Source organism: Hyalella azteca, unplaced genomic scaffold (assembly GCF_000764305.2).
Source record: "Hyalella azteca isolate HAZT.00-mixed unplaced genomic scaffold, Hazt_2.0.2 contig7231, whole genome shotgun sequence".
NCBI lineage: Eukaryota > Metazoa > Arthropoda > Malacostraca > Amphipoda > Hyalellidae > Hyalella > Hyalella azteca.
Window position 1 is genome coordinate 229262 of NW_025937359.1, and position 60560 is coordinate 289821.

Sequence of the window (60560 nt, forward strand, 5' to 3'; positions counted from 1 at the left end):
CCCAATAGGTGCTATTCTGAGTAGTTCCAAGGTAAAAAATATAATGGTCAAATGACACACGAAATCAGCGGCTGGTCAGGCCATCATTTGGCTTACCCTGCTCAGTAGCTGGCATGAACTCTTAGCGCGAGCGTGACAATTAAGCCCATGCCTTTAGTTGTGACGCTACATGTGCATTGTGCATGGGTACGAACTTATCAACACGCGAGCGTTTCAACACTTGCATTGCGTGTACGTCAACCTGCTTGCGTTGCGTTACCTTCAACACGCTTGCATCGAGTGCGTGTTGCTCACGCAAAGGGTAAAAGCCCGAGCCCTGACCATCTTCAGTTCTATAAATGGCGTCGATGAACGTACACGCGTACGTTTGCTATGTGATACGACGGAACGAAAGGAGCGTCGACTCTAACTTGACAAATAGCAAGGTGAATTTAGGCTATGATGAACCAACCCATGCATCTACGGTTCAAGACATTTTTAACCTGACACTTCTGCATATTAAACCTACTTCTGTGCACATAAGTGACATCATTGAATGTAAAGAATATATTGCTACAGATACTCGAGCAAATTAATAAATCTACAACTATTTCTACTCCATGAACATGATGAATAACACAGAAGAATAACTCAACTCAATTCTCTTTCACTCAATATATTGAGTACCGTAAATTTTTGCTGAAATTCCCAGAGGTCGCTTAATACACCGGAAGAAGTTATACCAGAATTAATGTTGCAGGAGTTATTAACTGAAAAATCGAATCTATCCAATGAGTGTAAATAAAAAGAATTAATGGTGGATTTGCATTACGTGCTCTCACACATGTGTGCGCCGCATGTGCTCCAATACACAAACCATATTCTACTCCATAATTACACATGCAATAACGCTCAAGCTTCAACTGGAAAGGTTCAAGTGCTTCTTTGATTCAAGTGCAAGTCAAAAAGAGCTTTCAGTCATACCGCTTACAAGCTGCAATGCATGCGGGGTATGCAGCCCCCGCACCCCCATCAACCTCCCGCACCCCTTCCAGGCAGAGTGATAGCCGTTGGCGCAAGCCGTCTGTGCTCCGTCATAGTAAGGGGCCAGTTTAAAACTACCGTGAAGCAGGACGTAGTAAAGAGCAATCAATGCTTGAAAGGTTGAATAGTTTTGTCTCCTTCAGAGAGCCTTAAACAATTTGATGGTAAGGACCATTGCACTTGTAGACATTGAACAGGATGAAAATGAATATTTTGAGTGCTTGTGGAAGTATTTCTTTGATTTCGAATTGTCTGGAGATTACTGTTCTTCATGACCACAAAATAATGATGGCTACAAAAGAAATTTTCAGCTTTGAGCATATGTCTGCTTGAACGGCCAAAGATATAGGCTCTTGCAGGTATGCCTTATGATGGAATTTGCAAGCATCCGTACGGACGACAGCTTACGTATTGAAGATTGCATAATAACGTTCGTCGTAATTCCCGGGAGCCTCTGAAGACTAGTCCAGTGTGCTACAAGAACGTTCTCGCTGCCCCAGCTGTCATGTCGGTGTGCTATCGCGTACACGGAGGAAGGGTGAACGTGTTTAATTAAACGGGATACCATTTGTGAGCAACTTATTTGATTTCACATTACTATGGTATAATTCCACCATAATTTTGGTTATCAATCCAGGAATTTAGAGAGCAGTTGATAATTTGAAACTTTGAAACTAATTTCATTTTAGAGCTCAACTCATCTAATGCAAAAAATTGTTGACTCCTGTTAAGTGTGATCGGATGGCTGCTTACTGCGATCAAGCTACTGCAGTAATTTGACTTTGTTAAGATTAACACTCACTTTTCCATTGTGTTGTCTTCCTTTAATTATGACGTATTCGACTGGAAAATTTCAATTGTGAAGGAAAATTTGTTAGTTTTTCCTTCAATTATTTTTTTTAAATATAGTTGTATGGTGTATCATTACCATGTTGATCTTGAAAATTCTTCGAAAACTAGAAATTTATTTAATTTTAACGGCAAAAATGTTGTTCAAATTTCAAGAGTGTCAATTCAGCTTTTTCCTGAATGGCTTTTCCGGTTTAAACGTGAATGATTGAATACCAAAAAACCTCTCATTCGATGATTTAATTCGCTTGCCAAGTGTGGAGTTGTTGCATGAATTTCATCGATGTTAGTTCAATCATTTAAAATATTTCTTTTCCCACTACTAAGATTCATCGCCAAATATCATGTAACTCGAGGAATTATTCATTCACTTTCTAACTGCGGAGTGGCTACATCAATGGCATAGATGTCACTATGGCCGTTCCAAAGGTCGATTCTCCAACAGTGGATACTCCAATATCAATAGGAGTCAGTTCAGCCATTTAAAGATTGTACATTCGGTAATAACTTTCATGATTCAACAACAGTTGTAACCTAAAATGCTGCTCAAAGGAATTAAATTTTAAATTCAACTTGAAAGTTGCCACAAAATTTAGAAATACATTCACTTTTAACCGGCTAAAATGCTGTTCACATACAGTGGGGGGAAATGAATATTCGTACACTTGAAAAATAATATTTTAATGTATGTAAGTACACAAACTGAACATGAGAAGTGATTTATATTATGTATAGAGGCGCATTGTATTCAAAAATAGCATCAATAGAAATTAAATCTCAATGCAACAAAAATTTATGCAACATGTTAACTTCTTCGGGTCAAAAAAGTATTCGTACAAAACAATAAATCCGCATTATTTTAATTTAATACTTATGGTATCTGTTGAGCTGAATAAAGGGTATTCAACCAAGTATTAAATTAAAATAATGCGGATTTATTGTTTTGTACGAATACTTTTTTCACCCGAAAAGTGAACATGTTGCAATTGTTGCATTGTTTTTTGTTGCATTGAGATTTAATTTCTTTTGATAGTATTTTTGAATACTATGCGTCTCTATACAAAATATAAATCACTTTTCCTGTTAAGTTTGTGTACTTACATACATTAAAATACGATTTTTCAAGTGTACGAATATTTATTTCCCCCCACTGTATAACGATTGTTAGTTCAGCCTTTTCTGAAATAAAATTAACATAAATAAATTTTCAAATTAAACTTGAAAATTCCCCGTAACTAAGAAATGTACTCACTTCAAAATCGCAAATATGCCGTTCAAATTTTTCGATTGTCAGTTCTGCCATTTGAGAAATAGAATAAGTTGATAAATTTATCCATTTCCTTTTAAAGTGCATAAATTTGTAGGCTTGATGAAATTTCGGAGTTAATTAATTAAAAAACTGGCTTCACAGTAATTCCGGACATACCAAAATAACGTAAAATTGGAGATGCGACCACGAGATGTGTTTTTTACACCAAATTCGGATTTACGATTTCTGAAATTTCATATAAATTTTGTTAAGTTTTATCTGAAAAATTTGTCACATCCTTGTTAAATAAATATACTTCACAAAGTTAATTTGTTACTATTATTTGTAAGTCCTAAATAACTGCGTGTTTAACCTCATTTTCAATTTGGTGTTAATCTAACTTAGTTATTGTAGCTTACCTTACTGAAATATAAATAAACATGTTTGTCCTAACAAAAAATGATTTTGAGGATTTTCACTACGCATTTTGAGACAATAACTTCATTTCTCATGTTTTTTTTTTGGGGGGGGAAGGGGGAGGGGAATTTACTAATTAGAGCTCATGAAACGAATTTTCGTGGTGGTTCACAGAACAATGAATAAGTGCAGAGCATATCTGAACGAGATCACGTTCGAGGTGATTTGCAACCAAAATCAGAATACCTAACTCGTAATAAAACACTCATGCAATGTTTTCCTTAACAACCGCGTCGATGGTCTAATTCTTCCCCATTTGCAATTTTCTGCAAGGAAACTTAGACGAATACTGAAGAAACATTTATGTGAGAAATACATTCATCAAAATATTATTTAAGTGTAGGTATTGATCAATAAAATAGAGAGATATTTGTAATGACCATGAATTTTTAAATATTTCTTTTTCTTAGTTGCTGTAGTGATTTGTCAGAGGAGGTACATAAAACAAGAAGATTATGTTAACATATGCATGTATCTAGAGTTAAAACAATGCCCCTATCGAAATGCCATTTCAAAAATAATTCAACAAATTAACTTCGTTACAAAAAAACTGAACGTGGATTACTATTACTTTTTCATTGAGCACAACAACCTGCGGACACGCAGACTCCCACAGAAGCAGTCCTGTTGACGATCAAAACATTAACACGTTGACTACGATTGCTTCATCTTGTACTATTATTTCATTTTTTTGTACTTTTTTTAAACAGGGTTGCCAGACGGTCATTTTTTCCGGACAAATTCCGTGGCCGGCTAAAATTTATGATAGGGGTACTTCCTAATTAAATTTTAAATACTGCAAAAATAAAATGAATGGAATTTTAATAGCGGAACCTACAAATAAACTAGTACATTTTGAGTTATCGGCCTTTTTTGGCATTTTTTATTCTCGGATTTGGCCAATTTAAGGCAACCTAAATTATGTACCACTACCTCCTGGAGAAATACATTTCGTGGTAGGCATTGTACCACTTCGTAGTCAACGTGTTAACAGGCACACTACACGCAGACACTCAGCAGACACGCAGACTCCCAGCGGCACAATGCTGTTGAATAAATTTGCAGTTGTACTTTAATTGCATAATTCAGAAACAACCAGAACCACATATTTTAAATGATCACAGATACTGCGATAGTCAAAACTAACATATTTCTCGACTCTCATTGAGATCAAAGCCGTTTACAGCAGTTGACCGTAATTTGCATATTTTTTAAACAATCATTATCACGCTGCTAGAATGACCACAGCCACTGCGACGATGTAAAATTGTTATATTTCTCGACTCCCATTGAGATCCCAGCCTGTTTACGGCAGTAATAGGCTAAATCTGAAGCAACTAAACCCACATCCTCGGAATTATAACAGCGTCATTATACAGGAGTAAGATTAACACATTTCTCGAGTTTGTAGATATCCCACTTCATTTGCGGTAGTTACTGATTAGAGTGCAAGCCTTTAAAAAATTGAGTTTTTTCCTCATAACTTGTGAATACATAGATTTTGAAAATAGGATTTTTAAGAAAAACGTATGATTTTTCCTATATATATGAATAGCAATCTTCATGCATATATTGCTAGCGGTTTGTAATAGAAATCAAAAGAAGGCCAAACCGAAAAACCTACGTTTCTGAAAAAAATATGGCAGGTTAAAAAAATCACCGGCAAAATATTCTGAGTGCATTACATCTTTAAAAAAATATAGAACTAGAGAGCTTTAAGATAGATTTGAATTGCCAGTTGGTATTAAATATGTTAAGCGAGACTATGTTACGGCCTGTGGTCTGTTTCAGAAGCAACTCAAGCAAGATATCAGCAGGTCACATGACAAAAATCTACGGACTTTGCTTCTTTTATTTCGTTGCTCCCCTCCCATCGTTTCATGGATTGTCAGTGCGCCTTTAGCAATGGCTAATTTTTTAAAACTCGTTCCGTCGTCATTATGGTTTGCAAAAAAATATGAGAAATGAACTTATTGTCTGAAAAGGCATAGTGAATTTTAATATCATTTAAAAGCTGTTTGTTTTTTAGCCTAATATGATTCCTTATATTTCTATTGGGGAATCTACAGGAACCAAATTAAATGAAATCAAAATTGAAAAGTAGTATAACATACAATATAGTTATGGTTTGCTTTGAATAGTAACCAAAAACCTCTGTGAAGTTTATTTCTGCAGCAATGTGAGATAAAAATTATGAATAAAGCCCTCAAAAATTCCGACGAAAAAAAAATCGCAGGGAAAGGCTCCAAACCAGAGATTTGATCATAGTTCAGTAGACAAAAGTTTTGACTAGGAGAACACATAGCTAATTTGTTTTGTGTTTTTCTATTTAAAAATTTGTTTATTATTATAGTTTCCCTTTTTCATTTTTATTCATCCATCAATAGTTGTCGGTACGATCATATAGAGACTAAGTTAGTGTGACTGTGCCCCAATACGGTACCACTCTTAATAAGGTATCATCCGCTAGGTTATGTTATAATCATGTAGTTATCATTAATCAAATGCTGGAAAACAAAATTTTTTACTGTGAAATCCGAAGCAGGCTGAATTTGAAACACTATACCTTAATAGTTTCAATGCTATATTTTATTCGTATTCTAGAAATTAAGAAATCAAACCATATTAATGAATATTGAGTCGATATAAGATAGCAATAAGGCAGCAATTTGGCAATAAAAGTCTCAGTTCATCAACAATTTAATCGTAATTAGAGAAGAACATGTGACGTAATCAATGTTATTTTTATAATAAAACAAAAATTTATTGCATATTGAAACGTTAACAAGAGGTTTTAGTAAAATGATCGCAAGTTTAAGCAAAAAATAATGAATCATTAGCTTTATATCTGCAAAATTTCTCATTTACATAAGCCAGAAGTTAACAGATGTATTGGTTGTCTCTTGACTATTTAATTAATTGTTACAATTCACGATTCCAGTGCTAATACAAAACTGTAACCCGAACTCATAAAACCGAGTTTCTAGAGAGGCATTCTCCTATGAATTCAGAAATTTTCGGACGAAAATAGTCACAAACGTTGACCTATTAGTCTCTACTGGAAGACTAGGCACGACCCACAGCATCCAAACGACTTAGCAAGAAAACTAATCAATTACGATTATAATTTCAAGAAAATAAATCGTGCAGATTATTTTAGCACAAAATGACTTTTTCTTAAGGGTGATTGAGACGATTGCGCTGAGGAGAGCAATTTGAATGATTCGCATTTTTGGGTCCATGTAGAACATGAAAAATAAAATTGTGGAGATTGACACTATTTCTGTAGCAAGAGCGACGCAAATACGAGTTGTGAGTGAAAAGTTATTTGAAGAGGCAAAATTTTATTCAATGTGCTTAACTTTTTTCTTATTTCTTATGTCTGTTTGAATGCAGTGGGCATCACTTATAGTACAAACATTGAGATAACGAAATAACTTTACATACTTTAATGCAGTACATGAAACTACACGCCACGCACGAATTCAGGATAAAACTATACACACACACACTCACACACGCCCTGGCAAAGTTGCACGACGTTATCAATAAATTCAAACTTTGGGCAATTTCCCAGACATGCAGGTGTATATTTCATCAAAAATTCTTCAACGGAATTTACCATAAGTTAGCGGCATTATAACATTCCAACATTCTGTATTTATAATATTAATGATATGAACTAATCTATGAATCATCTACCAAGCTCGAATAAAAAAACATATGCTTCATTGTGGCTAAGCCACAGCCCATATCATTGTGGCTATATAAGTCATCATTGCGGCAGGGCCACAATGATATGGAGAGCAATAAGGGAAAACATTTCGTTCAAAAGAAGTTCATAAGTTGCCCACCGTATATAAAAGACTTCACAATCCTGCACTATAAACATAAATATTATACTAAACATTCCGTTTCTTTTTTTCTAGCTGGAGCTTGAAAGCTCAGTTCTCAATATCGAAGTACCTAAATTACGCAGGCACCTTACATGCTGAAACAATTATTAGAAGACAGCCTGCATGAGTTTATGTGGCATCAATACATCTTCAATCTCAATAGTGACCATGTCTCCTCATCTAACTATTCGTGGTAATAGGTGATATGGTCTGGAATGATATGGTCATTAGCAAGGGAGTCGTGTTTAATTTGCTGATGGTTGAAATTCAAGCAGCAAAAGGAGTTATATTTATTTCTTTTGCAATTTTGGAGACATCGAGAACAGGTAAATTATCTTGAGTTTCACAGCACTCAACATCAATGCTATGAATTTCAACGAATTACTGCGGTTTTAGTACACATGGGCTTAATTTGTTTTGCATATTTTATTTTTACTATGGTAAAGATTTGGCCTACTTACTTTCATTTGATGAAATAAGTTTTGCGGTTAACATTACATGAGGCAAAGTCTAAATATTTTGCGGTCAATCTTCTAAACAAACATAGTCAGTGCACAGTAGTGGCACCACTGACAACACTTTATGTACATCTAAATTATGAGTTTAAATACAATGAAAGAAAATAGTAGCATATTAGTGGCTCATTAACGTTTAAATTCATTTTTACGCTACAACAAGTGTAATTGGGACGAACTGTCTATGTGCAGAAATGTAACCTAAAAAACTGTTTCACTATTTGTCTCTCAATATAATATTATCATAGTCTCCTATTGCGGCTCCTCGGCTTTGAATATTCTCACTATTTTTTTCTATTAGAATCTATGTAAACAATGAAGCTAGAATTTTATGAAGCTAAATACATTTTATCTTCATTTCTATAGGCTGACGCGCGAGAAATTTGCTCGTGCAAAGTTTAAGTGCATATTTACTCGCATAATCTGTTATCCGAACTGGTCACAATAACAGGCCTAAGATGGAAGGATATTGAGATAACAATAAATATTGATGCTTCAGATGATGCACTTTTAATGCATGGTGTCGTATTGGACCTTCTTTATTTTGTAGTACCGGATGGCAGCGTAGACACCAATGGTGCAGGCGGAGAGGGCAGCCAGTGTACTGCCAACTATCAGAGGAACTTTCTCGTCCCGCTGCACTCTGTGCATGCAGTGCTTCGCTGTATGGAAACAACAATTACTGATAGTGCCACACATATATTTTCTCGGAAACAGACAAGTTACTTCAACATGGAACACTTTCATATATCAACTCCATAAAAACGGCATATAACTTTTGACATGTGAAACACGACAGTGTGCTTATGATTTGAGAAGAAAAGGCTCAGGAAGTAAAGATTATACAGGGTTATCCTAAATGATGGAACCAATTCATAAAATCGTATTTATTTAACAGTAAATTTTAAATAATTTTTAAACCAATGATATAGAAAGATTCATTTTTTTTATCAACCAGAGTTGTTGGTAGAGGCAGGACGTAGACAGCTTCCTTAATTGACGTAACCCCATAAGGAATAGTCACATGAGATCACGTGATCTCGGTGGCCAGAAGTGTAGAGCCAGATCTTCATTTCCAGTGCGTCCTACCCAACGCAATTAGGCAGTGACTCATTCAAAAAGTTTCGGATACCAAAATGCCAATGGGTAAATAGGTTAAAAGAGGTTTGAATAGGTTAAAAAGTTTTGAATCTTTCTCTTTCAATAGGTGCATGATTTATTCATTTCGACATTTAGATGAATAAAAAGGATTTATTAAATAGGGTCCTGAATAATCCTGTATTTACCTTTCGCGCAACGGCATAGAAACGTAGTCGCAATGAACGATTCTTCACTCACGTCAAAATATTTCTAGTCTCCTAAGTTTGCCATATAAATAAATTTGGTGTATTTTCTCAACTGAAAACAATCTGAAATTAACATTATTGCCTCCAAGATTTTTATGCACTCCATCGCCAACGTGTCGAGAATTATCCCACTCCGCTCATCAATTGATAAATCAATTTATGGTTAAAATTTACTGAAGATTGCAGAACATTGGAAAATGGACCAGATAAAACTTTCTGCGCAAATTTGTAAGATTAAGTGAGCTGCCTCATTGACTTCAAATCAATAATCCTTAACTACTTGGCGTGTTTTTACGGCAAGTACCGTTTTGCCATAAAAAATGTAGAAAAAGTATTCACTTGAAAGGCCATACTTTACTCTAATTTTCTACATAATTCCATTACTATTGAGGCAGTTATCGTATTTTTGGACCAGCTTCCCTATGCCATCGTCAAAGAAGCTTGTCTCCTGAGTCCTGACTAGATAATTTTCGTAAAGAGCACTCATGAGGCTGCAGGAAACTTTTCTGCTGAGGAATCGTGAATTGTCTGTTCCCTTACACTTTACAGTCTACGTTTCGCGTCAGATCATCGGTAATGACTGAAGGTCTCCCTATTAGTTTGTGCAACCATCTTTAAATGCCCCAGTTCATTTCTGCACCATTCCAGCACTCGTAATGTTTTTACCAAACACTTCACTGTTTTGGCGATGAATGTCAACAAATTTAAAGCTTGGAGTGGAGCACAGGGAAAATGCATGCACTTCGCAGTCGGCGAGATTCTCAATAGATGGAGGCATTTTAAAACCACGTAAATAGACATAAAGTAGATCGGATGGTCCTGTAATGGCGTCCGTGGCTTCCCAACATATCAACACGGCACATATGCTCTAAACGATGTCCGCCGCGCTGCGTCGGCGTTATTTAATAACGGTACTTACTCTGAAAATACCTCTAGAAGTATAAACTATTAAAGCCTAACTTCTTGTTGTCACCCGTTTAATAATCATAATTCCCATCTATGTAGCCTGATTAGACTCACGCGTCTTGAACCTGTCGCCGTAGGTGAGCGCCTGCACGCGCACCTCGTCGAAGTGGATGGAGCCTGAGAAGCGCCCCTCGTCCGCCGTCAGCGGGATGTCGTGCAGCAGCGAGCAGCGGAAGGAGCGCGCGTGACTCGTCATCCAAAAACGCTTGCCCTCTTCACTCTTCACGACCATTTCTTTTTCTGCACAGAATTTTAAATGTAACGGAAACTTACCAAACTGCAATGAAGAACTGAAGCTTGGCATTAGTAACACTGCACTGCACTACTTGACTGAAAGTAGAAAAAGTGAATGCTTTTGACGTATACGAAAACTTTGCAATGCTCAATAGCTAACCTATTATATTAGCTATCAATTAATAGATATTGCCTATGACACTCGGTTATCTGGCAACAAACCTGTTTTCGAGTCTACGTAATATGCATTGCCGGAGTTGAATGCGAACTGGAAGCTGGAGACGTACCAAGAGTCCGTCAAGGTGTCGAAGTCAAAGCCTGGGAGGAATAAGATTTGGTCGTCACTTTGTCTGTTCATACTCAGGACCTCAGCAATCAATGAAATTTTTCTGTCTTAGAACGAATTGAGGTTGAATTTTTTATTGCGAAATATTCAGTCATAAGATTTCAAGCAAGCAGAAAGAACACCCATAATAGTGAGCTAGAAGCGGTTACAAAATTTCGTATCAAATAATAAATAATCTCATATCAATAATCCCAAATATAATACTCCACTCAATATATAAAGAGCAAATGATCCATTTTATATCGGCATTAGATGTAAATTATAAGAAAACTTTATGTAAAAACTAATTGCAGCTATAATACAGAAAACTTTCGGGGCAACAATCGCAACCTCTGTAGAGGGATTGAAACTTCGTTGAATGGCAATTAAAGCAAAGTGGAAAATCACGAAATATTTCTATCAAAAAAATATACGTACGATGAACGTACCGGAACGAAAGCCATTATTGACTAATTATACAGCTTGAATCTGCGCGACCTTGAAACATTTGGAATCTGTATAATATCATTCACAAAAGTATAATATATAAATTAAAACGTAAAATCATTATTCTGCGAACAAAAATAGATCATCTAGCTTTTTGCGGCGTTGGGAAAGGACACTCACTGTCTCATCTGATATTTTAAATTCGTGAGCGCAACAAAGTCCGGTCATTCTGGACCACATAGGATATTAGAGAATAATTTCCGAATCACTTATAATCGGGAAATACCTTTGAACGGTCTCTTTTTCAATCAGCATTGACAGTGAATAAGAAATTTTTGAAAATGTAAGCCTAGAAGTGTTTTCGCTCTAATAATCTAAAATATTCTGTATACCATAGCTGCGTGGGCTAGATACTGACCAATTATGAAGGTCCCCGGCTTCCAGGTAATCTCGAGCGTGGCGACCTGGGCTTCTCTATCACACGTGCCTGACACGGTCGCGTCGTCAGGAGGGCTCATGGCCACGTTCTGGGTAGAATTAGGTAGGAATGTCGTAAGATATGTCACTGCCTGGTAGAATCATGTAGCATGATCGTGTTTTGCGTTATGCTATGAATTACTTGTGATTTTGGAATATATTAACTCGTAAAATTTGGTTCTTAGAAGGATGCAAGCTTCTGAAGTCTGACCCGAAAATCTTTTACCATTTCAAAATGACATCAATCATATTGAAATGAGAACAAGTGTTGAAAAAACTTAGAAATTCTGACTTTGGTTTTTTCTGCATCTCCTTGGGCAACTGCCGGGTAGTAGATGGTGATCTTGAACTTGAAGCTGGCCAGAACACAGGGATATTCCTCGCTGTCGGTGATGACGTAGGTACCGTCACTGCGCTGCTTGCCTGTCGCTCCTGCAAGCCATTCAGCCATTCATCACTATTAGACGCTATCCTGATACGACGTTACAAGATGAAAACAATGAGATAAACCGAAGTTTCGCTCAATACTCAGAAATGGTTACATGTCACGCTTCTTAAATATAAACAAAATCTAGCAATTGTTCGGTAGCCGAAGGCAGTAGAATTACTTATAGTCTGAATTGAAGTTGTAAAAAGTTACTGAAGTGATAGTACTCCTGACAGATGATATTGTTTGTTGGTGCGATTCTCGTCTCAAACCTTGACTGATCTAATCAGCACAGTTAAGTAAAGTTTCTACGTGGTGCCCGACGTAATTCCAGTCGCTGAAAAAATTAGTTGAAGTTAATCTTTGATAATAACCACAAATAATTTTTGTGAATACTTACTAAGGTTCAGAGTATCAGACGTGGACTGACCGTTTGTCTGCGCGACCGGTGTAGGCAAACTCTCGGGCCAGTCGTGGAAGTCCTCCTCAGAGACGGCGATCACAGTAGCAGGCAAAACCACTTCACTCGCCCGCTTAGACGGCGAAACTTTAGACTTGATTTCCCCGTTCATTTTTGGTGCTTTACTGTCTATGTACGCATCTGACTTCTCTTCATCGTCGTCATGCTCATCAGCATCGTTCTCATCGCGGGTCCCCATGAGTTTCGGGATACCGGCATCACCGTCGAGCTCTTCGGCTGCATTGTTGTTCTCATGCGATGCAGGCTCGCTTACGTCGCGCAACTTGTTGATGATGGTCGGCGCCGTGTGTCGAGTGGCCTCGGCAGCCTCCTCGCTGCCGCTTGTCATTGCCTCGCTGCCTCTGGACGTTGACATCTTGGCAGGCTCGTTGGTCTGCTCCTGGGCTGTCAAGGGAGCTGACGTCGGGGCAGGAGAGCAGCCGCTGCCGGCGACCAGCGCTGAGGGATAACATTTGATACGATAGAAGATTTTTTCAATTGGTAGGCACGCTAGTACTTAAATATGGTCAATTATGGTCATAAAGACAGGTGGTCATGAGCATGAAGCAATTTTTTTTAATGATTTCTCTTTTCAGATTATATTAAATTCTTCGATTGCCGTTAAAATTTACCAATTACTCGCAAAGTTATTGGCAATTATGAAACCAGCTGCTTCCTCTTGCTATCTTTGACACAATTTTTAAAATAAATTTTAGCAAAATTTTTACTCGGGAGCCGATGTAAAAAGGGAAACGAGACAACCGATGCGACTTTTCTCTAAAAAGAGTCTCTTATAAACGTGAAACAGGGAGGCGAATAAGTTTTAGTCAGTTGGTGTAATAATATTTCCAGTCCCTGCTGCTATTTTTCTTGAATTCCATGCGATTACAAGCGTTCTAACGCAATGTAACTAGGAAGTCAACGCTTCTAGAAATCGTCACACATGTTAACACTTTAACTTCGAGAACAACTGTAAAGTGTAACAGCATAAAGGCATCTGAAAGATAGCTGTGGAAGCATTTACGACGCTTGTGATATGTTCTTAGCTGTAATATGTCGTTTCTTTATCGCTCTATTAGGCCTGTTTCGGTAGCTGTAAGGTTGCTACATAATGGTTAGTAACGGCTTTTTTGCTTTAGTTCGCCTTCTGTAACGTCGCTACTTTATGGCTATTATAGAGATCATAGTTTGGTTGCTCCAATGTTGATACGATAATAATAGCAGATGCTATATTGTTATTGCTGTAATCTCGCTATTTAATTGTTATCCGAAGCCCCATATATTGCCTGCTGTATTATTGCTACCTTATTGTTATGGAGGCTCGGCTTTGTATTGGTCGCAACAATGTCGTTACTTTATTGTTAGTAGAGGTCCCGTAAATCAGTTACTGTAATGTCGCTGCTTCATTGTTATTGGAGGCTTCACATCGATCATTTCATTTAATAATCAGGAAATTTTAGTAACTGGAAAGCTGAGTAATAGAATTGAACAGTGGCCTGTAAAATTTGACCATCGGTAATGCGATGAGTAATTTTACCCGAAGTAATGCGTCGCAAATAGAATAAGGTGGAGGTAGAATGTAAATAAGTTTACAAATTAGTTTAGTAAAAAATTTAGCGTCTACCGCACAAATTTCTTCACGATGAAAAAGTAAACTTAATATGAGCCTCAAAGCTTTAGTTTCTCTCTTGCAAGAAACTTTTGTAACTATGAAATAAGGGCAACATGGACTATGTACTCCCAATGGAAAATCGACACACCTAGTACTTTGCAGCTATACTCTCTCTAATACTAGTTCTCCTAGTAAATAGCAAACAATCATCCATCCCATCTTCTTTTACTGAGTAAACGAAATGTTCGAGTCAATATCCGTAGGCTTGACTCGAATACTGAATAAAACGATTATTACATTTGGTACTGCATAAAATGATTACATTATATAGTAAATTGAAGAAGGAACACTAATAGGCTGAGTCTATCAGACGAATTCTATCTTTAAGCCGTATACATATGTGATTATTTCATTAAACATTATTCGATTATCTAGAACAACATTGGATACATATGGTGTTCCAGTGAATATTTTCACGTTGTTCGGACTTACCGCAGAAGAACAGCGCTCGAGACACACCACACTTCATCGCGTCACAGAGGGCACTGGCGCACGCGTGCCACTGCGCAGAGCTTTCATTGATTTGCTGCGCCTGTATAAATGACCTGCCGCTGCTCGAGTTTAGGTTCCGATTCTTTTCAGGAACGACGCGTTCACATTTTTGTGTATATCCGAATCAGAATAATAATATTCATTTAATATCGGGTTGGATATCTTTAAAACTTTAGTGCAATAGCTGTGGAAAGAAAAGTAGCTTCAGATTACGAAATAGACGTTTTCAATTTTGCATGTTTCATTGAAGACCAGAGAGTATTTCTTATTGACAATTTTTTTATTGTTTTTCGATATTTTCTTATTGTTTTCATTGCTAAAATTCCAGTTTTCAATTCCTATTATGAGCCTAATTTGCCAAATAGAGAAGAAGAATAAGAAAATTCTCAATAAGAAATACTCGCTGGTCTTCAATGAAACCTGCATTAAAGAACAACTTCTGCCAAACTACAACAATCTTGCATGTATAGGCCACCTAAAATTGTCAAATTTAATATTGTTTTACGAATTGATTATAAATGAGACAGATTTTTTGCTCACAGAAGGTTGTCATGCAATTTATTAATCATTTGCAGATTATTGAATTTCAGAAGCAGATGTTGCTTAAGCTGGACAGAGAGCTTTGTGTGCGTTGCATGATTGCATTCACAGAAAGAAAACTTATGAAGGGAGACAAGTGAGATTTGTGGGGGAAATCTATTGAAAATGTAGCACAAGCCCCCCACTACCTAAAACAGAAGTTCGTAATGTAAGATAAAGATTGTTGTCGGTTACGCTATTAAAGATTGAGAAAGGTTATCATGAAACACTTTAATTATGTTAAAAATTTTTACTCGTGGGAAATGTGCGATAATCACATTTTGCCCGCCGCGACTGCAATGGCAATTATTGCCTCCTGGCTGGGAAAATCTGGAATTATTTTGCTTCGTAGCTAAATGTTCACAGATTGCTGAAAAACATCTGTTACACAGCGATGCGAACACGAGGCAAGAGAACCGAAAATGTAGACTTTTCTGCTGAATTTATAGAGTAGCACCCGCAATTGAGCAGGAAACAACATTTCTCAGCTGACTAATCATAGAAAATATCTAGGAGAAAGCAGTTTATTTTATCATATATCATCACTGACGCTCTCTCATGGGGTATAATAACACGTAATGCTTTCATTGCAGGAAATGTCTCTTTAACAAGAATTGTTAACATGCTACTTTTTAATAGTAATTTGATTTTACCAGGAATTTTGTTTTCCATGTGGCTCAAAGCTGCTATGTAATGTACCGCAGCAAAGCCTACAAGCGCAGTGCCGAGGGAGTGCCAGACATTGAAGGCCATCAATACTGATACGAGAAGTGCAGGAGCAAAAGAACCTTTGAGGCTCAAAAGAACCATTAGAGATCTTACGAAGTGAGTTCAATGCTTTTGCTTCAGCTAGTAGAACACTGATCCGCTGAAGTTCATGAATTAAATTTATATATAATTATGGTTTAAACAAACCATTTGTACATGGGTTTGATTTCAATTGACTTTAGTAAGCAAGTTTAATTTGAATGAATCATATTAGAAGGGTATATATTCAACTAAACATGGCAGACGGGTTTAATTTCTGCTAAACATGGAAGGCCCAGAATGTCCACTAATATGACATGGCGACATGACAGTTCGATCACATTTCACTACAGGTAGAAATATTTTACTTACATATCGTCATGGCCTTGACCGATGCTGGAGGATATAAAAAAACATTTCCAGATACTCATAGTTGCTTTACCAAGTAGCAGAAGGAGTATTACTATTTATCATTAAATTTTAATTATTTGACGAACAAAGATTGCTGTTACTTACAATTTAATTGCCATCGTTAATTCTAAGTAAAATAAAGCTCAAATCATCTGGTATTTACGAGTGTGTAAGTCAAGTAAATTATTGCGTCATAATTACTAACGTGTGTTGAATTCCCCTCACTGGTGATTTTTTATGAGTAACGTTTTTTTGGCGAACGATTTCTGTATTTCAAGTCTCGCAAAATTCCGCTCCCACGGAAGGACGTTCTCGAGGGACGTGGGAATGTCAGCACAGCATTCGTCATTTAAATTAAAACCTACTCTGGGAATAGATCCTTCGTCAGATATTTCAGAGCAATTCAAAGAAATTACACGATGGCTGCCGCTTAGAATTTTGAAGCAGAATTGCGAAGTAGTGCGTTTTTCCGTCAGCTTACAACCATATATAAAACATTATTCCCCCTTGGAAAAATGCAGGCTATGCAGAACGCACATAGAACTTATATAAGAAGAAATACTGAGTTGAGTCGAGTTGTGTGACAAAGTGTTGTCGGTTGAATCTGCCCAACTCAACTCGACTCAACTTGACTTAACTCGACTCAACTCGACTCAACTCGACTCAACTCGACTCAACTCAACTCAACTCGACTCAACTCGACTCAACTCGACTCAATACGACTCAACTCAACTCGGCTCAACTCGACTCAACTCTACTAAACTCGACTCAACTCTACTCAACTCGACTCAGCTATATTCAACTCAACTCAACTCGACTCAACCCGACTCAACTTGACTCAACTCAACTCGGCTCAACTCGACTCAACTCGACTCAATTCGACTCATCTCGACTCAACTCGACTCAACTCAACTCGGCTCAACTCAACTCAACTCGACTCAATTCGACTCAACTCGACTCAACTCGACTCAACTCGACTCAACTCGACTCAACTCGACTAAACTTGACTCAACTCGACTCAACTCGACCCAACTCGACTCAACTCGACTCAACTCCACTCAACTCCACTCAACTCGACTCAACTCGACTCAACTCGACTCAACTCCACTCAACTCGACTCAACTCGACTCAACTAACTCGTGGTTAAATAAAATGTTGATAAAGAAGTCGTAAATAAAAAATAAACGTAATGAAAATAAAAATTAAATGTTAGTATTAAATTATTAGTATGCTACTTTGAGACATGTATGAAAATTCGGATGCAATCACAATTAAAATTCATGATGAATATTTTGTCATTAGTTCAACGTGTGCTGCCTAATGCTTTAGTTTTCAAAATTAGTCAGAATCATTCACTTACATATATAGATGTTGCTTTATTAGAATTTAGATGATGCTGCTGTTATGTAAGACGCTGCAGATGTAGCTGTATTAACTGCCACAGATGTTGTATGAGGCGCTGTACACTGTCAGTGTATATGCAGTCATGTTATTGAAGGTGAACAATAAATGATATATAGAGTGACCCGAAATCATGATTTTTGATCTTGACGCTTCGGACAAGCATCAGTCAGTGAGAATCCGTTCGAATGCTATATATTGATGCTCCTCGAAAAGACTCTAGTCATTGAGAATCCGTTCTAATATTATATATTGGTGCATCTAAATAAGTCCTTTAGTCATCGAGAATCCGCTCGAATATTATATAGTGGTGCATCTGAACAGAGCTCTCTATAGTCTTTGAGAATCCGTTTGAATATTATATATATAGTGGTGCATCTGAATAGAGCTCTCTACAGTCTTTGAAAATCCGTCTGAATATTATATTTATAGTGGTGTATCTGAATAGAGCTCTCAATAGTCTTTGAGAATCCGTTTGAATATTATATAGTGGTGCATCTGAATAGAACTCTAGTCTTTGAAAATGTGTTCGAATGTTATGTATTTGTGCTTATTAAAACTTCTGGTCATTGGGAATCCGTTCGAATGTTTTATGTTGGGGCATCTAAAAAACTAATCATGAACGGCTTAATACGCATACTCATTGAGAATCCGTTCGAAATCACAAGTTAACTTATGAAGAGTGATGCATGTTGTATTTAGGAATTTACTGAAGTGAAACCGATTTAATTGATGACGAGCTTGCCAGGATTTGAACAAGAGTACCGGCCGTCTCCGCTTGTTGCTTGTGACGTACTCTTGATAATTCCGATTTAAATCCAGTCTCCGACCAAGAATTATTTTCTTTTAATAGCAAATTTTGACCCTTGGCAAAGTACTAGAAATGGATTGAAAAGTATTTTAAGCTTCACTAGCCAAAGTTGGGGTTTAAAAGTTAGTTAGAGCTTAATTCTTAATTCAGATGAGAATTTTTATTTCAAAAATTATGAACGGAACTGGGTATATTAATAATACTAAATTTAGTCAAGGTTGTCGAAATATATCAATTTGCGCTGCTTAAATAACTAGTTATTTAACAATCAATTTTTACCGAATCAAATCTCTTTTTGCTAAATGTTTTCGTATCACAAATAGACAATAGGTAGCTCAGTGTTGATTGTAGCCGACGTTCGCCTAAATAATAGAAGAACCAATCCAAAAATCATGTTAAAAACCGTGGCGAATAAATACCCTGATGTATAGAACGTCATTAACAATTGCTTGATATACACTATACAACAAACACGGCTTGCATTTCACAGATTTCTACCTAAGAGGCATGCATGTCACAAAACCACATCGCAAGCACTAGAGATTACGTGTTGGTCATGGTCAAGACAATTTACTCGAATTTACAGCTCCTAAAGACGACACATTCTACCAGATAAAACGGCCAGTGTTCATCAAACTATAGGGCCCGTTTGAGGCAGTTGATCAAAGGCAGGGGAAGGCTCAGAAGGCTCGCCCCCTCCCCACAGTTGCCAATTTGCCGTGTGCGGAAGGCTTTCTGATCAAAAGGACACATCAAACGCGTGCCATCTTGTGGTTGTGGCTACGTTGCGGAGACAACGAATGTGGGTGATTGAAACTCCCCAGCGATGCGGGACGGTCACTGATAACAGTCAAGAATTGGAACATCAAAGTAACCAAAACATGAAACACTGAGATCTTTCACTTGGAGTAATCATTGTTTGAGAATACTTTCTGCAGAAACTTCAAAATTTTGATATCCGATTTGAGCTCACGCCATTGTTAAAGTAATTTTTCATATTTTTACGGACCTTAGATATGAAAAAAATATATGTTTGCCATGTAAGCGCAGCTACGAAAATGCGTTTGTACATTCGGGAGACATTGCCCCAGAAATGCTATTGCCATCGAACCATTGTCTTGTCTATGGCATGTTTTTTCCATGTAACCCAGAATATCAGTCATGCATGGTATATCGCTCCTGAACCACCCCCTCCCCAGGCATGTCATTTCCACTGAATCATTGTTCCAGGCATGTATTTCAGACTGAACCATTGTTCCTTGCATGGTATTGCCTTTGAATCCTTGTTCCATGCATGACATTGCAATAATTCTGCAATTTTTATTCAGAGGTAGTCCTGTACTTGTTCAGGGGTTATTTTTCATGCAATCTATTACGCGCCAAAAAACTAATGAAATCGAGTAGAATGAAACATAAATCGTCATCGTCAACACGATAGAAATCAGTAGATAATTAGCGAATTAACCACTCTTTTGTACCGTGGTGATGCGGACAAGCCTGTGGCCTATTTTTTCATTTACATTAAAATAAATGAGTTAGTTATCATAGTTATGCTGTTCAAACAGGAAGGGACTGTGATTGTAACAGAAATTTAATAGCCAGTTTATTTGTTATTTACTAATAAATTTCCAACTGTGTCGCGATAAATTTTCTTATCTGACTTATATTACCGAAGTTGAAGGCCTGTTCACATTGAATGTGTTATATTTCATATTTACAACTTTTGTATATTATTATTTTTTTATTGAATTCTAAATGATGGCGACTATAAGTGATGGATGAAGAAGAAAAAAAAGAAGGAACTTGGAAGAAAAATATATATGTATATGCTTCCTCAATATTTTCAAGATAATATTGATGCATACATAGGTAGGTGGCCGTGCACTATTCATGTAGCTGATTTTAAGTTTATTTAAGTAAAGTTTGAAAGAACTTTTGCTCATTATAGGATAGTTCATCTTGAAGAGTGTTGAGCATCATGTACAGCCACCTCTACTCATGCAGGCGCATTTTGTATGACTCCCAACAGAGCTAAAACAACAAAGTTTCTTCGAAAGAGAGAACCTAAACGCCCGGCATGTTACATATTTTATTGAAGTGCTCGAAATGCGTACTTAATGCATGACGTTAATAACTTTTTTCTGAGCAACGGCTGAATGCGGCCAAGCTTTTGAGGCAACTTTGACTGAGCCTCTCTCTCGGTCAGCTCCCATTATCGTCCGATTCTAAGTATTAAAATCACTTGTTTGCTTGAATCGCAAGTTAACCAGGAATTTAAAAGCAAAGAAAATACCACAAAAATTCACAATATCTGCATAAGAGAAAACGTTTCGAAGTCCAGCTTCATCGTCAGTTCAGAACACAAAATGAACAGAATTATGACGAACAGAATTTTGTGTTATGAACTGACGATGGAGCTGGACTCCGAAACGTTTTCTCTTATGAAGATATGTTGAATTTTTGTAGTATTTTCTTTGCTTTTAAATTCCTCGTCCGATTCTAAGAGTGCAACACTTACTTTGAGGCGGTATTAAAACTTTACATCGGGTCCGTGACGATCATGGGGCGCGAGTATTTGGTATTCAAGATGGATCCAAATGTCACATTGGTACGAACTTTTATTTAACATTTCCATTTCACGTGTTCTTTCAGTTCTTCGTCATTTTGAAACTTTGTCCTTGCCACAAAGTCCTTGAGTTTCGTAAACAGATGAAAATCTGAAAGAGCCAAGTTCGTACTGTAGGGTGTATGGTGGAAAATTTCCCACTTGAATTTTTGGAGAAGTTGTGTTATCCGAGCCGTATGCTGCCTGGCATCATCGTGCAGGAGAATGACGCCAGTAGACAACAGACCTCGCCGTCGATTTTGAATTGCCCGCCATAATTTTTTTAATGCTGCACAATATGCATGGCCATTGACTGTGTCTCCACGGGTCATGAAATCGATGAGCAGTGCACCTTGCCGATCCCAGAAACACTGGCGGCGGAGTAATATGACACTGATATACAAAAATTCGTGACACGATACCACAAATGCTTAAATTTGTCCGGAGATTATGTAGAGAAGTAGTGTAAAACAAGTTGTTTTCAATAAACATGTTTACATTTGTTAATATTTACTTCCTTTTCTTCAATTCCCAAACGGGTACTACTTTCCTGATGACCCTCGTAGTAAGGTACTACGCACACCGTTCTTTCTCTTCCTTAATTGCTCTTTTCGCTGTTCGTTAACACTGTTCGTTATTATTATTTTCGTGACATATCTTCTATATAGGAATACGTCTGACTATAGTCATGGCTTAGGAAATCAAGAATCAAGTCACGGAGACTCTGTCGTGTATTGACGGTGTGATTATCGCCACACACTCCAATGGGAACATATAAAGTGAACGCAGCAATTATTTATGACCACTTAAACTAATTTTCCCACTTCCACGTGCGTTTGACTAGCTGTTGTTGCTGCTGGTGTGCCCGCTGGTGTGCAGTAAAACCACCTACACACCCGCGTGTGCTTTAGATGTAGGGTTGTTGCTTGAAAAATAATACATACTGTATATAAACTGAATAAAGATAATAAATTGAATAATGAATAAATAGAAAAGAGCGAAAACAAAGAATTTTACAATTAAATTCACTAAACCATATTTTTAGCCGCGGATTCTTTTTATTTTAATTTCTTGTTTTCGGATCTTATCTGGTATTATAGGAATAAACACAAAATTAGGACCAATGTTAATAAATCATGTCGCAAACTAAGTATTAAACGGAATATCACAATCAAAATAGATAAATAGTGTCAATAATTTCCGCTTCAACTGATAAGTTCCACTGAATTAGCACGCACATGATTCTGTTAAAAAAAGTACCACAGCATTCACGTACCTATGAGCTGGAATCACGGAACTTTGACAAATTACAAAGCATTTCTAAACGAGGTAACGTCGGATGTGACTTAGAACCAGAAAGAGAAAATGATAACTATCTTGATGATTGATACATTTATTTTCATCACTACTTGCACCTCGAAATGTCAAGTTTTCGTATTTTAAAATAATTTTAGTACAAGGACGGCATTGTGTATGTGCTTGGCATAGTGGGCAGAGGTCAGAGTGCAGGAGGCCAGAATTTATATATTTACACTGTTATAAAAATGACCGTTAACGTTATTACCGGCATTTCAGTGGCCGGTCGGCACGTGAAAAGAAACACCGTTTCACCGTTTTTATTGCAATTTAACGCCAGAAATCCGTAAAACATCAGATAAAAACGGCGAAACAGTTTATTTTCACGGGGCGACCGGCCACTAGGACGCCAGTGAGACCGTTTTTTCACCGTTTTTTCTAACAGTGTAACAACACGGCACCACCTACGACTCTACGCTCTCAGGAACTCCTAGGAATCTCTCAGGAAGTTTGAGAGATTCAACCCTCTGATAGGCGTTCTGCTACGACGCAATCTCGTCTGCAGGAAAAATCTCCTGCATTTTAGCCACACAGGCTGCTTAGCGACACGAACATTGTTGCCTGATGTTGAACATGATATAATTGTGTAATTTGGTTTGGAATTTTTTAACTAAAGAATAATATGTGATTATTTCTTGCCATTCACAATCTTGCGCTTTTTTGCTGTTAATATGTATCATGATCGTACATGATGTCTACATCTGATCGTACATGATGTCTACATCTGGTCGTACATGATGTCTGCATATGATCGTACATGATGTCTACATCTGGTCGTACATGATGTCTACATCTGATCGTACATGACGTCTACATCTGGTCGTACATGATGTCTACATCTGATCGTACATGATTTCTATATTTGATCGTACATGACGTCTACATCTGGTCGTACATGATGTCTACATGACTGATCGTACATGATGTCTACATCTGGTCGTACATGATGTCTACATCTGATCGTACATGATGTCTACATCTGGTCGTACATGATGTCTACATCTGGTAGTACATGATGTCTACATCTGATCGTACATGATGTCCATATCTTGTCGTACATGATGTCTACATCTGATCGTACTTGATGTCTACATCTGATCGTATATGATGTGCGGATGATAAGGTGCAGGTGAAATACAGTGATACAAAAATATCGTTGATGACTTCAATTGAACCAACAAATTAAAGGACCGGATAAACATTTTATTTGCTGAAGCGCGATGTGTTACGTAAAATAAATGCTAGAGATCTTGTAAGTTGACTATTCTCCATTATGTATTTACAGAACAATACGAATTTGTATCATTTAATTTTTGTAGTTAGATGCCCGCTCATCAATAATTGAATATATGATGATTTTAAGAAGGCAATGTCGAAGCCTTTCTTTGTAGCCAGACGCTATACTCTGCTGCCTGAGCTGCTGTTTTTCCCCTACCTTCACTGTTTTGCCTACACTAACCTTATACTTTGAGCAACACAACAGCGGGAGTTATCGTTTTAGAATTCTACTTGCCCACCCGCCTCATCGAGCTGTGCACCTCCTGTGTCATTGAGATATCCCTCTGCCTAAGAGTGATTTGGAGACTTTAGGCGCCTTCTCTGGTGCGTAGGATTAAAGTATATTCAAATTGGTAATTTATTAATTTTTATATCACTATAATTTGAATCTAGGTTTAATTTCTCATTTGCCTTCTCTGTCGATCATACAAAATATTTTTGAAACTTAAACTGATAGCGGAGCTGGTTACCGAAACGTTCAAAAAATCATGTTCCAAAATTTTCGTCAATTTGCGATCTAATCAAGCTTATGATATCAATCTAAAAATTTGTGCAAATTCATGTTTGTTCGATTGTTTTTTTAGCGCATTTTCTCATTTATGGAAAAAATGCACTATTGTGCTCGCCATGTCCGTCCGTCTGTCCGTTCGTGACTTCATGTTTTCGTCGACGAGAAAATGCGCTCTCTGTCGCTCACTGCAGTGACTACCGAGTTATATATATTTTTTAAATTATGAAACTAATATTCCATCTGCAATTTTTCAGTAGGATTTACAAGGAAATATGCATTTTAATTTCTTTCTTTTAAATTCTAAATACTTATTAGTCCATTCAATTATTGTTTTCAAAAATCATCAATTCGCTAATGAATTTGGAAAGCAATATAAATTTAAGGTAGATATGTTATTTAATTTATAAATGAGAATGTTTGATTCTACAATTTTGATGCGAATGATGAATGATTGTTCAGAGCTGCAAAGAAAATTTATATAGTACAAGTAATTGTAGTAAGGTTCGTACGATTATCGGCTTAATAACACATCGGCTTAATAACACATTTTTTTGCTAAATCGTGAAATATAGTTCCAAAGTCGTTAAATCTATTTGACGGTGTCGTAATGTTTAAAAAGAAATTATACTGAACCAATCATCATTTAATATATTATGCCACTTGGCTACACGAAACACTTATTTTTTATCATATAATTGCTATATATAGATTTTTTACGGATAAATAAATAATTGAACTAAGCAGTCCATGATTTCATGACGCCTCATGGCTGGAAGTTAGAGGAGTCGTAAGTAGGGAAGGCAGAGTCTCAATGGGCCAGTGTCCGGCGAGCTCCCGGAGTGTGAGGTGTGTGTCGCTCCCCGGTCCCAGTGCTGTGTGTGCACGCAGTCTCGACAAATCGCAACCCACTAAACACGCCATATAAAAGCCCAAGTAAGAGTTTAACCTTCGTGTTATTAGGACCTAGAACGGTTTTCTTCAGAATGGTGTCATTGAAATAAGTAATCGTTTTTCCTACAATTAATGGATATTGCTTATTAAATAGTAATTGTTTTTCACCTGTTAAGACCTCTCATATTTTACTAAACATCTTCATATACAAAAGTTGGAAGTTGTATATAATTTAAACTGCTTTGATACATAATGAAATTCCAGAGCTAATTATTGAAATAAAGTATTTAGCAGCACTTTGTATCTTTGAGATCCGGACACACATTTAATTTGTTGTCGTAAACAACTTGCATGCGAAGTTCGTTCAAGATTTTAGACATTACTGGTACTTTGAGGGAATAAAAAATGTATGTGACTTTATGGAATAGAATTAGTTATGCGACTATAAAACAGCTCTCATTGAAGTCACCCTCAGTCAACTGGATTACGTAGCAGTTCTTCGATGCTAACTTCTTGCGAAGCTTAGCCCGATAATTGAGTGTACAAAGTCACCGCCAACTATCGAATATTCGGTGACGGAAAATTGTCGTACGAAGCAGGATATAAACCCGGAAAATAGATCTCCAGGAAAATATATAATTATGTATGATGCAGGTTCTGAACTTATACGGGAAACATGAAGCGAATTTTATCCCTTATTCTTAGTGCGGAAATTTCGAATGCTTGTCGACAATAAAATCAGTTAAAGTTTCAGTCTGCTCGGAGCTAACATAAGAATCGACATAAATACTATGAATATGAAAAAAGTTATACCTATGCTACTGGCATACAAATCACTTAATTGTGAATGCATGGATGCTGGAACTAATCCAAAATGCTTAAGAAGCTTAGATTAACAAAATATCTGGCGTTGGATTTGCTTTTATTAGGTACTGAATTTCAACGCTTCGAAACCTTGATGTTTTTTTATTCTTGACAATAACGACAGCTCCTGCCCGGAGGTGTTTCTAGGATCCGGGGCCTTGCTTTCAAAACTCGCTAAGTGAACGTAAGTACTTACGCTCTATTTTCTTGTCTATGATTAGTGGATTTTGCCTGAAAGACCGTTAATGATTGGCTGATGAACTTACGATCTCTTAACTCTTTTTGAGAGTATGGGCCCAGAGATGTAATCCTGAACGCCTCCGCGTTATTTTCTCAGGCTTTGTCATGGAGCGAGCAGCGTCCTCACTCGTATCGTGATTAACGCGCGTTCAGCGCTAACATTGCATGAAACGTTTTGATTCCATCTGTAGGATGGATTGAATAAATGATTCAACAGGAAAACTACAAATTATGAGAACGGTGTAGATAATGAATAAGTTTTTATCAACCATTGATTGAATTAGAGACAAGTCAAATCCGAAAGAAATTCAGTTGAGAAAAAGGACATGGAAAAGCCACTTTCCCGGGCTCAGTTGATCCAGCGGTTTCGTTGTGAGTTGCTCTTGTGAAGTAATCAAATTAACGGCATTAAATCAAAATCTTTTTTTCAAAATCGTGTTTTTGTGTAAACTGGTATTCTGAACTAGTTATGACGCATAAACACATTACTTATTACTTGTTATTAGCATCTCAACTCTGAGTGTCAGTTAATTTATATTCTGCAAGCTTGTTATAGTACTACACGATTCAGTACCTTTTAAATAATTTTCACTGTCTTGAAAAAAATTGAGCGAATGGAAAACAAAGTTTCATTTTATAGATAATTGCATGAATAAGTTAATAAGATATGAAACAAATTGTTGTAAAACACGAAGGAAGTTTAGAGAAACGGCTAGAATTTCGATTAATTTTGCGTGGAAACAAGAAGCGCGCGATTTTTCCCAAGTCTAAAGTTTATTTACTCAGAGCGACTTAAATAATTCATTGCACGCATTCGTTCCCGGATAAGTTTGAACTCAAGTTGCCAGAAACTCGACTCTCGCCAAACTCTCAGGCTCGAGGCTCAGAATGTTCTTGAAGAGATAATTGTTATGTTTAGAGAATATAAAGAAAATGGTCTCGAACCTCATGATAAGAAAACTAGGATCGGAACTAACGGTTTCACTGTACGTTATTGCAGCTGAGTTCATTACTCCACTAAATTATATTTATTTTCATTGTTATTGCATATGTTTGATTTAGGAACACTAGCATGATTTACAATTACTTAAATATTAAGAACAAAGTCCGTAGACTCATAGATTTTTTGGTTACCATGTTAAATAAGAAATAATGCTGATGTGCCTTCTGTGCAATGCCTAAAGTTGACACGGCTGTTCAATGACAGGTATTCTCGCGTTCGCTACTCTTAGTAAAATCGATCAGTGTTGACCTTCAAGTCAAGGCTTCATGTACACTGCCTTCAAAGGCATGTTAGGCAGGCGAGGCAATAATTAACTTTATTGATGTCAGTCCATCGGCAATCATGTAGTGATTGCGACTTCGCGTCAGTGTTGCAGCGCTCCCATATGTTCACCTCCCATCTTGTGTTTCTGAAGTAATTTAAATATAAGGCATATTACTGATGGGTTGCGCGAAATATATGAATTTATTACTCATGTTCTGCGATGTATACCTATATTTTAATGCGCCTTTTTTCCCTACGTTTGGGGTTTTGACGCTCAGTCTCACCTTCAGTTTTTATCTTTTCATCCTACCTCTCCGGGTGATAAGGGGAAATTGTTACATTGACTGAACATAATTCTATTAAATATAGTTATATTGGTGAACTATTAACTTGTGAAAATTACAGTCTGAATGCCGCATGTCCGAATAATAATGATATCAGTGAATCATATTGTAATGCAGTAGCCTAATTTTTACATCTTAAATGTTTTACAAACGTTTTGGAGAGAAATAACTACGTTGGATCTATGCTATGTACGTGTTTGTTATTGTTGCTATGATGCAGGAATCGATAAACATAGCAACGTATGTTGAAATTGTTCGATAAAAGTTTCCAAAAGTAGGTTTCTGAGATCTTAGCAAATTTTTTGAGATTAGAAAAGTAACATTGAACATTCAAATCCAGTTCATTAGCCACGAAAAGATTGCCGAATAAACATCACCATGATAACGGAATTCATTCATGGCTAGAGCACACAAGACTTTAGCTTAGGTGGAGGAGTTTGTGAGGCATCGACGGTCTGCATTATGCAATCGGGCATTGGATTTCGTTACTTTAAGTTACAAGTTTCTATTTAATCCCTTAGCACCTGTGCTCAAGTACAGACCATACTTGAATATTATCGTCTGCTCAACCTCGCCAGTATTTGGAGCCTTATAAGGCTGATCCCCAACCGTTATGTGAAACGTTGCGAAGTTGCTAGGTGGCACTGGGACAAGAGACACCTTTGCAGACGGCTGACCTGTAATAGTCAGACGTGACGACCACGAAAATAAAATGGAATAAAAAAACTTATTACCATTATTTCCGCATTGAATTATTTTTATATGTCCTCTGATGATGCTATTTTACAAACTAATGTGTATGCTGGAAAGACTCCAGACCAAGTATCCCACTCAATACATGAATAATTTTTCCGAATACATAAGGTAATTAAAGCAGAGTTCGTGTGCCGCAGATCCTTGAACTATGAACATTATCTTCTAAGGCCTTGATGTTACTGGAAAATTGAGAAATTTATTTGTACGCTGAAATTTCGAGTTGTGTTGTTTGCATTAGTTATGGTTATAAATTGCTGTCTATGGATGCGACCATAAATAATATTTACCGTCGATGTTATATCTCAAGTGTGTCGTCTCCAAGCAATTATTTATATTTATTATTTATTAACAGACGCATTTTGGCGTGACTCTCAACCAATGAATGTTTAAACAAATAATTAACAACAATAACACATTAATAAAATTTACAGAAGGTTTTAATTTTTCACTAATGCAATATCTTCCGGAATCGTCTTTGAGGAAAAAGAGATCGATAATTGAGAAATCTTACAGATATTGGCGTGAAAATATTGCTGTTAGACCGGTCACATTAATTATGTTGCTGCTACGAAAATGTGGAATTGTAGCTCAGCCGATTTAAGTTGTCCATTTAAGTTCCAAGCAATTACGTGCCGGTACCTTAATTAATGAGCAGAAAATCAATAATCCTTCGAAACGAAACCTTGTCTTAATACCCCTCGAGCTTCGAAACGAAACCCGCCTTGCAATCATAATACCCCTCGAGCTTGGAAGGGCTCGTTCATGAATAAAAACTTAAAAAATATAAATAAATAAGTTCAGAACTGTTAAACAATATTTATTAGACAGAAATGTACATGTTCACGCCCGAACCCATGATTATGTTGCAGCATAATCACATGCGCCTATGTTAAGAAAGTCCCAATGCACGTTTACTCCAAAAAACATTTTTGTCGAGAATTGAAATCTCCGAACACTTTACGCGCTGGTTTCCAAATTTTCACTTCAATTATATTTAAATCAGTAATGATGTTTAACTTGAACTTCTAAACGGTAGCCAAACTCGTCTCACACGAGAAAGCATATCTTCTGTTCCTGAGTGCACCGTAGCAGTGATACGGTTCTTCAGATCAACCAGAGTTGCTGCAGTTTCGTTGTCCGTGTTATTGATTGATGATTGTTTCGTTGTCCGCGTTCTTGCTTGATGATTGTTTCGTTGTCCGCGTTCTTGCTTGATGATTGTTTCATTTTCCGCGTTCCTGTTTCATGATGTTCTAAAGACGTTCTTGCTTGATGATTGTTTCGTTGTCCGCGTTCCTGTTTGATGATGTTCTAAGGACGTTCTTGCTTGATGATTGTTTCGCTGTCTGCGTTCTTGCTTGATGATTGTTTCATTGTCCGCGTTCCTGTTTGATGATGTTCTAAAGACGTTCTTGCTTGATGATTGTTTCGCCGTCCGGTGCTCCAATAGTGTGGTCTCGGTCGCACGTACTTTGATGAACAATGCATCTTAATGAATCGATATCAACCTTGTTTGTCCTCATTGCTTATGCATTCAATTGTCGCGATCATTGATTTGAGATGTTATCATCATGTTTTGGTCTCGCTACGTGGCGTCCTTGTATATTGAACGAATAGTATTGAGTATTAATATATATTGAACGAATATTATTTTGGGTTGCATTATTTAGCCACAATGGGAGTTTTTTAAATATGTGTAATGCAGACGTTGATATTAAAACTTTAAAGATTGGATGATTTCTCTGTAAAACTTTTGTACGTAAAAAATTATTGCTCGGGGATGTGGGTATGTTTTTATGGCCTGGAGTGTGTTCAGCTTTATAGGATTTCTGAAGTCTGCTTGAACAATTTTATTGTTCCGCACGGTTCAGACTTATCTAGAGAAGAGGATCCATCATTTTAATGATGGATCCTCTTCTGATTTTAATTCTAAAATGATTTTAAAGAGAAGATTAGTTCAAGATATTTGTATATGCACTTTACTGAACATTGACAATGATTGAAATCTAGTCATGAATTCACGGTTTCTAGACTTGCATCTTGACACTGTATTTTATATCCTATGTTGCGTTAAGACTGTAAGTCACTTCGTTATCGCTTGTACCGTCAAATTCGGTATTTTCTCAATAACCCTGAACGTATCACGTGCCAACCCAGCATTTAAGTATTAGATAGTGGTCATGATTTTGCCTTTTAAAACAAATTTCGACGTTCATCGGTAATCTTGTCGGCATAAAGGCGGCCACTTGGGATTATTGCGGGATCGATGACGTAGACTCGCCTCTGCGACCTCTTTGATCTTTCGCCGCGATCCAGCGGCTCCAAGGTCCCCACTAGACAACCTTTTATATTTATCAGGCATTGCTTTTTAAATTATTTAATATATAAAAATATCAAAATCACTTATTTCAAACGATGAGAATTGTGGATAAAACGATATTTCTTCATTATTTATTCCGACTTCTGAATTACAAAAAGTAACATTTATTTACTCCAAACATTAGGCCATGATTGCTTTAAGGGTGAAAAAACTTCACAAGTGATGACAATATATTAAGAAAAATATACTAAAATTCTTATTAAACCGGTTGTTTTTTTAGCATCAATCATCTATACAATCTTTAGGCTAAACTCCCCTCAACAAATCTTAGCCTCAGATTTATTAATTCAAATCCTTGTCATTTTTACTCCATTTAATTTCTTTTTGTTTTCAAGTTATTTCAATTTAATTTCGTATGGTGGAGCCCACTTTAAATGCACATATGAAAATGCGTAAGACTTTCAGAACTAGCAAAAAAATCAGCTAACATCAAGACAGTGTGCGGAAATACACAATGCAAAGAATTAATAATAAAATAGAATAATAATAATGTTAAGTTTAAAACGATATCTAATTGAGACGCATGATTGACATAAAATAGACAGACATCTTGTTATCACGTACCGCTGCCATGGAATTATGGATAAAAGTAAAAAAAAATGATGAAACACTACGCAAGGATATGTCAAAGAAGACCATTAACATAAAATCTATCAAAATATTTCTATTGCCTCCTCATTAAAAACAGGTTTACATCTTTATCTTATGGCAGATCCAACGTCTTATGAAATTACTCGGTTTCGTGTGAGTGAAATTATTGGCATTCCTGCAAAAATGAAGTTCAATAGAAATTTAATAACATTCTTCCCTGGAAATTTATGTCGTACCAAGCCAACAAAAAATTCAAAGACCTGAGGCAACCGAAAGAATTTCATAACTTGCTCAAGCTGAATAATAATAAATGAGCCTAACTAGCGTTTTCAGAGGTTGCACGGACGTTATATAGGCAATAAATAATTGAACTAAGGGAGGGTAAAGCCAAGGAAAAAGCTAAAGCAATGCCACAAAAATTCAGTTCAAATCGAAATGAAACGAGCAGACTAAACATTTATAAGGTTCAACTTCGTTTACTAAAAAAGGAATTAGAACGCCAATGTGCTGTTCACGCCTCTGTGTGACTGCATCAGTAGTTTTGGTTTATGGAGGAATAAATTATTGTGGTTTAGTTAATTCAATGCCCTATTATAGCGCAGCACAGTTCCTTTTGATGATGCCAATGTATGGCAGCATTTGAATTTGTTTAATGGCGGAAAAATCCACATTTTGCGAGTTGCATGCTGCAGAGCACCTCCGGAGGTCAATGTATGGCAGCATTTAAATTTGTTTATACATACAGGAGAAATTCGAAATTTTGCGAGTTGTGTGCTTTCCTAGGGCTGCAGACTGCAGAGTTCCTGTTGATGTGAATGTATGGCAGCGAGAATAGCGTCGTCTGGACTCAAAAGGCCAATGATGGGTCGATGGTCGACCATCAATAACTTTGCCGCCTGGACTAGACCAGCAATTTCTTTCTAAACATGGATGGGAGGGTGCGCTTCTGACACAGCGGAGTTAGAGTAGCTTTGAATATCATCACTTTTTAGTAATTATGAAGTATTTGTCACCAACATTAAATGAGACCAAGAATATTTGACCATCCAAAAATTTTCTTGGAATTCACAGTGAAGATGGATACTTACCGCTTCAACTATTTTTTTACTTTGGTATTCGAGATGCTATTAAAATGAGACTTTGTATTGGTTTAAACTAGAGTTACTGATAAATTCATGAAAGGCACAATTTCATGCGATTCATCCATTGTTAGGTCACTCAATAACTGAACATCATTAAAATACTAGACCATGTTCAGGAAATGGAAGTTGGACTGATTGCAAAAATAATCAACAATGTTAAATAAATCGAATGATCATTAATATATAGGGTTGTCTCTTGGTTATCTTTTGCGCGGGTTTTGGGTCCTACGGAACCAGCCATTCCTAAACAGCCAAAAAACTAGGTCGCAACGAACCCTTAAGCTTCATAGTTAGAAAATTTGCATCCCGACTGTCCATGAGCTTATCTCTCAGTCGCCGACCATTCATTTCAACCATTTTCCATTCCTTACAGTCATTTTCATGTCAACAAATTTTATCGCACTATTCCTTTGGCGAAATATTAAAATTACTAGAATCAACAGCAGTTAGCATGGTTAGGCATCTAGAAAAGTTAAGTTACAAGAAAAAAGGCATTATTTTTAATGAAACATGCTTGAACGAAGAGCTCCTCCCAAAATTTACTAATTTTGGATATTAGTAATTATACATATTCATAATCACAATAAAATTACATCACCAGTGAATCCATAATCATAAAAATGTAATATTGGCAATTTAACTAGTCCATTAAAACATTATTTACGTGGTACACACCATCTCCACTGATCCGTTTATATAATATGTCTTTTAATTCAATTTAATCTGCTTGTGTCAACTTTCTTGTCAAAAGTCCCGCATGCGTGGTTATGTCGACTTGGTTGACGTAGGGTTACGTCGCATGCATAGTTGCGTCGAAGTACCTTTTTGTTGAAGCACACTACTCATATTTAACTTATTTCGCAAATTTTGTAGCCCAAAAATTTTCTATATGCACTGTAATGGTACAGCTTTACGTGCAATAAAGTTGAACGAAACTCAACGAACTTGTTGACAAAATTCGAGTCTTGTACTTGAAGGGGACTTAATTATAGCCACCCAGTCCGCAGTTGATGTTTTCAACGGAAATAAAATACAAGGCAAATCTGCAATGTGTTTGCATGTTCCACTTTCATATATTTTACTATTTGTTCGGTCGACAAACTTGTTTTTGCCCAGGCCTGTAGGCCCGTGGAACGCGTGCTTGAATAATTGAACTATTCCAGCGATATGGACGAGGGCAATAATATATAAAGTTTCCATGGTTACTATAGGATTCAGTCTACTGCAACTCCAGCGACCTTCCTCGGAAATATTGCTGCTGAAATATATTGCAGCGAGATTTGTTTCCACGTGCCACGAAGTTCGTGAAACTGAAAAATATCAATATTTATTCGAAGTTCTCATCTGGAGTAGTTCATAATTAACTATTTTCAAACTTGAGGTATCTCCGACTAATGGACTTTACTGTGATGCAGCCTCAACAACTGGTGATAAATCTACGTGTAGCGACGAACGAAATAAGGCATTAAGCTTTAAGACTTGATATTTATCATACCGCTTTATTGGGAGTGATAAGTAGACCATCATTATTACGGTAACGACTTCTTGAATGAGAATGAAAGTACCAACTACAGGCCAGGTCAGCTATGTGAGTCCCGTACTTAAGATAACTGCCAAGTGACACGCTCATGAGCAAAATGTGTCTGCCTGATCTGTTAATATGTATATTCCTAGCCTAAAACTCTAATACTTTCTAATTCCTTTTTTCCTTTACTAAGTTTTAATGCTTTCTAATTCCTTGATGCCGAATAGAAGATTCAACAGAATAGGGTCGAAATTTTATTTTATGGTAACAATTCACTAAAATTGTAATCAAATAATGTGGAGAAATTGTTTAATGCACTCCAATAAAAACTGAATAAAATATTGTCAATACTTGGCTAATGTATAACATTTCCGGCTCATTAGCTGCCAGGTCACAATGCTTCTTCATGGGATCAAAGTGCAGTCACGTTCATGGATGTGGGAGATTATCTGCTTAACGAGCCACACCTCAAATGAAGAATAAGAATATGCAAGAATATCGTGCATATCTATAGCATTATGAGGCCTGATGTAAATAGCTGTTTGATACAGATCATTAAATGTGCTAGGAAATTTCTACTTTTACCTTAAATTACAATGATTTCATTAATATTGAAACGCTAGTTAATACATCCAATAAACTGCTTGGGCTGATCAGACGCTCCTACGAGTACCTATATATAGAAATGATGAAGCTGTTGTTCACCTCTGTCGTGCGCCCAAACCTAGAGTTTGGAAACGTTGTGTGGTCACCGAGACTTGAAAAGGACAAAAATTTATTTGAGAGTGTTCAAAGACGTGCAACAAGGATAATACCAGGATTAAAGGGCAAGTCTTATGAAGAAAGATTGAAGATTATGAAGCTTCCCAGTCTCCGTTATCGTCGCCTGCGTGGTGACATTGAAGTATACAAGTATACTCATGGTTTGTACAAGGTCCCAGAAGGATTACTAGAATTTGAAACAAGAACCAACACCAGGGGCCACAGCTATAAACTAAAACAACTGCGGTTCAACTTATCCACGCGACAACATTTCTTCTCGCTTCGAGTCACTGACATGTGGAACAGCCTCCCTGAAGATATTGTTGAGACTAGACAAAGCCATGCATGAGCATATGTTCAGTCTTAAAATGCCTCGTACCCTACGGAACAACTGATATCTAGAAGCGATTTTAAATCTACCGTCCGTAAGGCCAGTCTAGTCAAGAAAAGTACAAGAATCGGCGACAGGCCTATCCAGGCCTATTTATTTAATGCCGGAGATACTATACTATACTATAATAAAATTCTGAAGCTGGTTTTTCATCACCGTTTGACCCATCCTTGACCAGCCATTGCGAGATGATATCAAGGGGGAATCTTCATACGAATTTTGATAGATTATGAGTTTTCTCCCGATCGTGCAGAGCGGAGTTATTGTGGGACCTGTATGGAGTATTGGGCAACACATATAAAATTATAATAATATGTACATTACAAATGCACATAAAGGGTTGTGCAATGAGCTATACAAGCGATTGGGCAGTGCCTTATTTACGGTCAAACGATAGCAGTGGCTTTCGCGCCTATAGAATGCTGTAGGTTATCAATATGACAGAACATGCCATTGACTATTAATATTTCAACTGTGTTAGTATTTTCTAACTATACGAATAATTGTGCCTGAAGGTATTCGGAATTGCTGCATGTTAAAACGTTTTGAAATTTTATTTGGTTCTGAAAATGGAGTGTTATTTTTCCTATTATATTTTCCTTAGTTCGATTAAATCTTAGGCTCATATACTCATTAATTTTCGAGTTATTCGGGAAAACATTGAAAAGAAAGGGTTGTACGAATAATTTCGTCGTTAACCATAAACAGAAATCACAGCTACATATGCTACAAAAGAACACAGCTATATGCTACAAAAGAAATCGCGACTCACGCACGTAGCGCTGTGCGCTTGCAACATTAATTCTCACCAGCGCATTAAAAGAGGACTTAGAATTTTTTCAAAACTTAGAATTAGAAGAAAGTCTTAATCAAGCGACTGCTACTCATAGTAAATGTCATCGAATTTATTTACAAAGTCGGAGGGATATTGAATTCTGGCAAGTCTTTCTTTAGGTGGTCAAGGTTGTGATTGTTCAAGATAAAGATCTGTGGACGGTCGTGTGGGCTTCATTTCGATGTGATTCCGACTTCTTGACAGGCTTGTAGGAGTCATTCCGAAAATCAGGTATCATCATTGATCCGTCAAAGTACTCCCAACGACTGGCGACCAAAGCCAAAATGATACCCATTTCCTGAAAGAAAATTTCATGCTTGAAATAATACACAAACACATTTAAAATTAATATTCTATGAGATTTTTAAAATCATCAGATATACTTTTACAGAAAAATATATATACATAAACTTTCAGACAGAATGCTATTGAGAGAAAGTGTTTTATCCATAAAACAAAAATGATTTTTAACAGCATCCATAAATTTGCAATGTAAATACTTGGATAAGTTTATGAGGAGAAGTCCATGTTTCAGCGATGGAAATGTATATTGATGAATATAATTTCATTAATTTTTGGTTTTTATCCACTTCTATTCGTTTATTGAGACAGACAGATATTGGGTTAAGTTGATAGACAGGCATTGATGTTGCCACGATGAGCAAATTCATTGCCTGAACCTTAAATGCTTGGAAATATCATGAGCCAGATCCAGCTAAGTATTAGAACATTTAAAAAGCAGGCATCTAAGTGTTTTAGCATCAAAAACATCTAAAAATATAGAAGAAAATTTTTTATTGGGACATGAATTTATGTGAATATATGAGGCTTGGAAAAACATTAATAACTTTTTTTATGGATTAACTAAGAAATTGAAAATAAATTTTGATTGGTATAAATTCATAATAATAATGCGAAAAATGCTGATACCTTAACAATAATATATAATATTACATATTGTTACAATGATTGTAATATACAATGCAATAATAAAAATATATAACTCAGTACTCAAAGCAGTGAGTGACAGAGAGCGCATTTTCTCGTCGACGAAAATGTTAAGTCACGGACGGACAGACAAAAATGGCAAGCACAATAGTGCATTTCTTCCAAAAATGAGAAAATGCGCTAAAATATATTTAAAAAGTGATTATCAAACGATGATCTCATAAAAGAGTTTATCATATTATAATTGATACCAGTTAAGAATTTATTTTTCTTCCTTTCTTCGCTTGCTATGCATAATTATCAACTTGAGAGATTGCAGGGCAACAAAGCAATCATTTCATTTAAGATCTGTCGAGTTTAAGTAGCTATGCATTATGGGTGACACAAGAACTAATGTTCATTCAAAATAAGTCACTGTATGATAATATTTTGTATTTTAACATCTGGAACCATAAAGCAGTGGAAGCAACAAGTTCAAATACCACATTCATTACCTGAAGTACAATTTGTAGGACTATCACAGTCACCAATGACGTCGTCGAGCTGGATAATTCCTGGAGAGAAATGAATGATTTTCAGCAAATATAAAAATGGGAAACCCATTAATTGAAAAGGCGTTAATTGCAACGTTCCTTCGAAGCTTACTGCGACGGAGGGGAAAACTGAGATTAATGAGTTCAAACATTGACATTTTGAGCGCCTGCTTCTCATTCAAAACTCCACAACATGAATTGAATTATTGTAATTAAAAGTGCTTCGTAATAACTCAAACTAAAACTAGTTCTAGTTCGCTAAGCATTTTCTTTGAAGTCTTAAAGTCCGCGTAGTTTTCCACGAAACAATTTTTGCAGGCACTCGCAGTCAAATATTATTGAGAAAGATAGTAGATTTCTGCACTATACATAACCAACATTTAATTTAGTTTGGTTTAAGTTCACATTTCGTTCGATGAATGAGTATTGATATCGTTTAATGTGGGTGAAGGCATGTATTGTTCAAGTACAATATAGAGGTAGAATCGCCAAAACTCATTAAAATAGGGGAAATTATGCATAATAATACATGTTAACATAGTGATTCAGAATATTTGTTGTTATTCTGTCACAAAAAGTTAACACTTAATTCAAATATGAAGCAATGTAAAAAATCAGAGTCTGTTCCACTATTTCTCTGACATATCTCCAGCATGTGAATCACTTCTCTCTATCAATGTAGTATCTCGAACTGGAAGTCCTTAACCCAATAAACCTATATTAAAGAACCAAAATAAGTTATAATATTGAATCTTCTTAAATTAATATTCCATCTATAATCACTGCTGCAATTCTTTTCATTTTCAAAACTGGTGATTATTTACATGAATGGCTTTCTATTCAATGAGCATAATGTTAGTCGAAGACTTGTTATGAAAGCATATTAGGCGACATGCCATATCGAGGGATTCGCTGATTCCCAGTATTTATCCCTGATGTCATCAATAAATCAAATATTTATTAATAAAGTATCAATATTCCCGATAAACGTCGATCGCTGTCGCCTGCGAAAATTTTGATTAATTCAGCTACCGCAATATATACAGGGTGTCCCAAAAAAAACGATACCCAACTTTGAATGGCTGTAACTCAAAAAGTAATAGAGTTAAAAAAATTTGAAAGGTCAGAATTTGTTCTCTATGTTTTTCTCCATCTCTCCACCAAAAATCAGACAGATCGATGTAGCCATAAGCGTTTGATAGAACTTTCAGTGACATGTGCTAAAATCGTGCTTGCGCAAAGTATCAGTAAGATCATTTTGCATAATCATTACGTTGTCTTGACATGTTTTCTTTTCATTGTTTCATTTTTTAGCGCATTTTCTCATTTATGAAAAAATGCACTATTGTGCTCGCCATGTTCGTCTGTCTGTCCGTCCTTCTGCCCGTCTATCTGTCCGTCTGTCTGTCCGTCCGTGACTTCATGTTTTCGTCGACTTGAAAAAGCGCTCTCTGTCACTCACTGCAGTGAGTACTGAGTTACATTTTTTGTATCTTTGGTGAGACAAAAACATGGCAATCTTTGGTGAGAGACAATCTTTGGTATTGAAATTCTCTCTCACCAAAGATTGCCATGATTGTCTCTCACCAAATATTGCCATGATTGTGTCTCACCAAAGATTGCCATGATTGTGTCTCACCAAAGATTGTCATGATTGCCTCTCACCAAAGATTGCCATGATTGCCTCTCAGCAAAGATTGCCATGTTTTTGTCTCACCAAAGATACAAAAAATGGAACACAGTACTCACTGCAGTGAGTGACAGAGAGCGCATTTTCTCGCCGACGAAAACATGAAGTCACGGACGGACAGACAGACGGACAGACGGACGGACGGACAGACGGACATGGCGAGCACAATAGTGCATTTTTTTTATAAATGAGAGAATGCGCTAAAAATCAAACAGCAAAAAGAAAACATGTCAAGACAACGTAATGAGTATGCAAATGATCTTACTAAAAATTTGCGCAAGCACGATTTTAGCACATGTCACTGAAAGTTCTATCAAACGATTATGGCTACATCGATCTGTCTGATTTTTGGTGGAGAGATGCAGAAAAACATAGGAAACAAATCCTGACCTTCCAAAATTTTTTACCTCTATTATTTTTCGAGTTACAGCCATTCAAAGTTGGGTATCGTTTATTTTGGGACACCCTGTATATATATTTGGTTGATCTGTTGAATATAATTAGTTCTACATATTTCTTTTCAAAGTGTGTTGATTTGAAGCCTGGAGCCGTAAAATTTATACAGGATCTGTTGACGAGTCCGTGATGCTTGTCATGATATTACCGTGAGCCGAAACTTTTTGTTTTGCACGATAATCTGCATATATTTGAGCCATTACAAAACTATAGAGGGAAGAATTAAATCAGAGATGAAAAAAATTTATTTTAGTGGTGTCCACGACCAAGTTAATTAAGAAGACGCATAACATTTTATATTTGAAAATAGGATTCAAATGGCTGTTTTATGCAAAATATAGGTTTGAACGGTTCGTTAATATGATTATATTATTTTTATTATTTTTTATGGGATTCGATCAACTATCCCCGAAATTTCTAAATTTCGGGGATAGTTGATCCCGGACCACTTCTGGCAATCCAGTCAATAGGTAATAAACTTTTTAGAATTAGAGGGTTGAAAGTGAGCGATTATGCTATAGTGATTGTGTGATTTTATCTGACTTTAGGACTTTGTTCATTCAATTTATTTCCAGTGTGCGACAACGCGCACAATAAGCATCCTAATCTTAGATGGAGATTATACTTTGTGTTCAGAAATCATTCCACGAATTTACGGATTGATGTCCAAAATACATGAGGATCTTAACTTTTAAAGTAAATTAGAAGGGGACGTATTAAAGTTAACCAACTAAATTTAGCTGCAATTTATATTATCAAGTCGCCTTCTTTTTAGATGGTTCAGAAAAAATGTGCACTTGGCGAAATACGGTGATTCTTTTGTGCAGTATTTGTCCAACAACGCAGAACTTTTATTCTTATCTCTCAATAAATTTGAAGAATCTGAAATTTAGAAAATAGATTGATATTTATAGATGTCTAAAAAGGCTATGTTTTGCCGAAAATGGATGTTAGGGAATAAAGATGGTAAGTTTGCACTGTTTCCAAAAAGTTGTCAGTGATTTCGTTCTCGCCTGCATGCGTATGCCACGCACTGAGCAGTGCGTTCGCGATAATTTCTGCTGCGCTTGTGCGTTTCGTGCTGCATGCGGACAGCAGGTGTGATTTGACTGTTTACATGCGCGAAAATTAATTTTCTGGAATATGACAACAATTTCATTTCATGAAAAATAAATTTTTTTCTACAATTCAGTCTCCATGTAAGAAAAATATATTGCTGTGATGGATATAAATGGGAAACCCTGATGACTAGGTACCGTACGTAAAAAACTATACAGTTCTTAAAAAATCACACTTATCAACAACGAGTCAGTAAAAAAATGTCTTGCACTAACCTTGGTCAAATCGATGGACCAGAGTGTTTGTGCGGCCAATAGGACGTCCTCAACTCTCCCTAGTATAGACTTCCTGCCATTGACGTAGCCAAAGTGGTAGCCGCAGAGCGCCAACTCTGCCATCGCGAGCAGGTGCAGCACCACGCTTTGCTGCTCACAGTCACCATGTATAGTGTTTAACTCGTCTCTTTTTCACATTTGTCTCATCATTTGCTCAAAAGGTTATAATCAGATTGTCCTGTTTTAGACCGAAGCGGACACGGGCATTTAAAAATCGGCTGTGATAATTTCGAAATATATATTGAACAGTTAAATAACTCCATAATTTTAATAGGTGGACATTTTTGGAAAATGAGTTTTCTGACTCATTGAATCTTGTAACTTTAAATAGTATGCTCATTCGCAAACATAACTGTTCTAGGAGCAAGATATGCATGACATATGGATATCAAATAGCCAATTACATTCTTTCTAATTTCCGATTTTAATTTATTATTTTCTAGTTGCCATTTCTACCCCTACAATATGTGCAATCTCAATCAAAAGAACACACATGGATTTCAGAAAATATTTTTAAAACTACTTTATAAATAAATGACTCGCAATTTTGATTTGTCTGCTGGAATTTCAATAAAAGTAAAACAGATGATAGCAAAATGTATGTACTAGAGAATTTTATCAAATATTAAAAAATATACGTTTTCTAGGTTCTATTTGATATGCTTTCTACAACTGCTGTCGTGTCAGGTTATTTATGAAAATTGAATAATGAAGGTTATAAATTAGTTTGACAGTTTCGAAGTTGGGTAAAATTTTCAGGAGCGTGGATATTGATTGATTAATTTGTTTATTAATTAAAAGTTTTAAATGCTCAACGTCCAGCTGGCTTCATCTCAACGCAGGAGAATCGTTGTGCACACCTTCAGGGAACACCTTCTCATTCAGTCTTCTTAAGAGCACGGTTCACAGCTTTTTTACAACTTCATTTGGGATTCCGCTTACTGATGAAATGATATACTCGGGGATAAACGTAACAGTTAACATTATTATCAAATTACTGGCTGAATTTATTGGCATGATTGCGAACGTTTTAAAATTTCTTTCCTTTGATGTTTCTTTATTGTTAATTAGTATATAGGAGGTATATATGTTACATGTATAGGAATATATATTACATGTATTCACATGATGTAAAGTATCTAACTATTAGAAAAACACTTTTTAATCATAATTAGTGATAAATTTCATATTTAAAACTCTTCTTACGGTGAGGAGCAATCCGCTGAATCTTTTTGCGATGCCGATGATGCCCAAGATTGCAGTGATTGCAGCGATGGCCAGCACACAGCCTAGGGCCAGCGGCACGTTCAGCGCACCGCTCTTGAGCTCGTCTTGCGTGAGCAGCCCTTGCTCGTGACTCTGGAACACCAGCAGTCCGATGCCGGCCAGAGATACGCTCTGTTCAATTATGAATAAGAATAATTCTCTGTTGACACGCTCTTGAATTATTCTTAAATTTTTAATGTTATTTTTTGCTGCTGCCAACAATATGATGTGTGATTTGAATAACGTATAATGCTTTACTTGTGTCATGTTTTGAACTTTAGAATATTTCAGACTTAGGAGTGTTTTTTAACCTGTCCATATTTCACATGCAAATGTTATGTACCCTTGAAACAATTTCGGGGAAAATTCGATGTCGGGTAATGGTTATCCCAATTTTTGCATTGCTGATAAAGTTAAATAAAATAAAGCATAGTTTTGTTGACAATATGGCTTGATGAGGATCTACGTAAGAGCTTCTTAAAGAATTCATATGTACGCCATGATGAAAAATCTTTCTAAGACCCCTAAATAAGCAAAAAAATATAAACTGATTCATCTTCACGAGTGTAAATACAAATCCTAGAGTGAGCGACTAATCTTCTGCTTCTAAAAAGTCATTGATGATGATACGTATTCCCATGGTAAATTCTATAGGTGATAAAGAAATAAAGTGAAATAATTTATATAACCAGACACTTTCTCCTTTACATCCGTTTCCACAGACTAAATGCTAAAAATATCATCTTACACGTAAATATATATTATTAACTTATAGATAGTGGAATGTTCAGTATTTATTCAGTTTCACAAATTGCAATAGTTAGAGAAAAGTCCAATTTCCCTCTATTCTTGATGAGTCCTAATAAACTTAAGTTATGCAATGGCGCAAAAAATTAAATCCACACTCAATAAAAGTTATTTTCGATTTAACTTGTGTAACTAAATTTTTAATCTTTTCGAAGTATTTCCTTTGCTAGAAACCGTTAATTTTAAAATACATTTTTGCATTATACAATTCATAAATCTGATTGCAAATTAATTACAAAAAAATTCAATATGAATTATTGAATTTAAAAAATTGAACTCTCCTGAAGTTAGCAAATAATTTTGAATTTAATTGTCAGAATTGCATCTAATTATTATGCTATTAGTTGTAAAATTAATTAAAAATAATATTTAAATTCATTTAAAAATTCATTTCATTAATATTATTTTTATAATTTATTGCTCTTCATACAAGATTTTCATAACATACATGATCGTTCTCGGATGATCGAAAACACGTGAACAAAGAGCTTGTCTCTCAGGCATTAATATATCGATCTTTATTATTAGCATCGCCCTCTAACAATAGACGCCACGTGCATCATATAATTTACATATGATGCACGGTTACGTTGTCTTCACTTGCAGACAAGGTTCACTATTCGGCAGTTAAACAACGGCAAGTTTGAAGTATACTTACACATAATAAAAAGTTCACCACAATCACAAGTACTCGTTTGCAGTCACACATTATACATTCATGTGGTGGCCAACTCTACAGAAGTGATACAACCCACCAGCCCAGGTCTTCATCACACACTAGAAGACAATGGTGATAGCTATGAGATCAATATGCGTTCTTATCGCAAGTTGCACTATCAGAGCCAAGTGAAGTCAACTGTTATGCATGGAAAAGTTGTCTTATCTACGTTATCTCCATGTTCCTGTAATTGAATGATCGAGTAGTGAATGGAAGAAATAAGACAGTCATGCTTCTAAATTCAAGATGTGATGCTAAATTCTGACAAGCTGCTATAAGGACAAAATACGGAAATTTCGAATAATAAATCTCAGGCCTCGGGAAGCTTCTAGATCGTATCATAGTTTTGCTTCCATCGCTGCACCAATCACAAAATTCCACAGGAACCAATGAAAGGCCATATATGTTACTAAAATGTTGAATTGACTAATTGACTAGCTATTATTAACCTTAAATAATCGGTTAAATAAATTAGCGTAATTAAGTAACGCTGAAGCATCTTACTGTTTCAGTGGTGCTGCCGGCAGATCCCAATTTCTTTAATTGCCTCTAAGAGCGTCTAAGTTCATTTTAAATTAACTATTAAAAACTTGATGGGATCTCACGCGAAGTTTCGCTGCTTTTCTTTGAACTTGAGCGCTGAGAAAGTTTGCTAATCCGAAACTTCTGGGGTTCTTTCGTGCTCAGAATGGAATTTAGAATTGTATGCTATCGCCGGCATTGAGTTAGAATCTTTTCGTTTCTCCACAACACTCCATACAGAGGAACTTAACAAAGCGATGCCAATCTTACTATCCTTTGGTGAAACGAAGATTGAAACGCTTTAATCTGGTTTTCCTCCAATGAAATGAAGCGCAGAAATTGCGATGCCGATGACTTCTCTTAAATTTTATAAGTCTGGAGAATATCTATCGTATCAATCAATGACATGCAAGTTAATTTCCTCAGAAAAGTTGTTATGGAGATCCGATGTTATGGATTCGATGCCCACGCTGTTACAGTTTCTATTTTATTTTCAAGGCTCTTTCTCTTCCGACCCAATGAGAGGCAACCTCGACACTCATTTGTTGCACTGCGCGACTCGACTGTTTTCTCTACATTTGACTTCCGTGAATTTGGAGCCCACATATTCTGTCAATATATAGTTCATTTTCTGCACCTCATTTTTCGTATGATTAACAACTTTGTTTAGGGAGAGTAAGCTATGTTAATTTTTATTGTAGCCCGCCAATTGCCTGTATATGGTGCATTGAAATTTGAACATAGTGGGGAATTATTGACTATCTAATGTTTTGTAGCTGCCTAATTAATCTAAAATTCCTTCAATTGCTGGATAATGTAATCAATTATAACTTTCAGGTGTAAGGAGCTTAACTCAATTATTAATGATCTGCAAAATTCCCTGCCAGTATCCACACAGGTTCTTAATGAATACCGTTAAACCTTCTGGGTTCCACGAGCTGGCAGCGAAGCCGGATGACCGTGACAATATTACTTGAGCCCACTTTATCCACATGAGCTAGGCTTTGTGCTGCGGCTCTCACGTAACAATGAATCAAAAATTGAAATGCATAAAATATGATGCCCATGTGCGTCCAAGGAAAGCGCAATCCGCTTGTCCAAGAGTGCACGGTCAAAAATCCAGACTATACGGCCAGAAAATTTATGTTCGATAATTTCTGGACTAATGGACATTGCGACTGCGAAATGACCACATTTGATAGCGTCAAACGGCAGGATGCCATCAAGACGCCCTCAAACCGTGAGATGCCTCATCACCCAAGTGCCTAAATGCAAGACAGGGATGTGGAGCACCACACGGCAGAGGACGACCGAAACCGAGGCCACTAGCGCTGCACGACGTACATTTACCAAACATTATCGGATACTCATTGCTGATATGTATTATTATGTATTATTATATACGCGAATGTATAATTATGTACTGTATTACGTGCACGAACTCGGCAATAAATCTCACACAATAGGTAAAAGTGAAGACTTCTCTTAAATTTTATTAGTCTGGAGAATATGTTCAGTATTATTGAATAATCGAACTTGGTTTTGGTCAGACCTGAGTATGATGCAGACGTAATAAGTAATGGCATCTCCATGCAAGGTTTTTAATTATTATCAACTCAATAATGAATCGATGTATAAAGATATTCGCCAATTGGTAACTGCCTCCGAAATTGTAAAACGTGCTGGAAAGCTAAAAAAAATGCAGCAAGGGGCTCGATTAGAGATAACAGTTGGAAATACTTTATTTTTTATTTGTTTACGGCCTCTCGCAATCGGTCTTTTTGCAGCCACAAATTCTCGTGCACAACTCGTCGGTAGCACTCAACACAAGAGAACGAAAAGTCGACTTTATGTCGATGCATCGCCCGCTCTGTGCTCATCCTCGCTTCTATAAATCACGCGGCGCGGTATTCCTGTGCGCCGGAGCGGTGCCAAAATGCGATTTGTTGAACTCGGAGAGGCGCTCGAGAGTTTAATTGATTGCAAATCAGATAAGAATTGCACAATATTGTTCTGTGCGTGCATTTACAACTGCAGCAATGGATGGCTGAAAATTTTGAAGTGTTGGTGTACCCGAGTATGTAGCCATGCAGACTTTGTTTTCAATCGGAAGCTTCATCATCTGCATTATTGATTAATGAGAGGACAGGTATTGCATCCCAACCTTTTAACATCACTCCTACAATCTTGATGTTTTTTGAACGAACGAAATTTTTTCATGCAGTGGTCAAATTTTTTACGAGGTCAAAATTTCTGAAGAATATTTTATAAAATGACATTCAAATTCATGTTCAGGGGTGGAAACTCGTAAGCTGGAGTGGGTTGACGCGCTAGGGTCCTGCAGTATTAATAAATTTGAGTGTTTGTAGCAGTATAACGCTTGTAACTTGTTTGTTCAGAATAATTAGTGTTTCCCCCTTTTATGCCTGCCTTCTACGAGTGATGGTACGCAAATAGGATACTTCTCTTATTTTTTCATCAGACTCCAAAGAGTGAAATACAGGAAGCATGGCATATCTAACCCACGGACTCCATTTTACGAGTATCATTACGAATATCAAATAATTAATATTTTGTAACTATACCGAAGATATTCCCCTTGCCATTACGACTATACGTAATTCAGTCCTAGTTTAACTTCTGTTATAATTCAAATGAAAAACTAAGTTTTTTAATAAGGCAACTAACTAGTATTCCTTAAAGGGATAATTCAGGTGAGCTTGACTACATTCAATATTGACTACATTCGAGCTTGACTACATTCGACTACATTCAATATTCGTCGAATCTGAAGCTCCCGATCGGGTCTTCGAGACATTCAGAACGTCTGCGAAAAAAATTAAAGTAAAACAATCGCAAACCACGTATTTAAAATACAGCTAAGTTTAACCCCCACACAAAATTCAAATGAATTTCTTTAGGTTTGATTTCCTCACGCAAATTTACTTCAATAAATTGAGAGAAACCTCAATTTTCATTGTCTTCTTCATTTGTTATAGTCTTGTGTCTTTGAAGCCTGGTACCGCATAAAAATATTTATTATAGAAATCGTAGCTAAGATACATCGTTGGAATATTACCTGGGCCTGAAATTTATTACTCGTGAGAAGATTGTGTGGCATTGCAAACCTGAGGGAAAGGGTTGGATTAAAAATAAAGTTTTTTTTTAAATTTGTCCTTATGAATTTCCTCTGAAGGAGGTTTTTTCGTATTTTGGAATAAGAGTCGAAAGAGATTTCTATGTTATAATATGAATGTGTGTTCAAAAGGGTCTTTCTTCAATTAACATACATTAATTAGCTCTATTATATTGGTGATTTGGAATGACGAGAGCTTAAAATTGTTCCAATATCGAGCCCGAGCTACGCCGAGCTAACCTGCAAGTAATAATATTAATAAAGTCTTTATTTGAACTTAGACTTGTTGCCTCATGTCACTTCAACCCTGCGTTTACAGTATGGGTTCCCAACCTGGTTGCACGCACACCACTTGTCAATTCCAGATTTTACGCCAACACTTACGGGGGCCATGAAATGATTCTATTCAGTATTTATTTCACAAAAATATTTACGACCTGATAATCTGGTAACGATATTCAACTAGTCTAACACCTCGTGGTTCCTGGTGCTAGTAGCTCGATTTGAACATTACACATATTCATTTATTAGCAGATTATTTAAGATGAGAGGTAACCATTAAATGGAGGATGATATTTATGGATGGCGGTGGTACCAAGTCGAACGAGGCCACTTTAGCGGACTTGCTGCAAAAGTAAAACTTTATCTCAAAAAGATTGAAAAGTATTTATTATGATATCGTCGTTTTATGATATTTGATTTCTTCCCTCAAATTTCATTCATTTCCTTTTGGTCCTAAAATGTTATGTATTGTTTTACCAAATAATCCATGAAGGATAAAATGTAGTTTCAGTTACGAAATGAATATGATTGATTGTTAAATTATATAATAGTTAGCAACAAAATTAATTGAAAATCCGACATAAGGATAGATAACAATTTTTCTCCATCCCATTCAATTTCCTTGGAGGCTTTGTTTTGTATTGATAATAAAAAATTTCGCGTGTCTTCGCAGTTTCATTATTATCGTCTGTTTTTTTTCAGGAAATTGCTTGTTAGAAACAGAAGCATTGCTTTTTGTTTTGTAATAAAAACAATGTACATCATGCAAAATTCCTTTAATTTGTAATCTGCGTGAAGGTATCTTCAACGTTAATCGATATTTAGAAGCGTGTGAAGTCACAGCACATTTTGAATTTTATTATAACCATCTGAACATCGAAATGCATGATTGTTCATCATCGTAATAAACTGCGTTCATTTAAACGCCAGTGAACAGCGAAGCAAGTCTCAGTTGTTATTGTTATATTATTTCAATATAGGTTTAAAATATTATAAGGAATTTATTTCAGAGACCCTAAAGTGGGAAAATTCAAACAGTATAGCGTAATTTACGTTCGTTCTTCCACAGTCTTCCGTCTCCAATTGCACGAATTACGGGAGGCGCCATCGTCGATGACGGTTCTAACCAGGAATGTTGCTGCCAGGTTATGTGAAATCCAGAAAGATAATTTGGTAGAAACAACAAAAACCTCTGTACTCTTTGACTGGACTGGAATCGAGCGTGCGATATCATATTATTAGGTTAAGAGTTGTTAATATTTAATTTCTTGTCATTGAAAAATACTGGCCTTGATAAGAGAATATTATTTGAAATTTATTGTCAAACTAGTTCAATGGTGCCGTACGCAGAGTGAATTCGGATAAGGTAACCCGAATTGTGATGCATCAAAAAAATCTCAAGGATCTGGAGTTGAAATTAACAAAAAATGATTGCCATACTTTTAAAAGCTAAATTCAAAAGCTGCTGGTTATTGCCTAAACTTGTTGCCTCGGGCACAAAATTACTACTTATAAAATTGGGCACAAAAATAAGCTCGAAAGGAGCTAGGTAGGAATTCAAATTTTTAGGGAAATCAGATCCTCAAATGCTTGTTGCTAAAAGCTAAGCCTTAGACTGTAAATTTTGTGCGTCCATCTCAATTAATGTAAAACGCAGACCAAGGTTTGTAGCTCCTCTCCACTATCGATCCAATGCAGTTGGCAATCATGGACCAAATTGATGGGTCCGAACAGAGGGGTCCCGGGCAGCGATGCTCCTATATGAAAGCTCCGCCGCATGGCAGGCAACAGCTGTCTGCCGCTCCTTCGAATCTCATGCGTTCTCTCTATTCAATTATCAGAATCTGACCAGGTTGTTTCCCGGTCCGGTAACCACGAATAGGGAAAGCGCCGGTGAAAAATTCTATTCAATGAGATGAGTTCGCACGAGACAGCATAACGCCCACTCGTCGTTCTCTGTTGCACCTGGCACCCTAAAATTCGAAAACATCACTGGAATGTATATAGTAAAATTCTGAATTTTACTTGATTGTGCTGTAGCAGTCGAGTGTTTTTAAACAACGCATTGTGTTCTAAAGCGCATCTTGATGCCAACATCGTGGTTTGCGTTGACTGCTCGTGCTGACAATAATTATTTCTCTATAACACAGCAACTTCATTTCTTATACTTTATGCCTAAAAATGTTTGAAAATACTGACTGTTGGCTAAGCGGGTTTGAAGTTCGGCACCTGCCCCTTCAACAAATGTCGGATGTTGATCGCGTGTCTTTGCTTGACCTGCCGTGCTGCGACCCAAAGTGTTGAAGTAAAAATGTACTAAGTAAAATTTTTTATGTGCTTGGCTAGTTCTTATTATGTAGATATATGACTTCGATAAATTCTTCTGATAATTTCAATTTTTATCTGTTTACATAATTATTACTTATGCCTTTTTTTCAACTTAGCAACAATAGCCCAAAAATGGTTACGCCTCATAGACCAGTGACGATGAGCATGTCATGGGCCGCTCTACGCTACAAACGATTAATTTGTTGCAAGCTGTCCCACAACAGTGCATCAGGAATATTATTATTTCAAATAATTTCCGAAGCTATGCCTGTACTTGAAATCTTAAAAATTTCATCCTAGCATTCATTAATTCACTTTCAACTCGCTCTGACTGTAATTCTTTTCTGATTTTAGGAGCTGACATGAAGGACGAGTCTACTCTGCCCTGCATCAGGATTAAGTGAGTAGCATGGAAAAGGGAATTAAATAATTATAGTACCATTTATATTTACAAGTTCGAGATAACAAAACATATGGGGAAAAAACGTTTTCTCCTTTCTAAACCAGCATATTCGCGCGTAAGCGTGACCGGTGGCATAGGGAGCACATTCTAGGCGTGCAACCATCACGATCCGCTTGGGCTGCGTTCAAATGCAGCCGAGCGTCTCCACAAAGACTGATGCCTGGACGTATTGCCCGTAGACTGATGATCCGCGAAGTCTGTTAACAGTTGTTAAAATGTTGCGTATTTTGCTGTTCGTTTTCACTCCTGCTCAAGCGGCTAATGGTGGTTCAAATCTCAAACTTGAATATACTAGTGCGAGAAACCACATAACTGCAGCACCCAAAAGGAATTACTACAGCACACGTAACTCGGTTGCGACGAGTTTACTATAGCAGCGAGTTTGCTAAACCGTCTCTGGTTTGAGCTCAAACTGTACCCTGGTCAATAGAAAAATTAAATAAATGATGTTGAACATCTGCGTTACTCTCGGCCGTGTTTTTCTGTGGAAGTTTCTTCTACATACCTCTGGGTTAAGTTTCAACAAATAATTGCACTAATTCCATGCAGAATGGAAGTTCTAAACGATACTCTCGGTAGCATAATAGCAAAGGGATTAGGATATGAAGCTAAGATGCCTTGAATAATGCGAAGAAGAAATCATGCATTATCATCAGGAGTTATATGGGCTTGTCTCTCAACTAGTCAGATATGGACAAAAGGCACACGTAAAAGGCAAACGAATAATAATAATAATGAATTGATTCATGGGGATTTCAGTGACTCAAATCACGGCGAAGAAATTCAAATCACGGCAAATATATTCGAATTTATTTAAAAAAATTCTTGCCAATTGTTCGATCTCGACTATACATTTCAAGAAAATTATTTGATTTATACAATAGGGAAGGAAATAATAAAGTTTGATGGTCAATAGTTTACTGATTTATGATATTTAATTTTGAATTTATCGGAGGGTTGCCGAAGTCTTCTTTTTATGAACAAGTTTCATTGAAGACGCCGCTTGTGTGGCATCATCTACAGGACATGCAGGTGGCTTGAACAATGTGCAGATTTTTGCTTTGATTGATGGACTATCCTCGTTTAAATTTTTTTCTTAGATTGATCGACATGAACAAACAATAGATGAAATGTTTCAGATTATATGATTGAACTCCTGATACGAGGCAGATTAAGAGCGAAATCAAATAAGAAATTTTATAAGTTCATATGTGAACCAAACAGAAAGTTTTCAATTGAAAGTAGCCGGACCATGAAAACAATTATTCTTAATTCCTAAGCTTACCGGAATATTCATACAATATATTGTCAATAGAGCTGGAACGCGTTCTTCTGTGGACACAAGGACGACTGCTAAAATGAATGACGTGTGAGAAAATTTATATCTAATATCTGAACACGAAATTTTTTGACAGTGTAAAATACGTATGTTTATGTGATTTGTATAATAAATATAGACCGAACCGTTTGATGTAAAAAAACAGATTCCTCGCCTTAACTTGAATTTTTGGCTTGTCCTCACAGTATTGTTCTAAACGATGCAATTTCAATAGTTTTAATTGCTGAATTTCACGACATTTTTTCCAACTGCGCGTTTAATCGGGAATTTTGACATTTTCCCGCACCTTTACGAATGTTTTTAAAATAATTATTTACCTGTTTTCTACGGCCAATTATTGAACCCTCGACTCACTAACCTACGCATTTCGCTTATAAATCCCTTCGCTGGTCTAAAATCCCTGACAAATTTCTTACACATGACTTTCAAGTACTCAAGTTATGTTCACTGTATACATGTAATTTTATCGTGTGTTGTAAAGATAAGATATAAAGTTTCATTATTTTGGGCTGCAAGATGGCTGCGGTTCAAGCTTTTCGTCAAAAGTCAAGTGAGCATTAGAAAGCGATATAATTCTTTTAACTGCCTCTATGCTGCCAGTGACAATTATATTTATGTTCGAACAGTTTGTAAGGCGCAAAAAATGAACTCCAAAAGTTTCTTCTAACCATTTAATTATGTAATCTCGGTGGCAATCCACAAATGTCATGTAACTAAGAAAAGTTAAATGATTTATTCTTCAATAAAAGATTACTTCATGTTCGGCTCGCGTGCTTTAAATTTGTCCTGATTCTAGATAATTAATCTCCTTCTAAGACTGTAAACAACCTGGCCTCACCGCTACGGGAGAAGATATTCTACGTATAAAATTAATCTTTTAGAATATTAGAAGTATGAAACTAATAATATGTCGAATAATAATACTCCATATATGGATATTCAGAGTTTGAAAATTAGGAGTATAAGTTCTACGAGCAATAAGCAAATACCGATGTGTCTCATTTGCGAGAAACTATTCCCATGGAGCGATGAAGCTATTAAAGCATTCTGCGCATTTTCAGGAGACGGAATATCGACGATGAAATGAGCAGCTAAGAAAAATTCATAATGAGAAAAATTCTGCAACAAAAGCCCCAGCGTAACCCTGGCGGACAAAAATTTGAAATTCAATGTTACTCGTTAGAAAAGCCTCGCGTAAGACGAGAGTAAATAATAAGGTCTGTTATGGAGGAATGATTGTATCTACCGTATATAGTTCATCACTTATAACTTCAACTGCTCAATTTTCAGTATATTTTTTTCCATTTATTATACTGTATGAAGGAATGAAATGATCGAAGTTGAAGAAATATCAAGTGATACAATTGAACACGAAATTTATGATTGCTAATTGATGGATGCATTCAAGCCAGCATGTTTGCCGTTTTATGTGAAAATTTTCTCGCACATAGTTTGCATAGCGACGATTTTTAGATAGTAAATTACACTTTTGTTGCGGAGCTAAAGCAAAAGAAAATTGTTGAGTTGCATCTACCACTAATCCTTCCTATTGAAAATTTCCCAATAAATATGTTCTTCAAATGATTTATGCTACACTGCACTGCATACGAGATCCACATAACAATTCTCGCGTTTCTCCTTCCAAATTTGACCTTGCAGGCCCTAAACTGACTCTTTTGGGAGAGTCGGCATAGAGGCAGATTTATCAAACTTTACTAGAATCTTTGTTCAATTCAAAACATTATTTGTTTAACTAAGGATAAATTGGATGAAAGTTTGGTATTAAGAAAAGCTAGTGTCCAAGGGAGAATTGACACAATGAAGGTTAAGAAACAATACCGTAGACTATTCAAATATCAATCAATTTAGACGATCTAACACTCAAGAAGGAGTTTTGTTACTTAACAACGTTGTTATTGTGGAAGCGTATATTAAGACGGTTTTTAAAACTTGCATCCTAGGTACGCATTCATCAATTTTGCAATTCGCAATTTTATGGGCAAGTTTAGATTCATGCAACACCGTCAACTTGAGCCGCTAATTTACATACTAGGCGAACCTGCACGTGAGCCAGAAGCTGCCGGGCGCGCGAATAGTGAGAGGGTAATAGTGATAGGGTAATAGTGATAGGGTAATAGTGATAGAGTAATAGTGATAGTGTATTCATATTCCCATCCAAAATTTGCCAAGACATTTGTTATATATTAACGAAACTAATAAGATGATATCGAGTCATAATCTAAATCATATTTTCAACCAAACCGATTGATATTTTTATAGATTGTTTTAAAGTAGAAGCAAGTGTTTCCATTGTTCGAATATTTTTTGAAGCTCGAAATCAATATCTATTACTCTAAATTCTAAAACATATGCTGAAAAGTTGCGGCAGAGATGAGAATTGGAACATTCAAGCATCTACATTTTGATGTAAAATCGAGCGTAAATATTGCTTTCTTAGATAGCCAATTCGATATAAATTATCAGCTGAATACCTTCACTCAACAACCTATCTTATATTTTAAAACATGCTAAAAAATTGTAGCAACTCATTGAGGACTGATGTTCATGAAACCTTAAGACAAATAATATTTTCTCGCTTCAACGTTTTAAAGCTCCAATCAATTTAAAAATTTTCGTGAAACCTTCAATATTATTCTTCTTTTGCACGTATAAAATAATCACTCTCGATTTGATAATCTTTCAAACTGGGGGGAACATTTTGCCCTGAAATTGCGTTATTCTTTATTTTTTAATCCTACATTCATTTTACTTGTACATAAAGAGTGCGACAAAAAAATTTGTCGTGCCACTTGAGATGTTTCTAGTTGAGAGTTTGCTCGACAGGCCTGGGGGAGCGTGCCTGGAGGGCCTGCTGCCAGCGGTGTACGAGGCGACCCTGGTGCACTCCAACACCCACGGCAGACACGCACTGCACACTGTCGCTGACCAGACGACGTCTGCCATCATTTACGTCGCCGTGAGTCTGGCAACGCCACGGTCTGGGAGTTGTAAAATTTGAGAAAATCGATCGTGGGTGCACTCATTTTTTTTAATAGCATGTCATAGTTTGGCAGCTTGCTTTAATTAGAAGAATTAGATAGAATTATTAGATAGAATTTATTATTCGATTTATTTATTATTTAGATAGAATTTATGTTCATCTTTTATCATTATTTATCGTTAAAACAACTTTTATCTTCAAAACCTTTACCAGTAGTTGACTCAGTCACTCTGCATCTCATTTTCGTTAAGTCGGACAAAGTGCTTCTGATATGTTACTGTAGGAAGGTTGTGAAATGAATAAGATGCTATTTTAGGTGATAATTAAGACCGAATTTTGATAGGTTTTTTTCGCACATGAAACACATTTTTTGCCTATTTTGCTGTTGATTATTTTATTTAACGCAAATTAAGGCAGAGAAATGTTTCCGATTTGATTTAGTGTGTTAGACCAATGGCCAACCTATCACAACTTTCTATCCGTTTTCTGGTATACTGAGTAAATATACATAGTTGGAAAAAATGTTTGGTAACAGATTGATCATTAAGTAACTTGTGAAAGTGAGTCAAAATAATATTTTTGAGCTTCAAGTCGGCTGTCTATTCAACTATTCTGTCAATTAATTATTTCAAGTCGGTTTTCCTGTAAGGCGTCTGGTGGAGGTGTAATTCTGAGGGCTATTCGTCGGGGCTTCAATAAACCACATATCTCGCCATCATTTTCTTCAAACGTCATAAATATTATTGTTAACTTTCCGACTCGTTGATCACCATTTTTAATATATAATGACAATAAGGTATCAACGAGTTGGAAGGTTAACAAGAATATTATTGACGTTTACAAGAAATAATCTCGCGAGATATAAATTATTGAAAGCGCTAATTATTAACACCAGGTTTCCAACTACCGTTTTGTTCACGTCGAATATTTTTCTATATCTCAAGGAATGATTGGAGCCTGTTATCATGATCAGTTGCAATGTTGGTTGTTCAAGAAATAAAATTATGGGTTTTTCTGTGATGATTGAAATTTTTGGATTGAGAGTTCAGTATCCCTTGATTCAAATCTAATTTCTAAATTTTTTATTCATTCAAAGGAACATACTCGGCGTCGCGCAGAATGTGATAATTCATTAACTTTAAATTTGTTACGGATGTTGGGGATTTTCCAGGCCAAATAATGATCCCTTGCATTTCCTCGAAAGAAACACATAAGCGTCCGTCACCAACACTTAACCGAACCAAAGATTTTTTCAATGAGTAAGCAATTTAAAGTAAACATGATTAGAGAAGTATAAATAGATATACAAAACAACGAACCTAATACCCTACAACTCTGAGAATGCCCTAACACTCCAACAGGCCTGACCGTGTTCAACATTTGATAAATAATCCACTTTCCGACTTGTCCATAAGTTAAAAGTCCAAATATTGAGCGATCGAACACTTCAGACCTTTAGGACTTTCTGAAGAGATCAAAATAACGTTCCTGAGATACTTTGCAAAAAATGAATGTATTAGTAATAAACAAAATTAAATTTACCGAAAATAATCAATGTAATACAACACGATTCACTCTAAAACTTAACAATCGCCAATAATCACAAATCTTCCTAGGAACACATCTACACGGCAAGATCATCCGATACAATGATAATTAAAACGCACTACTGTTGGAGGTGACATCAAATAAGTGATCAAAAATTAAAAGTGACAAAAACAATCGTAAAACTTCATACATTACAGCATGGGAATTATATTTAGTTATAAATTAAATCTATTTCCTCTACACGGACATTGGGATTCAAGTTAACAACGATGCTGGAGGGACATTCCCTCGAAATGATATAATAATGGCCTATGAAATGATGCAATAAAGACCATTGAAATAATACAATAATGACCCTCGCGCAATGTCCTTCGTATGAAACAATTAACCTCCCATTGGGCGTTATTGTAAAGGCTGGTCTCGCAATTATTATCAATTGTCTTTATTAATATCCGTTACCATTAAAAGAGCCACACAAAATGAGACGCTTCGTCTCGAGTTTCAGGCCTTACATGTATAACGCTCGTAGTTACGGCTGTGGGGAATGAGGTTTACAATCTGAATGAACGGCGTTGATTCGCTACTTCTAGAACTCTCTATTTATTTTAATTCTAATTGTTCACATGCAGGCAGCGTTAAATTTTCTAAGGTTGGCATTGTACCTATAATTTAATTTGGGTGCCGAATAAAACATGTATTTCATTCCTCTTGAAAGATTCTAACTTGTAAATGGTTTCTTATTGATAGATCGTGGTCATATTCTACGTGCTGATTATTGCAATCTTGGTTGGCACGACACTACGCCGACGCTCGCTGCTGGCCGAGGACATGGAGGAGAGCACACACCTGCTCTTGTACGACCAGAAAACTGACACTGTCAGGCCTACAGCTGCTGTTCCCGCCTCCAGACTACTCGAGTCTGGCCTCGTTACAGTCTAATTTTTAGAGTTACTCAAAGAAGTAATACTTCGAGATACAGATATACACGGCACGAAAATTACTAATTCTGCTTGGTACTGTTATTTGAATTAATTTTCAGAGCAGTATCGGTATAAATTGGATCGTTTTCGTGGCCAGGATGTATAATGAATTCAGTTAATTCATTCCTGGCAATGCCTGATACAATCAAAGATGAGTATTGATCGGGATGAAGTTTATGGAAGCGTTACAATCCCTGAAGTTATTGCGGTCAACATTACAGCGGTAACTGCTGTATATAAAGAGGCAATTACCAGCTATCGTAATTAGCTAATTTCTGAAGAATTACCTTACCTTCGAAAATGCATTGCCATGTTTTTGGTTGATTTCTAAAATTTGTGAACTCGAGAGGGGTTATAAACGTTTCATCGAGAGATTAAATTATTTTAATAGTGGCATAAAATAACGGGTTGACGCTGGGAAATATTTTATTCTCAATCTTATACATTTCAAATTTGGTCCTCAAATCGCATGATGAAACTATTTTGACCAATATACGTTTATTTTTTACACTGGTTCTTCACGTTTCGAGTATTAATTGTAATAATCATTCCGAGATGTCTCTGATGCTCGTGTAATCGATTTGTTACTGTCGTTCATATTACAATGCTCGTATTGTAGATGAAAACATATACTAAAAATGAGAATGCAATGTTGTAACTCATTTTATTGTGTTGAACAATAACGTACGATATTTTACTGGTAGATTGGAAATCCTGACAACCCAATTATTTGTAGAAAAGAATATAGGGTCAATTGTGATTTTTATCAATGATTGTGTGGCATTCCAATTTAGGTACCTCGTGAAAGTAACAATGTGCTCCTGTCAAATTAATCAATGACTTTTGTGATTATATAATTAATTTTATAATTAATATTTTCATAATAGATCAAAATATCGTAAAAGGTTCACATATCACATGTTGGAACCAAAGTTTTTTGTATTATGGTAAAAATTTTTGATCACCTCGCATTTAATATTGCGTATATCTTCGCATATAACGCCGTATCCTTGCATTTATTATGGCGTCATGGTCGCATGAGTACATCAAGGTTAAATTTCGTTAAAGCATTCGTGTTCCAGTTATTTAGAAATCCATTTGCTTTGAGATCTAATAGTTTCGCATACTAATTTAATTGTTACCCCTTTACCATGTTATAAGGCCAAATCTTTGATACGATAATGTGAGCAAAATACGTGTTTTAAGGAAGCAGAAGTTCTTTCTGAAAATTCTCAACCCTGGTTTGGAATACTAAGCTTGATTCTCATTTATCTTAGCTCAAGGACTCGTGTAATGAGATTGTACGTGTTAAGGTTTTCCAGATAAAAAGTTAAATGAGCAATAGTGCAGTCAATCAAGTAATGCAAAAAAGATCCTTCAGTATACGTATTTGCTACTTCGTATTCTATTACCTGACATTTAGCGGCGCTCAGAACATACCTCAATAATTATTGGTTCCGATGTACTACGAAAGAGTTATCTGTTCCCTTACTTGGTGCACACGTAATGCAAAATAAATAATAAAATTCATATCAAGCAACTCAACGTTCAGTTTAACGATGAGTATTCAATCGCCGCGTATAAATTAAAAATGTTGTATCCATCACGATGGTGGACTAGAATTTGCGGCTTTTTATCTTATGACGTAGTCGCCATTATTTGTTTCTTCCTGGTCTTTTTAAAATAAATTGTAACCATCCGATTAATTGAACGGAAAGGTGTAATACGTTAATGATTATCAAAATACTCACATTATCTTATCAGTCAAAAATAAATAACAAATTTTTTATTTATATATTGCTTCAAAAACGTCAACAAGAAATATTTGAGCGAAGTGATAAGACATCTTGCTATTCATTTATTCATTATTCGTTGCTTGAATGACATGCATTGCACTATAATCGTGACCACCGACAACAAAACATGACAATATAATTCATCGTCGGGAGAAACACCGCTGCGTAAACTAGAACTTACGCTGGATATTTTACACCCACAAGTTTATTGATTTAGTAATTTTAGTTGATCAAAACGCAACCCTTCTTAACCACACATACACATGTATTCCAGACACACTTGTAATACCAACTAAACAAACTCAACTTCTGTGTTTCATCATCACACGCGAATATAATAAGTCCATGCCTAATATCTGTATTTAATAACTGCTAAAGTTAATAAACACAAGCTTTTTTCTAAACTTTAATTATTTATTTATTTATTGACTATTGGCACTGAACTACTGTAGGTGACAAAACCAGAAGTGAACAAGTTTTCAACTAGAAACTGATCGACATTAAAAAGTTCTTATTTTTCTGTTGATTCGATCGATAGAAAAAAAACGAAAGGGCTTTTTCGTATCATTCGTAATAGTTAATAATTCAGTTATGTCTTGTATAAACTTACCATTCACATTGATTAAAAATCGTTAATATCTAGAGTGGAACATCGCCATTATGGATATCTAGTATTCAAGTAGAATTAATAAACATTAATATTGTAATTATCATTTTCATGAGATATTCACTAAAAAATGAGATTTGGTGGTTTGATATAGGAGAGGCACGTGTTTGTTTGCAAATAGTCTATTTTGCCTTAACTTTTATG

The 60560-nt window shown here is 36.2% G+C and overlaps 3 protein-coding genes across 3 annotated transcripts; 1 reads left to right on the forward strand and 2 right to left on the reverse strand.

Moving 5' to 3' along the window:
- Positions 1–6030: 6030 nt before the first annotated feature.
- LOC108669280 lies at positions 6031–14838 on the reverse strand. The gene is made up of 7 exons (XM_018156585.2): positions 14796–14838; positions 12662–13150; positions 12097–12236; positions 11746–11854; positions 10778–10873; positions 10376–10561; positions 6031–8671 (listed from the first exon to the last, which is right to left on the reverse strand). The coding sequence occupies exons 1-7, from the start codon at positions 14830–14832 to the stop codon at positions 8520–8522; spliced, it is 1209 nt and encodes a 402-aa protein (XP_018012074.1). The 5' UTR covers positions 14833–14838; the 3' UTR covers positions 6031–8519.
- A 10549-nt stretch (positions 14839–25387) lies between these two features.
- Positions 25388–58996, forward strand: LOC108669278. Its single transcript, XM_018156582.2, has 4 exons — positions 25388–25487; positions 50977–51022; positions 55269–55401; positions 57721–58996. Exons 2-4 carry the CDS (start codon positions 50985–50987, stop codon positions 57910–57912), a joined length of 363 nt encoding a protein of 120 aa, XP_018012071.1. The 5' UTR covers positions 25388–25487; positions 50977–50984; the 3' UTR covers positions 57913–58996.
- On the reverse strand, positions 35838–44400 carry LOC108669277. Its single transcript, XM_018156581.1, has 5 exons — positions 44295–44400; positions 42770–42961; positions 41504–41653; positions 37985–38044; positions 35838–36840 (listed from the first exon to the last, which is right to left on the reverse strand). The coding sequence occupies exons 1-5, from the start codon at positions 44343–44345 to the stop codon at positions 36682–36684; spliced, it is 612 nt and encodes a 203-aa protein (XP_018012070.1). The 5' UTR covers positions 44346–44400; the 3' UTR covers positions 35838–36681.
- Positions 58997–60560: the final 1564 nt, after the last annotated feature.

Bases quoted from the DNA above. Each gene is read 5' to 3' on its own strand.
- LOC108669278 (XM_018156582.2), top strand. From the start codon at position 50,985: ATGAAGGACGAGTCTACTCTGCCCTGCATCAGGATTAA. The intron at 51,023-55,268 runs GTGAGTAGCATG...TTTGCTCGACAG, and splicing joins CTGCCCTGCATCAGGATTAA to GCCTGGGGGAGCGTGCCTGG. The intron at 55,402-57,720 runs GTGAGTCTGGCA...TCTTATTGATAG, and splicing joins CTGCCATCATTTACGTCGCC to ATCGTGGTCATATTCTACGT.
- LOC108669280 (XM_018156585.2), bottom strand. From the start codon at position 14,832: ATGAAGTGTGGTGTGTCTCGAGCGCTGTTCTTCTGCG. The intron at 12,237-12,661 runs GTCAGTCCACGT...AATGGCTTGCAG, and splicing joins ACCGGTCGCGCAGACAAACG to GAGCGACAGGCAAGCAGCGC. The intron at 10,562-10,777 runs GTTTGTTGCCAG...AATTCTGTGCAG, and splicing joins TTACGTAGACTCGAAAACAG to AAAAAGAAATGGTCGTGAAG.
- LOC108669277 (XM_018156581.1), bottom strand. From the start codon at position 44,345: ATGTGTGACTGCAAACGAGTACTTGTGATTGTGGTGAACTTTTTATTA. The intron at 42,962-44,294 runs GTAAGTATACTT...ATAATTGAACAG, and splicing joins TGGTGAACTTTTTATTATGT to AGCGTATCTCTGGCCGGCAT. The intron at 41,654-42,769 runs GTAAGAAGAGTT...GACTGTGAGCAG, and splicing joins TCAGCGGATTGCTCCTCACC to CAAAGCGTGGTGCTGCACCT.